Source organism: Hibiscus syriacus, unplaced genomic scaffold (genome assembly GCF_006381635.1).
Source record: "Hibiscus syriacus cultivar Baekdansim isolate YM2019G1 unplaced genomic scaffold, ASM638163v2 tig00110505_pilon, whole genome shotgun sequence".
Classification (NCBI taxonomy): Eukaryota; Viridiplantae; Streptophyta; class Magnoliopsida; order Malvales; family Malvaceae; genus Hibiscus; species Hibiscus syriacus.
This window is the reverse complement of record NW_024062765.1, coordinates 86092-158180: the sequence shown is the minus strand read 5'-3', so window position 1 is coordinate 158180 and position 72089 is coordinate 86092. Positions and strand designations below refer to the sequence as shown.

Here is a 72089-nt window from a genome sequence, read left to right as displayed (position 1 = left end):
AAGAAAGGAAAACGTTTTAAAATTAGACAAGTATGGGTTCCTAAGGGAACAAGGAGCATTGAAACTAACGTCCAAGGATCCAAAGCAATTTGGATACCAAAATCGAAGCAAATGTCTCTTGTAGGTGTGTGGGAGAAATGGTGATGAAAGTGAAGATATTCAAATGCTCTAGCCACACATGAAAATGGAAAGAGTAACCTCTAAGCTTAATGCTTTTGGTTTTTGATTAATTGGTTGCTCATTTAGGTTTATACATGCATGAGTTTTGAACTTAAATGATTCTGTGTTAAATTTCTAGCTCATGTATGTTAAAAGGAAGTTATGATGAATATTTTAATTTTTTTAATGATTTTTCATAATTTTTAGTTCATCATAATGAATTTTGGTCAAAATTGATTTTCAATGCAAATGATATCTCTCTAACAATTGATATCAAATTTTCAAATGTTTTGATTTTAAAATTTTTTAAGTTTTGACCTAAATTTAAATGTTTATGCATATAATCTAAAATGTAGATGATATCTCTCTAATAATTTATATCAAATTTTTCAAATGCATAACATTTTTTGAAATCTTTATGCATATACACTTAATTTCAACAATTGATATTGCATAAAGTAGTTTAGACTTGGATATATTGATTTTTATGTACTACTAACATGTTTGTTAATCTTTGTTGAAATTCAATTTTGTTTAAGTGTCAAGCTTTTAAAGCTAAATTTTGTTTGGAATGCACTTATTGAGGGGGAGCTTTGATTTTTCAAATGATTTTAAGATAAAATTTAACACTTACTCTCCATATGTTATTTTAGAACTTTAATGATTGAATTATTTTTTATATAACAAAAAGGGGGAGAAGTATGGTTTGAAAAATTCAATTTCTTAATGAAAAAATGGGGAGCTGAACATTTTTATATATTTTCCAACAATTGGTAACAATTGATATCTTTTTCATTAAACATTTTATTAAGGGAGAGTTTTGCCAAAAACAATTTTTCAAATGTTTTGTTATATCAAAAAGTGGGAGATTGTTGAACTATATTTTGATATAACAATTTATGACAAAATGTTTTTGGACTTTAATTGAATTTATTCAAAGTTTACAAAAATAATTCAAAGTCCATTTAATTTGGAATTGAGCACAAAAATGTTTTTATGAATAGTATTATACTGTATGAATAGTATTGATATTGTATGAATAGTACCGATACTGTGTTAACAGTACCGATGCTCAAAAATTCCAGAATACAAAATGGGTATCGATACCTCTACAGTAGTATCGATACTGCTACAGTAAAATCAAGCCCAACGGTCAAAAATTTCAAATATTACAAAGGTAGTACCGATACCCATTGAAGGGGTATCGATACTACTTGTTCTGGGTAGTTTTATTTTGCAGAAAATGAATCCCCAAAGGCTATATACGACTTCAAACTCATTCCAACTTATAAATACATGTTCAAGACACTTGAAGAACATATATAACACCTATCCAAGCATTCAAACACAAGAGAAGAGTTTTTCATTCTTATTTTTATATTCTCTTCTAAATATTGTGTTCTTGTGAGCTTAAATTTTGTAAACACCCTACCTTTGATAGGTTTTCTTGTTTACTTCTTTTATCCTTTTGTAAAAGGAAAGGTTCTAGCTGAGCCCTTGAAAAGCTAGGGATAAGGTTCTAGTTTAGCCCGTGAAAAACTAGGGAGTTGTAAATGTTATCTCTTTGTCCTGTAAAAAGAAAGAACAAATTAGTGAATTTTTGGAAAATCCTTGGTGAGGAGCTCAAGTAGTGGATGTAGACTTGGTTGAGAAGTCGAACCACTATAAATCACTGTGCAAATTTTCTATCTTTCAATCTCCTTACTCCCTAAACACAAGAACCGTCCCAACCCCTCTTGGCAAACATTTTCGGTTGTCGATTCGAGCTTCCGCAAATCCCAACAGCAACTTGTAAAACTTTGCCGCTTCTCCATTTGCCTCTTCAGCACATCCACTTCTTCCCATCTCAGTGAAATCATTAACATCATTGTTACAATCATTTTCTCTAATAGATTGATGATGAATTTGTATATTAAATGCATCTCGCAACATACCTTCCATGTCATCTTCTCTAACAGGTCGATGGTGAGAATTAAAAGGATAAGTCGAATAACTCATGGAAGAAGATCTATGAGATGTAAACTCTCCATGAAATATTCATTTTCTATAGCCCTGAACAAAGTCAAAAACAATTAGATGCTCGTAGACAACTTCACAAATGTGCCAATTAATGTTAGCACACTTCTTACAAGGGCAAAGAATCATATTCTCTTCGCCTGCATTCACAAAAGCTAAATTTAGATAAGTTTCGACTCCATTTCGATAATCGTCGCTTACCCTTGACAAATTCATCCAACTCTTATCCATTTTGTATTTCTGGAATATCAATTTCAAATGTTAATTGCTAATATTATAGAGAAAGTAAGCAACTAAACATAAGCATTACATTTTCTCCCTTATTGCTAACATAGTACACCTAACTTATTGGTGATACTTAAGTACAAAAGAGAGAATTTGCTAAGTCACTATCATAATAATTAATTAATAATGAAGAACAACAAGGCTCCTACCAAGCCAATGTGAAAGAAATGGCAAAGGACTAAGGAGCATTGTGATAAACAATTGAAAAATCTACAGTACTATTTAGCAGTTGAGGTTGTTGTCAATCAGCTTAACAAAAGTGGTGGCATGGAGAGTGGAGACCTTAACGTATGGACCCACACGTGGTTTTCTTCTTAACAAGGTGCTGGTGTCGGCAGTCAACGGGTGGGATAACAAGGATTGTTTAGCAGGGGCACTGCTCTCTGAATAAAAGGGGCCAGCAAGGAAAGATAAGGCAATGAGAGAGGGAGAGAGGGAGAGAGGGAGAGAGGGAGAGAGGGAGAGTCATATGAATTACATGAGTAGATAGAAACGAAAATGGCCCCATAATCAACTAACATAAATCTTTCTCACAACAGCCACAAATGTCCCAGACTTTAAACATTGGTTTTAATAATAAAAAATAATATTATTAATCCTAAAAAAATTTAGATTCAAACAACTACATTTATAAATCAACAGATTAAGAAAATTTTAAACATAAAAACAGTATTCATTTAGACAACCGGCCCAGAGATATGCATGAGTGCTCAAGTCCAACCTTCTTTTTACTCTACATTCTCATCTATATTATTGCTTAAGTTATCATGTTTCCTTACTCCGGTCAAGTTATTTATTAGTTAAATATCGAAGAGTATCTAAGAGCTCAAGTTCTAATACTTCTGACTCATATATTACGTACTATTATTAATAATTTAGGATGGGATTAGTGTTGTACCAATCAAATCTTCCCGTAAATTTAACCATGAGTTTGAAGTTGAACGTTAAACGTTTTCATCCGTCCTTTTAATCTATGGTTAGAGATGAACTGTAAATCGCAAGTCTTGTCTCGTTGGGTGGACTGGAACAAACCAGCACCAGGTTTGGTGTTGCTAAACTCGGTTGGGGCCTCAAATTCAGTAGAAATTATTAGTATAGCTGGTGGGTTGCTGAGGGACGAGCATGGAGCTTGGATTCACTAACTCCATCGATTAAATGGAGATATTCCAATTTTAGTCCGTCCCAACTTTGGATTATTCAATTTAAGTTTTTTAGCCCTTTAACTAAATGAAATTTTTTTCATTCCTAGTCCCTTCAAAAATAATTTATTTAATCTAACCCTCTAGATATACAACCCTGTCTATGTATTTCTGCATGAAATTTTCTAAAATGAATGACGGGCAAACGAAAAGGATATTACTATGGAAAAACTTCAAGTTTTTGTATTACCTGGCCGATTTCAAAAGCACTTTGTTTTTCTTTGGTGTCTACACCGACCAACCCAAACAAACACTTCAGCATGCGTGTCGAGTACCAGAGTATCTTCAATTAAGAGATCGTCTTGCGATAAATTGTAAACTTCTTCAATCTACACAATGGAATGTAAACTTACACATAGAGGACTTTGGATATGTATATTGCATATAATAAGAACAAGTTTTAAATTACAAAAAGAAAAATCACCTCAAACTTTCCTGAGGCATCCGTGTCCGGAAATATAAAACCATGGAAAAACAGTTAGAATGGTAATAAGCTTCTTCACTAATAACTGAGGCAAAGCAAATCACGTTTTTAGTTGAAAAATACACCTTTATTAAGAGAGATACTGAACAAGTGGGGATCCCTGGCAGTCTCATCAGGTCTTTTTTGGTGGAGGAATAACTGTCTTTCCCACCAAGTGGAGACCAGAAGGCAGAAACCTCTACTCCTTCTTTACAATGTTTTCGAGTAACTCCCGGCTGAATACAAAAGATTATTAGATGATCGATCGACATGGGGAAGGCAATTATATCAAGTTATTACCAGGCTTCTCAATAAAACCTTTGTGCTTTAATCTTGTGTCACAAGAAGAGCCAAAAAGTAAATAACTTTCTGTAGAGTATACCTTCAAAAATTCAACAACTTTCGTAGCCAATTCCTGCTGTTCTTTGGAGCTTTGATTTCCAAACCAAGTGAAAGTTGTCGAAGGTCCAGTTTGCAGGACGAAACACTCAGTCGAGATCAATGATTTTCCCACCTAAACAATGATTAGAAATCCAAGAATAGGGATATCCAGCAGTATACATGTTAGGTTAGAAAAGGAATAGGCATTCATACAACACACATCATAAAAAAACCTATCAAGAATACAACCATCACAACACATTTGATGTCCAATAAAAGTAGCTTGTACCTTACTAAAAGCTATCACATAGAAGACATGAAACATCACGAAAATGACACCCAAATGGATGGTTTTCGATTACGAATATGGCAGAGTGCGAAGGAGAAGAGAGACAAACTTGTTGCTGACCGAAAACAGGATACGATGGCATGATGTTGCGCTTGTGATGATGGTTGCCCGGGGGTGGGTTCCCTGTGATGGTTGGGCATTGGTTAGGAAAATTAGGGCATTATGAATGAAACAATTAGGGATTTGGAATCTGATGGGTTAAAGGATTGGACAATCGTGGTGTTTATAATAAAAACGCCACTAAGGTACATGACTATTGCGGCGTTTATTAAAAAAAAATACCACTAAATTACATGATTATTGCGGCGTTTATTACAAAAACGCCACTAAAGTACAAGTTTATAGCGGCGTTTGTATAAAAATGCCACTAAAGTATGAGTATATAGTGGTGTTTGTATACAAACCCCACGAAAGTCTGAGTCTTTAGCGGTGTTTGTACACAAACGCCAATAAAGTAAGAGTCTTTTGCGGCGTTTGATCAAAAAAAGGCCACTAAAAAATGCCACTATATACCAAATGTAACTTTTAGTTTAAGTCTATCATATTTTGGTCATTCGCTTTGAAAAAAAATACATTTGACTCATTGCGGCATTTGTATAAAAACGCCGCTAAACTACTACTCTATTATAGCGTTTTTTGAAAAAATGACACTATATACGAACCCTATTGTAGCGTTTTTATAAAAACACCACTAAAGTACTACTTTGGTGTGAAGCCACTATAGATGAACCCTATTGCGACGTTTGTATAAAAATGCCGCGTAAATACTACTCTATTACGTCGTTTGTTGAAAAAAACGTCATTATATATGAACCCTATTGCGGTTTTTGTATAACAACGCTGCTAAAGTACTACTCTGTTGCGGCGTTTGTTCAAAAAATGTCACTATAGATGAATCATATTGCGGCGTTTGTATAAAAATGCTGCTAAATTTACCATTTTGTGACGTTTGGAAAGGAAACGCCGCTATAAGTTTAAAGTTAGTGGCGTTTACTCTCAAAAAGCTGCTAAAAACGTCGCTATAGAACATATTTGATGTAGTGGTTGGACTAAGAATCTTCTGTCATTTGATGGGCTAGAGGTTTTTATCAACGCTGTGGCGCAGGCTGTACCACAGTAAGTAATGTCGTGTTTCATTCTCTTGGATTGTCTTCTTAATAAAATGGTCGAGGTTATGCGTCGATTCTAGTGGACCGGAAAAGCTTCGAAACGTGGCTGGCCTCTTGTTGCATGGGAAACTATATGTGAGCCAAAAAGAGTTGGCGCCTTGGGTTTTCACAATTTTAACATTTCCCTTCTAGGGAAACAAGTGTGGCGAATTATCCAAGAGCCTCAGAGTTTATTTACACGTGTTTTAAAGGCTAAATGTTTCCTTATTGTCTCCATTCTTGAAGCTTGTATTGGTGAAAAAGGCTCTAACGCTTGGAAGTGTATCCACAAAACTATGAAGAAGTTGACAGGCAGTCTATTTTGGAGTGTTCGAGTTGATAGTCCCATTAAAATACTACAGGAGCCATGGGGAGGCACAAAGCTTGTATCTTTTACATATCCTTATGATGATAATATTAACACTTCTTATTATGTGTTGATTTATGCAATCAGGTACAGCTAACTGGAATGAAGGTGTTGTTCGTAGCTTCTTCCATGAAGAGGATGCCACCACCATCCTACAAGTTCCAATAGCCCCTTGCGGTGATGATAAGATTATTTGGGGTTTTCACGACTCTGGTGTCTATTCTGTTAGGTCTGGCTATCATTGCCTTCAACGCCCCCACACTTGAGCCAACCTCATTGTCCATTGTTTGGAGGACCCTCTCGAAGCTCAAGGTCCTTCCCAAAATTCGGCTGTTTGCTTGGAAAATAGCCCACGATGCGCTGCATGTGGGTCACCGTCTACGTGCTACTGGGTTAAATGAGGGATTGTGTCCTCACTGCAATATCAACATTGAAACTACGTTGCATGCCCTGCGTGACTGTAACCATGCAAACTCTACTTTACGTTTGGCTGAGCTTCCTGCTGCAATATGGAATACACAAGTTACGACTCCTATTTGTGTTGAAAAAATATGAATGAATTGATTTATTCAATCATGACTATTCATGAAAAATAATTAAGTTTTTTTCATGAAAAATAGTTATTTCATTTCACCCCAAAAGTCATGTCTTTTCATGTTAACCTTTTGATCAAAATGTTATAATTTTTAATCAAATGGTTAAGTCATTTCAATTAAAGGTCTTAACCTTTCAATACAAATTCCTCTCCCTATATAAAGGCTAAGTTGTGACACATCTCAACACACAACTTTTTACTATTTTCTTTTAAATACTTTCCTTTCAATTCTTTGATTCTTCCAAAGTCATTTTCCGGTGATAAATAAAGACAAAGATTGTGTTCGATTGTTCACTACGGTTGTGCTTACTATTATGAACGTTTGTTGTTGTATCTTGGGAGACCGACGTCCAACGTTACTCAAAGCACCGAGGAGAGGATGAATTTGTCTTAAGGAAATTGTTCATTCAGGCTTCAACAAAACTCTTCTTCTATTTATTCAGTTTCATTTGATTACAGGTTCTATTTTAATTTCACATTTTTTTAACTTTATTATTGAAATGAAATTTTTAGATTATAATACTACAACACTATTTTTCAATATTTTGTAACAATCTTAAGACAGATTCCTTGTGTTGTAGTTCAATCTAAACTCAAACAAATTACCGTGGTAATATATTTAGGTTAATATATATTTCGTTTCATATTATATTTATTATTTCAGTTTTAATTCCGATTACAGAAAAATGTATGACACTTCATCTAATTCATAGCCTAATGGGATTGTCGCTACACAGACTCGGGCTGCGAGCCAAACGTTACCTATGACCATGAGTCATAATGAAAAGCATGTGAAATTCAATGGAGAGAATTTCAAAACATGCTAAACTATGGGAATCATTAGACCATATATATAAAACTGAAGATGTTGGTGCTAAGAAATTCTTAGTTGCTAAATTCTTAAACTTTGTAATGGTTGATTCTAAAACTGTTGTGAATCAGGTGCAAGAATTCCAACTGATTATTCATAGTATTCTCGCAGAAGGGATGATTATAAGTGAATCCTTTCAGGTGGCGACCATTATTGAAAAACTTACGCCTGCTTGGAATGACTTTAAGAATTATCTTAAGCATAAAAGAAAAGAAATGACAGTGGAAGATCTGATTGTGAGACTTCGGATTGAAGAAGAGAATCGATGTACGGCTAAAAGGCTAAACAAAACAGTCAATCATAACATTGCCAAGGCAAATGTGTTGGAAGTAAAAAATAACTTCAAGAAAAGAAAGCAAGCTCAAATTGAGTCTAAACTAGGACCAAAAGGCGGTGTTTCCAAGAAGCAAAAATTCCAAGGGAAATGCTTTAATTGCAATAAGACGGGACAAATGTCATCCGAATGTAGGCTTCCAAAAAGGTCTAGAACAAAAAAAGCTAATATTGTGACAGAAATTTCCAAGGAGGTATCTGAACTTGACCTATGTGTTGTTGTCTCTAAAGTTAACTTGGTTAATTCAAATCCAAGAGAATGGTGGCTTGATACTGGTGTCGCACGCCATATTTGTTGTGACAAGGACTCCTTTGCTGAGTTGGTTTCTTGTGAGAAAGTAGAAAAGCTCTATATGGGCAATGTTGCAACTTCCAAGATCAAGGGAAAGGCACTGTAATTTTAAAGATGACTTATGGCAAAGAGTTGAAACTTTAAAACGTGTTGTATGTGCCTGACATACGAAAGAACCTGTCTCTGGGACCCTCCTAAGTATACATGGCTTAGGATGGTGTTTGAATCCTAGAAGTTAGTTTTATCAAAAGGAGGAATGTTTGTGGGAAGGGGATATGTATTGAATAATATGTGGAAACTCAATGTTATCTCTGTAAAAGCTAAAAATATAAATAAGAATAATTTCTTCTTCTTGTTTATATGATTGAGTCATTAAATTTATGGCATGGTAGACTCGGACATGTTAATTATGATACTTTACGTAGATTAATTAACTTAGAACATAATCCCCCATTTCACATTAATTATAATCATAAATGTGAAACATGTGTTGAAGCTAAACTAATGAGGTCTTCATTTAAACTCGTTGAAAGAAATACGAAACCTCTTGATCTAATACACAGTGATGTTTGTGACTTAAAATTTGTTCAAACTAGAGGAGGGAATAAATATTTTATTACCTTCATTGATGATAGCACAAAATATTGCTATGTATATTTTCTTAAAAGCAAAGATGAAGCTATAGAAAAATTTATTCTCTATAAGCAGGAAGTTGAAACCCAACTTAACAAAAGGATTAACAGGGTGAGAAGTGATCGTGGTGGTGAATATGTTGAACCATTTGGTCAATATTGTGCACAACATGGTATTATTCATGAAGTAACACCACCATACTCTCCTCAATCGAATGGAGTAGCAGAGCGAAAAAATCGAACATTAAAGGAAATGATAAATGTTATGCTAGGAAGTTCTGGGTTGTCACAAAACATGTGAGGGGAGGCTGTCTTATCATCAAATTACCTTTTAAATAAGGTTCCTCGCAAGAAAAAAATATAAGACACCATATGAGTTGTGGATAGGCAAGAAACCCTCCTACAATTACCTGAAAGTCTGGGGGTGTCTTGCAAAGGTAATGGCTCCTTTATCAAAGCAAATGAAAATACGTCCTAAAACAGTGGATTGTATTTTCATTGGCTATGCTCACCATAGCAATGCATATCGATTTCTTGTGCATGAATCAAAGAATCTAGAAATTCACAAGAATACGATATTAGAATCTAAAAATGCCTCATTCTTTGAAAATATATTTCCTTGTAAAATTAGAGAAGTTAGCTCAAGTTCAAGGAAACGAACTTTAGAAACAATTAATGAAAATAGTCAAGACTTCCAACAAAAGGTTGAAGTCGAGATAGAGCCAAGAATAAGTAAAAAGGCACGAGTAGAAAAATCCTTTGGATTGGATTTTCTAACCTATATGCTAGAGATTGAACCTGTAACTTATAGCGAAGCTATACGTTCATCTGAAAGTAATTTTTGGAAAGATGCCATCAAGAGTGAAATTGATTCCATCATGCAAAATCATATGTGGGAATTAGTGGATCTTCCTCATGGAATTAAACCATTAAATTCTAAATGGATTTTCAAACGAAAAATGAAAGCAGATGGAACAATTGATAAGTACAAGGCCAGATTGGTTATTAAAGGGTACCAACAAAAGGAATGTCTTGATTACTTTGATACATATTCACCCGTATCAAAAATAACTTCTATAAGAATGATACTTGTAATTGCCGCTTTAGGGAATTTAGAAGTACATCAAATGGATATTAAGACCGATTTTCTTAATGGAGACCTTGATGAGGAAATTTACATGGAACAACCTGAGGGTTATGTAGCTCCAGAACAATAAAATAAAGTATATAAGTTGGTAAAGTCATTATATGGACTTAAGCAAGCACCAAAGCAATGGAATGAAAAGTTTGATAGTGTTATGATATCAAATGGATTTAAAATAAATGAGTGTGACAAATATGTGTATGTCAAAATCACTGTTGATGGATTTGTAATCCTATGCCTATATGTTGACGACATACTCATTGTTGGAAGTAACAATGAAATGATAAAACATACCAAAATATGTTAAATTCAAAATTTGACATGAAAGACATGGGACTTGCTGACATGATTTTAGGCATCCAAATCAAAAGGTCATTTGAAGGTCTCATATTGACTCAGTCACACTATGTAGACAATATTCTTGAAAATTTTGGCAAGAATGATTCTGGTGTAGCCAAAACTCCAATAGATACAAGTCAGCATCTATCTAAAAATAAAGGTAAAAGTATTACTCAAGTGGAATATGCAAGGATCATGGGCAGTCTAATGTACCTTATGAGTTGCACTAGACCTGATATTGCTTTCACTGTAAGCAGTTTAAGCATATTTACAATCCAGGGGAGAAACACTGGAAAGCAAATCTAAGGGTATTGAGATATCTCATGTAACACCCCCAACCCGTATCCGACCCGGATACGAGTCCGAAGTGTCACATTGACTTTTCAAACATTTACTTGTATAAAATAGTGAGTAATTAAAAAAAAAACTTTGATAACATTTAACTTATTCAAAACGTTTACAAAATATATCAGAGTTCATACAATTTATATCCTTAGATTACATGCCAACTACACTCTATAACCAGTACATATATTTTCTGATCTGACATTTGGTAAGGAGAACTGACCTGTCTTGCTCCGCATTACTCTTTACTCTTCCCGAAACCTACGTGTGAAACAATCACACGCTAAGTCGAAGACTTAGTGAGGCATAACAACTTATAATGCACTTTATAACATATATCAATACATGCATGTTATGTTCTATCATGGTATACCAATTCCATGCATTCTTCGTATCATATAAAATCATATCAGATTAATACAGTAGATACATACATACACATAATCATCCTTAACAGTTTATCATACCACTAACATATACTTGTTCATATCTCTGGATTAGCCCATGTACATATGTGAGAACTATCGATATGAGTCTATAGAGGTTGTGCACTAATGCTGTCACCACAGCTCGTATAAGTCCCACTGAGTGGCATATGAAATTTGTCCCGAAGGACCTGTGAATTTGTCCCGAAGGACCTATGAGTTGTCCCGAAGGACCTATGAAACCCTCGACTCTTAGCATGCCAACTATACCCCTAGCTCTCATGACACATAACATGGGCATTATCATTTATTCATTTCAAATATTCACATAAACATGTAATTCACTTTCACATATCAGTATTACATAGCTTCTTTTCATATTATCACATAGTCACATAGTTCACTTACACGTAGATCATTTCCATATAATTCACATGTCACATATCATGTTCTTGTATAATTTCTATCATTTCTCACCCAATCACCTTTATTCATGTAAACATACTTATCATATCTTGTTCACATAAGATCATATACTTCATAAACATATAGAAACACCTAGAACACTTTACGTAGCTTATATCAATTTTCAGAGTCCTTTCATATTATCTGATGACATATATCATAGATATATAGCTGATATAATATTATCTACCTTATGCTCCATTTCTTTGTATCCTTTTTTTCATATCAGCATACATTTACATATTCTTATATGTCCTATCAATATCCTATAAACTTACTCATATTCTCATATATCATATTTAATATAATTTGAATAGTAATACTCTATAATTGTATCATAATGATTTTACCCAAGTACTCCTTTATAAAGTTTATATTACATGTTCAATTAGTCTCATGCTATCTTATAAATAATTTCCATTATTTATATCATTTACCTTTTCCACTCACATAAACCATCTATTTATTTAGTTCCATTTCTCATGACTTCCTCATACTCTTTAATAAACTTTGTAGCTCTTCACTATAATACATAAACCATAGTTTCCTTTAATTTATCAATCTTCCCTATATTACTTATGTATCCTTATTTATGCCTCGAATTCATACTATCTCTTAGAGTCTCCTAACATTTCTCGTATAATTACTTATACCATATCATATAACTTATACTTGATTATCTATTTCTCATATTCATTTCATTTTATGACTCATATAACTTATTCATGTTCTTCCATTATTCCATATTAAAGTCTTAATACATCATATAACATATACAAAGCAATCCTTATCTTTAGTCATGACATACAATCAATAATACAGATAATCACATATAATTATAACTACACATAATCATGTCCATGACTTCATGCTATTACTCTAGGAAATGGACTCATCACGAGTCTTATTTCCATTAAACTACATATCACTAGTATGCACTCACCTGGGCCTCGTTGTTGTTAGTTTGTTCCGGAACAAGCTTTCATTCTATATCTACATAATAATACATTAATACTTATCAGTGTACTGATTGATATATTCGAAACTATCACTCCTTAGTCTCAAAGAAAAGCCAATTTCATCTTTTAATGAAGGTATGCATCGATGCTACACCATGCATCGATGCATAAATCCTATTCGATGTTTGTATTTAATGGGGATGCATCGATGCACTACTTATGCGATGCAAATCATATTTGATGTTTTCTATTTAAATTCATGCATCGATGCATGCATGGATCGCACCTTAAACAATTTTAGTATATCATCGTGCATCGTGCACAATGAACGATGCACATTGCCCATTTTAGCACGTAAATCATCAACTCTTCCCTTAATTCTTCTATTTTAAGCCCCTTATGACATTAAACTTAACTACTATAACTTGAACCAACTATATCCATGTAAATCATCTTTAACCTCAAAATCCTATCTTCCTTATGAGATTCAAGAATCATACCAAATTTTCTATATGATCTACATACAATTCTATCACTCCAAATCTCTTAATTAACCATTGACAAGTCAAATTAACTTCCAATCTAAGAAATGAACTTATTCCAAGATTTCATTTGTAAACTCTAAATCTTAATCTCTCCTAACTCCACCATCCTTTGCTTTTAAGATTTTAAGCTTTCCTTAAGCTTAGTTATCATCTAATTAAAACCCAACCTTAAAATCAACAATTCAATTATAAACAAAGAAACTTACCTTTGGCTCTTGTCTTCCACGTGAAGAAGAAGAAGAGAAAGGAGAAGAGAACTCTGGAGATTCTCTCCCTTTCACGTGCCTTTATCCTACCAATCCCATTTTTTATTCATTTCTTGGTCAATTGACCCTTTTGCCCTTTATTTCCTTACTTACTAAATAACATTCATCATATATATCCAATAATCATTGAACTATTTCATTCTTATACTTAGTCACTAAATTCTGAAACTTTACAATTTGGTCAGCATCTATCTAAAAATAAAGGTAAAGTATTACTCAAGTGGAATATGCAAGGATCATGGGCAGTCTAATGTACCTTAGAGTTGCACTAGACCTGATATTGCTTTCACTGTAAGCAGTTTAAGCATATTTACAATCCAGGGGAGAAACACTGGAAAGCAAATCTAAGGTATTGAGATATCTCAGATATACCGAAATTATGGATTGCATTATTTTATAGATCCTGTGTGTTAGAATGAATCTCTGATGCCAGTTGGATATCTGATATTCAAGATACCAAAGGCACGAGTGGTTTTATTTTCACATTGGGAGAGAAGCTTGTCATGGAAATCCTTAAGACAACAATTATAACCAGATCCACGATGGAATCTAAGTTTGTAGCCTTGGACAAAACTGGAGAAGAGGTAGAATGGTTACAAAATTATTTGGAGGATATTCCTGAATAGCCAAAGCATGTACCCAAAATATGTATATATTATGATAACCAAGCAACAATTGGTAGAGCACAAAATGTAATGTATAATGGTAAGTCGAGACACATGTGACGTCGACATAATACAATTAGACAACTGATCTCAACTGAGTTATTTCTATTGATTTTGTAAATAAAAAATAACATTGTGGATCCGCTAACCAAAGGGTTGAATCGAGATCAATTGATAAAACATCAAGAGAATGGGACTAAAGCCCATAAATTGTTAAGGCTCTATGTGAAGGAAAACCCAACCTAATTGATTGGAGATTCCAAGATCTAGGTTAATGGGACAACCTACTTGCATAGACCTGGAAAGGTCACTATGAGGGTTTTTTATCCCCAAGCACATTCCTATGATGAAACAGTGAATAAAATGGATAAGGTTAAGCAATGCTTTTAATGACCAATATGTGTTTCATTGAACCAAACAACATAAGTCACCTATGTGAGAGTGAAGTGGAGTCGCTTTAAAGAGACTATTGGGGCATAGTTCTCTAAGCTCTTACAGAACCAGGAGATGTCCACGCTATATGGACATAACCAGAGAACCAAACTCTTATCAGTAAAATATTTGTGTAAGGTATGTCATCGCTTACACAAACGACAAGACATTTCAAGGACATCACGTCTACTGGACAACTAGTAAGGTAAACATATTTTCACAAGGAAGGTTCAAAGGGGAACGCCTACCTATCATATGCAATATCGAACGTATAATCTATCACCACATCGAGTTAATGTTTTAAACAATCAAATTCATTCATGTGGGGGATTGTTGGAAAAATATGAATGAATTGATTTATTCAATCAATTCAATCATGACTATTCATGAAAATAATTAAGTTTTTTCATGAAAAATAGTTATTTCATTTCACCCCAAAAGTCATGTCTTTTCATGTTAACCTTTTGGCCAAAAGGTTATAATTTTAATTAATGGTTAAGTCGTTTCATTTAAAGGTCTTAACCTTTCAATACAAATTCCTCTCCCTATATAAAGGCTAAGTTGTGACACAACTCAACACAACTTTTTACTATTTTTTCAATACTTTCCTTTCAATTCTCCAATTCTTCCAAAGTCATTTTCCGGTGATAGATAAAGACACAGATTGTGTTCGATTGTTCACTACAGTTGTGCTTACTGTTGTGAACGTTTGTTGTTGTATCTTCAACGTTACTCAAGCACCGAGATGACGAATCTGTCTTAAGGAAACTATTCATTCAGGCCTCAACAAAACTCTTCTTTTATTTATTCAGTTCCATCCGATTACAGGTTCTATTTTAATTTCACATTTTTTTAACTTTATTATTGAAACGAATTTTTTAGATTATACTATAACACTATTTTTCAATATTTTGCAACAATTTTGATTGGAAACTGCTTTGCATAATCTATCCATTGTTGACTTGCAGGGTTTGTCACGTTGCTTTGAAACCTATGGAATGGGAGAAATTCCCTCGTGCATACTGACAGATCCAGCCCCTTGGCTCCTTGTTGCTAATGCTAAAATTCTTCATAAAGATTTTTTGGATGCTATTGATCAAGCTAAGCAACGTACAGGCTCTTGGCTGCCGAGAATGGAGCATGACGAGCAGTGTCCAATTCTTGGGCAAGCGGCTAACATATGGATTCCACCGTTGACTAATATTATCAAAGTTAACGTGGGTTGGGTATTTTGATCCAATCTCTGGTGTTGCTGTTGTAGGTGTTATAACTAGAGACCATACTGGCCGAATTCTTGGAGGGCTTGCTCAATCGTCTGCAGGGTGCTTCGATCCAAGTCAGGCGGAGATACACGCGATGACAGCGGGGATCTATTTTGCTCGTGATAATTCTTGGAAACATGTGCATTTTGAGACTGATTCCTTGTTGATAGTCAACAAGTTGAATAGAGAAGATGAGGATTTATCCACGCTAGCTTTTCATATCCAGGAGGCTCAGGATATTATTAGTTTAAATCGGGAGTATACTATCTCCTTTGTAAATAGAGATTGTAATATGATGGCCCATAAATTAGTACGTGGGCGTTTAAGACTGATAACTTCTTTTCTTTGACTCGGTTTATCTTGAGATAATATCTTCTTATGTATTGAATGATATTTCTCATGGTTAATTTTATTTGATTGGGTACTCTTTTCCCCTTGTTAGGAGGTAGATGGAATTTTAACTAGGTATTTGAATTTTCAAAAAAATAAAATAAAATTAAAACTTAATCTATAACTCTTGAAAGTTCGGTACCTAAAAATGTTATTTTAAGATAGTTGAGTGGCCGTTTTTAAACTTTACCCTTTTTATTTCTCCAAGAGGGTAAACTATCAAACCATTCAGAAATCGAAGAGAAAGAATTCCCAGTAACAGAGTTGGAGCAACAAATCCAAAGGGCTGGCCGGCCGCCGAGGACCCTCTATCCAGCTTTAAATTCGTGTAGATTTTGAGACTAAAATCTGTTAACAGGAATACTTATGCAAATGGCTGCTTCATTCTCTAATCACTCCGTGTTGTCTCCTCACTTTTCAGCTTCTTCTTTAAAACCCTCAATCCACACCATATCATCTTCATCACGACTTCAATTTCCTTCCCAAAACCTCGTTTTTCAAAACCCTTCTCTGGGCTTTCTCCATCGAACCTTTCCTTCCCTATGTACAGCACACAGTGTTCCAATAGGTCGACTTTCAAGACTTCTCTTTCTTCCCAGGAATCTGCTCGCACCGTAAGTTACATTTTTGGACTAATGGGTTCTTTATTTTCCTTGCATTATATCTATTATTAAATTGTAGCATTGGATCGAGAAAATGATTTGTAGAATTTCCTAGTTTTCATAGTAGAAGAAAATTAGCTAGAATTGACAATTGAGTTGATAAGTGATGCTTGTTATTGTTTAATTGTTTGTAATAGTAGCAATTTCATTGAGGAATTTTATCAGGAAAATGTACAAACATCGGGAGGCAGTTTAGAGGCTATGATTAGAGTTTACAAGGAGGCTTTTTAAATGGAGATGATAGGATTGTATCCGATATTGAGAATAGAATAAGCATTTTAGAGAATGAGAAGAATGGTTGGAAAAACAAGTTTTGGATTTGTCAGCAGAGATAACCTCCGGGAAAGAAAAGTATATCCGTTTGCAAGCTGATTTTGATAATTTTCGGAAAATATTGGAGAAGGAGAGACTTACGACGAGGTCTGATGCTCAAGGAGAAGTCATTGAGAGTCTTTTGCCCATGGTTGACAGTTTTGAGAGAGCCAAGCAACAAGTAAACTGGAAACCGATAAAGAAAAGAAGATATACGGTTATCAGGGTATATACAAGCAATTTGTGGAGATCATGAGGAGTTTGCAAGTGGCCGTCGTCCAACAGTTGGAAAGCCCTTTGATCCCTCTGTAAGTGTTTAAATTCTCCCCATAATCTCTGTTTTTTCTTCTTTGTGGCAAACCATTATAGGTACACACACATATACATTAGAGAACATATTGCAAGTGTAGCATTAAGGGATAAATTATGTACACACACATATGGTTAAGTTAATTGTATAAAGGTTTCTGAGAATGTACTTATATTAACCAAATCTTCAGTCAAGCAACATTTTGGTTCACTTGATGGTTTTGTCCTTTCTTTCGGTTTGTTTTTTGTTTTGTTTAATTCAGTATGTATATAAGCTTCTTCAAACTTCATTACTAGCCTGATTATCATTGAGGCTTGCAGTGATGGGTGTTTTTTAATTTATCCCATTCGGAAACTATATTGCAAGTTTGTGTACTACTGCTAGGTACACATGACAGCTTGAAAATGTTCAACTTGCTTCTAGCATTGAAAGGACGAGTCCATGTTAGGATTTATTCTAAAATCTTGAATAGAAGATTACAATGTTCAGATGCATATACCTGTTAGCATAAGCTGGTCTTGGAATACGATCTTGATTTTTAGGCACATTCCTTGTAGCAAATACATACACACCATCCATAATTTGATTGAACAAAAAACTTGTAGGCTTGGAATGATAGTCTTCCTTGTCAGTTTTGTTATCGATTCACTTGATTCCCACTTGTCGGATACAGCTACATGAAGCCATAGCACGAGAAGAGTCTCTAGAATTCAAAGAAGGGATTATCATCCAAGAATTCCGCCGTGGTTTCCTCCTTAGGGACCGGCTAATTAGGCTAGCGACGGTTAAAGTTTCTTCAGGACCAGGTAGTAAGAAAGCAACTGCGGCCACTGATCAAATCTACGGGCCAACCTACAACAGCTGGAGATGGTCAGTAACTCTAAAAAGGCTCAAATGTGGAGGCATTTGCTGTCGGATATATTTTCCATTTATTCTGGTTTTATGGTTTGTCAAATTCAATTCTCATGGGCCGCATCTTGTTATTTCTGCTATTAAAAGGGTGCTATAAAGCACTTGTACAGCTAAAGAATATTCTTTCAGATAACATAATTTGACAAAGCAACGCCTTTACCATTCCCTTTTTTTTTTGTTTGGTAGTTGCATGCCATTGGATGGTTTTGATTTCTTATCTGCAATCATCTCTGTAATAATCATACTAATCAAAGTTTCTCAGCAGCTTCAAATCTATCAAGGGTTCACATTGCCAAAAGGTGCAATTATCACATAAACTTAACCTTAATTAACACCCTCTAATCAAATTTTTGCTTCCATTAATGACAGATATCAATCTCAAACTAAACATGTCAATCTCATTTTCATGCGAACACAACATATGCAACAAATTAGAATAAATAAATTACCTATTGAGAAGTAGAATTATGAGCGTTGATGCTGTTATAATATCTGGATAATCGACGAGTCCTATAAATTTAAAATTTATAAATAAATTGAAAAAGAGAGAGAGAGAGAATTCCAGTTAGACAGAAAATTCAAGGAAGTCGACGGTGAATACGACTCCATGGACGACGACAAAAGGTTGAGAATAAGCTTGATTCGTATACACGAAACCTCTTTAATTCTGATTATGGGCCGGGCTTCAATATTTTGGGCCGCTAACAAGCTTGAACCTAGCCGTGGTTCGTCGATGTACATGAGTTAAACCCTTCGCTTTCTGGATTATATTATATTGCAATTTTCTAAGGCTTACACTTGACTTGAAAAAGAAAAAGAAAAAAATAAAAAGATATTACCTTTTTCAGTTTGCTTGGTCTGCTTCTGCTTCAAATCGATTCAGCCAATGCTTCGTTTTTTTGCGTTGTAATTACCTCAGGAAGTGTTGCCGTTGTTTCTGTCGCTTATACACTTACCCTCAGGGCTGTAGCTGTTCTTTCTTCCCGAACTTTATAAAGTTCTCCCAAACATTTCATTTTTTTTCAGTTCAAGGTTCCAACTTTTTAAGGTTTCAATGGATTTATCAAAGGCCCGATCGGGTTTGTCTCTCGGTTATACTAAAATTCCATTGCGGACGATTCGATTTCGCTACAATCGACACAAGCTTTCGCAGCTCATCGAACCCGGTCCAGCCCGTTCCTTTACAGTTCTTCGAGGAAAAGGAAGATGGTGTCCCTCGCTTCGAGAGCGGAGAGCAAAAAGACTACAACAACGAAGATGAAGAAATTATAATTCTAGGACAATCTATGTGTGAAAAGACAAAGGGACTCTAAGCCTGTTTCGACCCTTGTAAACGGTTACCTGCCGAGCCCAGTTTGGAGCAACGGCGAGCAGCTGTCCTTTCATGGGGAAACCAACGGCTAGAAGAGGCGGATCCAGAAGTGGATGAAATCAAAAGGAAAAGCAAAGGCAAGTTTTAGGAATTGAGCTTATTGCTTCCGAAAATTTTGTGCCAGCTGTGGAAGCATTGGGAAGCCATTTAACGAACAAATACTCCGAAGGAATGCCTGGAGCCAGGTACTATACGGGCAATCAGTTTATAGATCAATCGAAACCCTATGCCACGAGCGTGCGTTGGCAGCTTTTAATCTTGATTCCGAGAAATGGGTGTCAATGTGCAGCCTTATTCATGTACTTCTGCGAATTTTGCTGTTTATACCGGACTTTTGTTGCCTGGTGATCGGATCATGGGGTTGGATTCACCGTCCGGAGGGCATATGACCATGGATGGCATATGCCGGGTGGGAAGAAAGTATCTGCTGCTTCTATATTTTTGAGAGTTTCCTTATAAGGTGAATCCTCAAACAGGGTATATGATTATGATAAGCTTGAGGAAAGGCGCTTGATTATCGGCCCAAGATTCTTATTTGTGGTGGGAGTTCGTATCCTAGGAGTGGGACTATGCCAGGTTTAGGCAGATTGCGGATAGGTGTGGAGCGGTATTGATGTGTGATATGGCTCATATTAGTGGTCTTGTGGCAGCTCAGGTTTGAAATTTCATTGTTTTGCATACTAATTGCTTTGATGTTCTGATTCTAATATAAGATTTTTGTGCTCTGAGTTGAGGTTTCTTGCTGTTTTGGCACTGTATATGGTTGATTGCAGTTCATTTGGATAGTTATATGCCTGGCTTAAGTCCCATGTCTAATCTATAAAACTATTAATTGTTCTGATACCACTTTGGTTAACTTACTAAGTAAATCGCTGTTTGTAATTGTAAAGGAGTATAACTGTTGGCCTGCCATATATTCAAACGATTAACACACCACAACCTTCAATTTTATGCAACAGAACTCAACTTAAACGTACATGCTAACCTTTACATTTAAGAAATAGAAAAAGAAGTTACATCAGACTTCTGCTTTAGAGAGAATGCCTAAGATTTATTTTGGTGGAAAGCAAATTCACCTGTTGAATTTGTATTTCCAAACAACATTTGTAACTTACAGCTTATTGATGTTGAAAGGAGGTTAAACCTGTATATTAAGTTGTGCGAGATGGACTGATTTATCATCTAAATTTCACAAACTGTCTGATTTTATAGCCATAATGCCATCTAAGATTTTCATATCTTACCCTTCTCCTTTCTAATAACTTTGAGTTTGTTAGACTAGGATACTCACACACATATCTTTGAGTTTATATAAATGTAAATGCACATAGACCTTATCAGCCCTCCTAGTCGGGGAAATATATGTTTCTTTCCCTTTTTCCTTTGCCTTTTCCTTTTGGTTGGCTAGTAAATCATATAACTTAGATTATATCTATTGTCTTTATGCTGAATACATTAGGGGGTGCTCTGGTCATTTGAATATATGAGTTGCTTGCTCATCCTTGATACGCATGAAATTTGAAGTTATGTGCTGTTAATTTTTTACGAGGTGATTTCCTATTCAACACTAATTTGTATGAGTGTCAGTCTAGAACTAGTAGTATATTCCTTGAGGTTTTGGGTTGACACTACCATACCCACAACAAACATGCAATCCCCCCCTCCCACACGTGCACACACACACAAAAAAACTCCCCGGGAAAAAAAGTTAAAAGAAAATAATCCCTTTTCTATGCTTTAACCCTTGAAAGAAGTATAATAGCTTTTGTAATGTAATGGTACTTCATATTAATAAAATCTTTTGGTATTTTCCTTTTCATGCAATGTAAATTTGTGTTTTTTCCCCTCTTACCAGCATGTTCACTCTTGTCCTTCGTCTATTACAGGAATGTGCCAGTCCATTCGACTACTGATATTGTTACTTCAACAACTCACAAAAGTCTGCGTGGCCCAAGGGGAGGTATATTTTTTATAGGAGGTGCAAAGCCAAAAAGCAAGGCGTGTGTCTCAGTAATGGTGATAGTAATGGCCAGTATGATTTTGAGGAAAAGATAAACTTTGCTGTTTTTCCATCATTACAAGGGGGACCTCATAATAATCATATTGCCGCTCTTGCCATAACCTTGAAGCAAGTGGCTACACCAGAGCACAAAGCATATATGCAACAGGTGAAGAAAAATGCTCAGGCATTAGCATCTTCTCTGCTGAGAAGAAAATGCAAGTTGGTTACTGAGGGCACGGACAATCATTTGTTGCTCTGGGATCTCACTACTCTAGGCTTGACAGGTACACTAATATTGCCTGCTCAATATGATAAATATTTAGAGCATTTAAAGCTTGGAAAATATGCTAACATATCGAATTTGTTTTTTGGTTGGAATTAATTTATTTCTTGTGATTTCGTTTGATTATGTAAACAATGGAGTTTTTTGCGACCGGTTTTCACCTAAGACTTCTTAATGGCTTTTTAAAGGGGAGAGCTTTTGCATATGTGTTTTATTACATGTAAAGAGTATGGATAAGTTATTCTTATAAATTTAGTCTAGAAAGCTAATAATTAACTGTAATAAGATTCTTAGTGGTGAAAATAGAAGTTGATACTTCAATCTTCCTGAGAATCATAAGAGAGCCAATTGCTTGCAGAACATATTTGCTTCAAGTTTCTTTTTGGTCTACATCTCACCAACCCATCTATTTGGCGAGCTAAAAATTGTTTCATATTTGTTCCATATTTTTAACAGGAATTTGTAGTTTAATCAGTATGATAATTCTAATAATTTTATCACCATGACAAACATATATGTGCAATTTGATACACAGTGCATTTCCTTCATATTGTGACCTTTGCTTCCTTAAATTTGTCCTATAAATAACTCTCACCTATTATGTTTCCTAGTAAATGCTATGAGAAAGTTTTGTGAGATGTGCCACATCACACTGAATAAAACTGCTATCTTTGGTGATAATGGTGCTATTTCTCCTGGAGGAGTCAGAATTGGTAAGGACTATTCTTGTTTTCTCTTTTTCAGAAATTTCTATTGCTTTTAGACAGCTTCATAAAGGGTCACAGTAGAATATGCCTTATTTTCATTAGGCAATCGCGTTTTGCATTTTTTTTAGTTGGTTGACTGAGCTAATTGGGCTAATATTAATCAGTTCTTCTTAATGCATTAATTTGTTCTATATACCCTAATAACATATTAGAAGTGGTTAACTCGTGGTAGCTTAGAGTAGCAAGCAAGTTCTTTTAAAGATGAAATGGTTAAAAAGAGCACATATTGTGTTTTCGGTTTGTGCTTGGTTGTCATACAAGTGCTGGGCATCTTGTTCCATTAATTTCCTAACTTTGATAATTTTCTCTCAGGTACGCCTGCTATGACATCAAGGGTTGTTTGGAGTCTGATTTTGAGACAATCGCCAACTTTCTTTACAGAGCAGCTCAGATTACAAGTGTTGTACAGAGAGATCATGGAAATTGCAGAAAGATTTTCTCCAGGGTCTACACAATAACAAAGATATTGATCTTCGGAACCGAGTTGAAACATTTGCTGCCCAGTTTGCAATGCCAGGATTTGATGATTGAATATTTTATAAAGATGTTTGCATACTACTTGACACCCTTTTGTTGTTTCTGTGGCATACCCTCACTTTGTCTTGGTAATTCAATCAATTTTGGCCATCCATGTTTTCCCATTCTACACTTGTAAATTACACAGCGTAGGTCAAAATCACTGAGGTGAATGAGTTGTCTTTCACTTGTGTAGCTTCTTAAAAGATGTAGTCATTTGTTTTCAGAAGAGTATAAAAATATTTATGATGTAATCACATTTTATAGAACTGTAGAATGTAGATATCTTCATACGGGAAGAACCTCAGCAAGCCATCCTCAAACTTGGTACTGCTAAGCTGCTTCTGTAAGTTGATGTCGGTGTTTCCCTGCTAAGCTATCCGTTTCTGTTGTAAGTACCTATTCGTTTCAAAAATATGGAATAATTTTTTAAAGAAATGAATATTTCTGTCTCGTACAATATTCTCACTTGATTAAAAGTAAACATAAGTTGATATGTCGTTTCTTTTGATATATCTCCTGCTCTTGTTGGAAGATACTCGTTGTTGATAATGTCTGATTTCAGTAACCAGGGTGTAAAGAGGAAACAAAAGCTGAAATCTCTTCTTTTTCTAAAATAACAAATAAAAGTGAAATGAAGAAAATGATTTGGGTTGATAGGGGGCTTGCTTTGCTCTGCTGTTTGTGAAACAGCAGGTAACGGAGCAGGGTCGGAAATCCATAATTTTCCACAAGACTTTCTGCTACTACTGATGGAGACATGTCAGGATGGGATATGATTAGAACTTGGACGCTTTCATCATTAAACTACGTTGCTTTCAAACTTGAAACCCCCCCGAATCAAGACAACACAGAAGAAACAAACCCAAGATCAACGAAACTACCTCTGCTTGATTTCAAATTTTAAAGCCTCTCACAATCCTCCCCCTGTTTCATCTTCTATTTTCACCTCTAAAATTGACAACTGTATTTTCAAGAGGGAAGTCACTTTCAATATATTTATTACCTAGTAAGTATTTATATATGTAGGTTCTCATACTCACCCTCTCCAGTTATACATATAATTAATTATATAGAAGATTCTATGCCCTTTTGTTATAGGAAATGGAAGCTGCATTAAAAATAATTATCCTCTGGGTTTTAGGGGGGGAATAACTTCCATGTCCAGTAGAAACAATGAATGCATGCATGATATTGAAAAAAATAAAGAAAATCATTTTAGAAAGAAAGAGAAGGGTCAAAAGGTACATCAACAACCTACTTCCATCTAGTGTTTTTTTTAAACTTTCTTTTCCAACCATCCTACATTCTTTTTTTTTATGATTTCGTCCTCTCTTTTTTCTTCTACCTATGACTGCAAAAGTCCAACAGCTTCTTCCTCCCTTCAACAATCTCATCAAAGAAATCATCAAGTTGCACAACTATATTGTCAGCACCAGATCTCAACACCCCAAACCACCCTTTCAAGTTCTCCACTCTTTCCCTTATCCCTCCGACTTCCATTTCCCACTCCTCCACCCCTCCTCCGCCACCGCTACCGCCTCTCCTCTCCAGCTCCCCTCTCAACTCCTCCATAGCCAACTTTGATCTCCTGAACTCGTACAGCAATATCCCTGGCCTACCATTCATTTGGTTGATCTCTGCCGCCACCCTTTGCTGCAATCTCGCCGTTGAGATCATAAAAGCCGATCCGAAAATTAAACACCCTTCGTATCCTCCTCGTAGGAAACTCGATTCCGGCCGGCAATAAACTAGTCCGTACAGCAAGATCATCAGAAGCAATGAACTTACATTCCTCATTGCGTAAAGAACACCTCGGAAGCCATTGAATCCATTCAGCTTTGATTCGATCGAAACTTTCTCATCAAACCTCAACGAAAGTGGTTGGATTCTCGTTTCCATTAAAGCCCTGTTTTCCTCTTCCAATCCTACAGCTTCTCTTCGGCACCCTGAAATTGCCAGGATGATCTGTTTACAAATAGTTTTGAAAGTCATATCATATCAGAACATGAATTCAACGCTAAAAACTAAAAAAAATGTTAAAAATATTGTAAGGACTAAGGGGTGTGAATTTAAGGACCTGTCTGGAAAGCTGGAGATTAAGATGGCGATGATTATCAAAGGAGGAAATGATATTAAACCCAGCAGAGTAATAATTTTCGATGCCGGAAATACCCGATTTAATAACATGACAAGCTTCCCAAAGCTTAGAACTTTCATCCATATATTCATCCAGCCACTTATCACCAACGGGGAGATGGAGCTTCTGGACGAGGAGGAGTAGCTGGGAATGGAAAGATCGGAGAAGAGAAAGGACCCCTTGAAGGAACTGGATGGACATGAAGTTATTAGAGGTGTAAACACGTTCGAGATCATCTATGCCGCGAGTCAAGAAGGTGTAGAATCCATTGACTGAGCTTGTTGAAGAAGCATCCATTGTTAAACAACAAGGAAAAGTGGAGGAGGAGGAAAAAGAAATACTAGAAAGGAAGAGGAGAAGGGGAAGGAATATCTTGGAAGCTCAGGTTTCAAAGGTTGAAATGGAAAGGATTATTGGCAGCAATGATGGGTGCTTCCTATAGAGGGGGAAGGATGATTGGTAATATGCCATTTTCATTGTTTAATCGGCAGAAAGGAGAAATTATACATGGAAGAAAATAAAATTATCAAATTGGAAAAAAATTTAAAGAGAAAGATGAAAGTGGGCTAATGCCTTTCTTAAAGAAACGAGTTTTTCATGAACTTCCCTTGCTTTCAGTTTCACAATATGTATAGGCTATACCTAAAGATTATACATTTATTTATAAATAATATCCATCCCGAGAGAGAAGGGATAAGTTGATTTTTTTTCTCAATTTTATAAATTGAATAATGAAGTTTTAAAAATAATTTAACTGGAAAAAATATTTTTTTAAAGAGAACAAATTTAAGTCTTATAAGAAAAAAAACATTAAAAGAATTTTGTTTTAAATTTAACATTTAATTTAATTCATATAATTATATGTTAGGCAAAACAAAATGGTGTAGAATTAAATAAGCTTGGCATCTAATGACTGAGATTCTGCTGCCTCTCTCTCTCTAAACTTGTAATTCTTTCAAGTTGTTTGGAATGATTGTAGGAATGTTGAAAGGTTAATCCGGTTAACTGATTAACTGATTAAATCGAAGTTCTAAAAATTTATTAAATGGATTTTTTTCTTTTAACTATTAATAGAATCAAAAAAAATTTAAAATTTTTTAACCAAATCAAATAATGTTCAGTTAATTAGTCATTTAACCGAAATTTATAAATAATATATATTATATATTAAATATTTAAAATTTTCAATTAATTCGGTCGGTTAATTCGGTTAAAACATAAGTTTAAACACTCCTAAGATTAAGTAATAAATGGATAATATATATAATTTATTAAAAAAATCGTTAATTTGGTTAATTGTCTATTTCGAACCGAATTAATCGATAACCGAAGTTTGGAAAAATCATTAACCGTTAACTGACCGAACTAAAAATTAATCGACGATTAACTGAAAAAAACTTTAATTCAATCGATTAATTCGGTTAAAATCTAACTTTGAATATGTATAGATGCTTGAATTGACCTTTGGCTGCTTCCTCATCATTTTTCTCTTCCTCCAGCAACTTTCATCCGTCTTCACTTCAACCTACACATCCAAGAATTGTGAGGGTTTGGTTTTATAGATTCAAGTTCATTATGTTCAAATTATTTGTAATAAAAGATTGTATATTATATTATATTATATTATTTTTATTTTAGGTGTTTCATTTTTTATCAAAAGAAATATTTAACTTTTTATTTTATAATCATTTAAAATTTTGTTATCCATCGCTAATGAATTTTTCGGTTTTAATATTTTATTTTTTAGATCTTAGAGTTTTTCATATTAAAATACATAAAATTAAAATTAAAATTTAACAATTGAGAGATTGATTTCACTTTCAAACATAATTTATATAAGAATTGAAAATATCCATTCTACTTGGGGTTATTTTCTCCCTAGATTTTCTTCGTTGTTTTTTTTTAAAGAATGGGGAATTGAAAATGATTAGGTTCAGTTGTATGTTTGGTCTAATTTCTATGCAAATCAGCCTTTTTAAAGCAATATTATTTTTATTCTCATGATTTTTTTTCTTTTATAGACAACATATTTTTATTTGTACTTGTGATCATTATTTTATTTTTTTTGCAATCCAACGAGTCATGATTTAATCGAACATCGTTGTTGTCACCAGCTTTTGGACCCATCAAACGGTGGATCCAAACAACCCAAAAAAAATTATCTATTTGTTTACTTTATTATGGATTATGTCTTATTATACGATGTTGTGTTGGGACCCAAATTTTTCGTTACATTTGACCAAACAAATTCCTAATGATTTTTTGTTCCTATTTGTTAATGAAAAGCAATAGCTTGTTGAAGTATAACACATTCTCCTTCTATTCCTTTACCATATTCTTTTCCAATAAACTTATTTAAATAACATTAATAAATTTTATTTTTTAAGTATCTTGATGAGTAAACAACACGATTAGTCCCTCAATTAGTCGACAAATCTTACAATTTCTTCAAATTCCAATCAAAACTAGATTATAAAATTTTATGATTTGTCACTGTTAACCGTTGGGTCAACTTAAAATTAAATTGTGTTAATATTATAACCATACAAGGTCTTCCCATCGTTGGAATTGATTGATGAGCACTCCTTTTGGTTAGAAACTCGCCAATATCAAGATGGGTAGGTTTCATTTTCTCTTATTTTTCTTTATTTGTTTTTATTTTGTTTACTATTTGCTACTATTAGTGGTTGTGATTGTATGATATGATGGAATGATATTGATGATAATGGCTAGGGTTTGGTCTAGCCGTAGATGGTGGTTGTGACTAGTAGTTATAATGTTTTTGGACTTTGATGAAATGATTGGTTTTTTTTGGATAATTCAGATTTTATTACCAATGTCAAAATAGATACAACCAATCAAACGATCAAGAGAAACAATCAAAAAGAAACAACCTACACAAAAGAGATTGGTTAGACAATACCCCAAACATTACAAAGCTTTAGATTAGTACTTTCTAGTCTATTTATGTTAGTTCCCCTAAGCATAATTCCAACAACGTCTTTGACATCTTTGAGCAAACATTCAACCGTTCTATGACGTCCTAGGAAGACTCTCTGATTTCTTTCCTGCCATAGAAAGTAGATGCAAGCATTCCAAGAAATTTTCAAGATGGTGGTAAGGAGATACTTCCCTTTTCATGAAGAAGAAGCCCTTGAAACCATATCATCCCATGACATAATCGATGGCTTCATCCCATTAAGGTTCAAAATAGATTTCCAGAGATCTGCTGCCATAGGACAATGCAAGAAAAGATGGTCCCTTGTTTCTTGATTAAAATTGCAGTTTACACAGTGAACTTCTGAGCAAATTCTCATTTTAATAAGCCGATCTCTAGTAGGCATCCTGTTGAGAAGAGTCATCCAAGCTATTAAACTATACTTAGGAATATGCAATGGAAACCAAATTAATTTATGCCAATTGACCTTCTGCCCTTTGATTCGAATCTTGTCCCAAATTTCCTTCAATTGATTTAGAACAAACGTTGTCCCATCTGATTCTTGCGACTGCTGCAGAATTATCTGCTCCCTTCCAGAAAAGTCTGGAGCAAATCACCAATAGTTGCTGACATTAAATAAAACCGTTCTTATGAGCTCTAATCGTCCTGCGTAACTAATGTTTCTTCCAGACCAGAGATGGAGCTTGCGCTTAATATTGTCAATAAGTACTTGACAGTCTTTCTCGGTAAGCTTGCGAGTAACAAGGGGAATTCCAAGATAGCGGATAGGTAAAGTTCCAAATTGAAACCCTGTTATGAGCTTTAAAATCTCAATGGTTATGAATGACTTGGAGATCGTAAAAATATGATGAAGTATTTAAGTATGGTAGTTGTTGTGTAGAAATCGAAAGAATGTGAGACGTTGACGGCGTATGCCAAAGGATATATGTAACTGCCAATTAGTGTGAGAAACTTATGGTTTTCTTGAGAAAGAATATTACTTTAATATTTCACATCAGTACTTCTTAACGTTAATTAACGACAATGATTATAATATAAACGAATTAAAAGCTTGATGATCAAAATACAAACACTCTAAAATTTGAGTATCATTTATATAATTTACCTTATATTACATATGATATGACTTTGAGAATTATTAAATATTGATAACTCTTATTTCAAATAGATAATAAAAATAATACATTTTAAAATTGTATAAACTTTCAAATTATTTATAAATTTAAGTTATTGTTTTTTTAGGTTTTAAAAACTTTATTTATATTTTTCTCAACTTTTGTTTATTGGTTACAATAATACCATTGTCCATCTGGCTAGCATAAATTTATAAAGTAAAATAATGTGTTAAAGTAATTTTTTAATTATACGAAAAGTAGTTACTTAACACATTGACACAACTATCAATCCACATGATGTGTTATTAATAAAATTTATAATTAAATAACTAGAATTAAAATAAAATAATATTTTAATAGCTATTTTATATGTTTTTTAAATTTAAATAATCAAAATAAATTTCTTTATAGTTAAGTAGCTCAGATTTAAAACCTTTTTTTTTAGGTAGAATACATATATATTAACAATATATATATTTTTATATTGGGTGGACACAAATAAATTTTCAGAGTTGATATTATTAGTAAAATAACTAACTAACCAAAATAAATTCAAATTCTAATATGGACATTTGTTCGTCCACTTGCATCTGTTGTATAGTTAAGTGATAAATTATATATTTTATTTTTAATCAATTATATATTTTATTTTTTTTAAAAATAAGAGTAGCAAGTGTGACTTTTTCTTTAGTTATTGTAACTTTGAAATATTAGCTTAGAAGAAATACATCTATGTTTTTAATTTTATTGCACTATATTTAATAGAACAATTTTTTTAGGATGAAAGTTGTGTTGTAAGTTGCTTAAACATACATTGATCGTAACTGTAGTATCAATATGATTTGTTTGTTAGTTTTTGGTAGAATAAATAAACAAAAGCATGCATATAAAGCTACAAGTTTTTTTAATTAATCATTAGTATCTAATTTATTAACTGATTAAACTATAAACTTTTTAACATATTGATACGTCTTTCGCTATCCTTAATAAATAATAATTAAAAAAAATCTTTAATTGATTTCATTAATAAATTCAGTTAAACTTTTTTTATCTTAAAAGTTTAATTCAATGCATTTTTTTTATAATTATCCTCCAATTACTTTTTTTAAAAATTTTGATAACAACCTTTTGAACTCTTAGCCTTTATAAGTTATAATTATAAGAAATATTAATAAGTTATAATACATTCACATAAAATTTAATTTATTATAAGATATTACATTTTGGTACAGAGTATCCAACGGATGACGATCGTGGAGAGGTAGACACAGTAGCTGCATCTACTCACCTATGTTTATGTTCTTAAAAAACATTTTATTAATTAAAGGAATTATTGTTCCCAAAGAAAAGTCCAAATAAGTTGTATTGGAAAATTGAAAAGTCTAATATAATACAGCATCGGCCCCATAATAAATAGCGAGGGAATGTTTCATTTTCTTCTTAACGATGTTAGATGGATACAACCCAATGCCATCTAAACAAATGAAAATGATATAATAAGGAATAATTGTTTCAAATATTCAATTTCAAGAAAAGGACAATTAATAAATAAAATAAGAGGGTGTTACTGAGATAAATAAAATTTAAGAATTAAAAATCACATAAGGATTAAAATAATTAAAGTAATAAAATCAGAGAGTTAATAAATATGGACATTTATATATTATACAATAAAAATCAAGATAGTTAGATATTTGAGATTTTATCCTAAATTCAGTTAATATCAACTTAATAAATAACTTAAGGACCACTGAGTGATCACTCGATGATTATCTTCTCTTCTTATTAACTTAATAAATAAAAACCAATTAATTTCTTCAAAATACCTATGAACATTTTAGAACACAAACTTCAATATTTTTTTTAATAAAGTAGAGACTTGTATGTTATTACTAAGATCAAAAAACATACCAAGAGCAACGACAAAGGTCATACCTTATCAAAAAACCTTCATACACTTAATGAGGAAAAGAGTATCAATGACCAATGCCGAACGAGACAAAAAAATATCTAACACGGAATAAATCAAGCCATATACACCTCACACACTACCTACAAGAATCAGCATGAACAACCAACTAACCCACCCCACAACAATGAACATAAACCATAAAGAGCGGAATATAAGCAATCCCAAAATAGGACACCACTCTCCCGAATACTGACGCGTCGACATTAAATTTCAGATTCCCACGAGGTGCAATCCACGAACCAGGAGCTGGTCTACTATGTTTCTTTATGTGGAGAGATCGCCGAAGGGCATCTAATAAAATCATTCATGGAGATAATCGCCTCCGGCCATTTGGACTTTACCCAAAAACCTATTCTCAATAACGTTGCCTCAAGTAAAGCCTTAGCATCACAATTTTTGTTATTGAAAACAACATTATTTCATTCCATCCATAAGGACCAGACAATGCCAAAAGAGACGAGTTTCCAAAGGGGTTTAATTGAAGCTTTTGCTGGCAATTCCTCCTAAATCAGAAGTAATTCTCTCAAAGATCTCGACATGACAAAACTTATATTCCAGAAGAAGCACCAACCCTGCCAAATTTTCCAAGTTACTTCAAAATGAATGAGAAGGTCTTCTGTTGTTTCATCAAACATTTTGCATAAAGGACAACGATTTTGCTTTAGAGAGCTTATTCCCGGTTTTGACAATTCGTAACGAACATGTATACGACCCAAGATCGCTCTCCACATGAATGCTTCTACTTTGGGAGGTGCCAAACTAGCCCAGACGAATTTCCAAACAGTATCTGCTGATACTACATTATTCAATGACTGCTCACAATAGGCCTTTGGTGCATAACATCCCGACGAGCCCACATTAGACAGTCCTCACCCCTAGAATTATTGGCAGCCTGGTTAATAGTAAGTAGAAAATTTTGCCATTGATCAATCTCCTAATCGAACGGGTTCCTCCGGAATTTGATTGACCGTTCCCACTTTCTGTTTTCTTTGTGGCCAAACTCACTTACTTTGCCCCTCTTTTTCAATGCAAACGCAAAATATAGTGTTTTGAGAGGTATCTCCCCAACCCATGGCTCTTCCCAGAAATCAATCCTAAGACTATTCCCAAGAATAAATCTTAAGTTACCAGTAAAGGCATCATGTGAACTTGAAAGAGGTTCGGTGATATTTCTCCAAACCCAAGATGAGTTTCGGCATTGCTCGGGATTCGGGAGAAAGCCACTCGATGTCTCGATACGTTATTCATTTTTGCATCCGTCACTTTTCTCCGCATCTTTCTGGTTCCTTGTTATACCGTCACATCCATTCATTGAGCATCGATCTGTTGGTATAAAGGTGCGTATAGTATTTCTTACATTAATATCAAAAACCCCGAGCCCACCACCAGTCTTTTGGCTTTGCAACATCTTCCCATTTAACCCAATGAATCGGGTGATTTGATGGAACCCCAAATGAATTTAGCTACCAGTTTATTGAGATCAAAAGCAACCCCCACCGAAATTTGGAAAAGGGAAAGATAATACACAGATAGATTTGTGAAAACCACCCTTACCAAAGTCAAACGCCCATCGAAAGATAACAACTTCCCCTATTTCTCGATGATGGGCTGCCACATCACTTTAGAATTGCGATGATGACCCAAAGAAAGACCAAGATACCTGATCGACAGAGATTTCGTGTCATATTTGATTGCTTCAGCCCACGCCTCAACTTCAACTTAATTTGCATTGATCATTACCAATTTGGTTTTGCTCATGTCGAGTTTTAATCCAATGCCACCTCAAAAACTCTCAATAATCTTTTGATGTTTGCCACTCGATAATGAGAACTATAAAGGTTTGACTTATCGAATCTATCTGGATGACCATTTATGGAAATTTTCCATGAAACACAAAATATCACCTTTGAGATCATGCCAGAATTTCTTGAAGAAATTGAAGTTAAAACCGTCCGGCCCTGGTGCTCTTGACCCATCTGCTGAGCGAATGGCTGACCATACCTCCTTTGGGAAAAAGAGCCTCTAAAGCCTGTAAAGAACTAGTAGTAAAAATAAATTTCATTAATAAAATCATGAAATCATTTTTTTATTAGATATAAATATATTTAATATTCATTTTGCATAAAATGAATGTTTAAATATAAAATAATATAAAATTATAGAAGTAATCAATTCAGGCATTTTTTCTGAAAAATCACCGTGACCGGTATATTTATCGATTTAACATCGGTCAGACTATATTTCCTGATCTAACACCCTTAGCAGTAAAGAGCACCCCCTGCACCGCGCTATATGCTGATTTGGCGCCACGTGGGGTAAGGCGCGCCCCTGAAGCGCGCCTTATGCTGACATGTAAACATGTATGTAAAGCGCGGCCCCTGGGGCGCGTCTTACGCCACGTAGGGGTATAGCGCGGGACAGGGGTTGCGCCTTACCTTTAATTCTGATTTATATATAACGCGGGGCAGAGCCGCGCCATACCGTTAACTGATATAATTATATAAGGCGCGGTGCAGGTACCGCGCCTTGTAACTTTTCCCGGCTATAAATACCCTTCTCCCCGATTAAGTTTCTCACATCTCCTCATATCTCTCCTCTCAACTTAAAATTAATACAACAATTCCGTCAACGTCAATAATTCTGACAATTTTTCATATTTATTCAGAAGTTCGTTTGATTTTTCGTTATAAGGTAATTTTGTGATAAGTTTTTTTATTATATTTACTGTTTATTATGATTATTTGAAAAAAATATTATAATAATTGTTGTCAATTAATTTCTGTGTTTGTAAAATTAGAAAGCAGGAATATACGTCGAAATAGTTTTGCGTTACAGGTAATAATATAAAATTATATTATTTAAATTATTTACGTTTATCTGTAAAAATTTTATTCTGTTATATTTTCGTTCATATATTATTTATTTAATCAGCATTGTTTCAGTTATTTTTTTGCAGATATAATATTGTTGCACTTTTAAACTTAAGTAATGACACGACTTTCAACTATTATTTATTAGAGAAAATAACCTCAGTGACCGAAAATTTCTTATAATATAGATTTGACCAACTTTTTCGTTTGCCAAAATGACCACAAAATCGCAATGCGATCTCTAAATCGCAACGCGATCTCCAGTATCGCAAATCAGTTTCCAGATTCGCAACACGATTCTGACTATCGCGTTGCGATAATACAAAATCGCAATACGATTTTCAAAGCGCCATTAGTATCGCAACGTGCATTTTATTTTCAAATTCCAAACACGAATATTAATATATCCCGTAATCGCAACTCTTAACCTAAAACCCTAAATCACAACTCTGTCCCATCTCCATCTCTCACTCTCTACGGCGACATCCGTCCCCATCTCTGACAAAATCCGTCCTCATCTCCGGCGAAATCCGTCTATCTCCATCTCTCAGAGCCACCCTCACAATCATTCACGATCAGAAATGGAAAATCAACCAAATCAACCACGAGGGTTAGTTTTTTAATTATTTTATTTGAAATTTTTGCATTATTATTAGGTTTTTCATATTAAAATTGATGATAAGTTTACTGGTAATTTCAATAATAGATTAATCATTTCACTTAGATTGCTTATGAAATTCATTCGATTGCTGTCAATACTGCTAAATTGTTTAGTCTTTAACCCTGTAAAGTTAGTATTTGTCTTTGTTTTGTCTTTTGGTTTAAGTAATGCAATTCATTCAAGTTTCAATTTTAGATAATGACTATTTGAAATCGATGATCGCAACGAAAAAATCGCAACGAAAAAATCGCAACGCGATTTTAGTTTTGCGTTGCGATTTTCATTTCGCGTTGCGATCGTCAAATTCGCGTTGCGATAATCATTTTCGTGTTGCGATTTTCATTTTCGTGTTGCGATTTTAAGTTTCAGAAACTATTCTTCTGCAAATTGAAACTTGAATGAATTGCATTACTTCAACTAAAAAACAAAGACAAATACGAAATTCACAGTGTTGCAAATTTAAGTTTGAAGAATAAACTACAACTACTCTTTATGTTTATATTGTTTTGGTATATCTTCACAGTGTAGTTTTTGGTATATCTAACTTGGTATGTTTATTGTTTTTGTAGAACTTTTTTCGTTAATTGACCTTAAGGAATAAAATAAGCCTAGTCACTACAATTGCGTCGAAGCTTTCACCTGTACAAAGAAAATTATTTGAGGATACTTGCTTCGGGTTATGGCTAAAAGTAAAACATCCCGGTGGAGATGCTATGTTAACCCATTTGTGGCTTCAGACCATGACTGGCGATCTACCCGAGAGTATAAAATGTGGTAATGACGAGATATGGTTTCATTTTCCACCGGCGTATACGTGTTTTGGGCGGGATGAGTTTTGCTTAATCACTGGTCTACACTTTGGACACGATGATGTAGGTCGATATACTAGTCATATTACCCGCCCATCATGGTATCCCGGGTTTTTCCTGAGCTGTCAATGGAGAAGCCGAATTTACACGTCGACGACTTGATGAGATTATTGAATAAGAAAGATGGTTTTACTCGGATGGATAACGTCGATGTTGTCCGAGTATGCCTTTTAGTACTTTTGCATGTCGGCTTTTTAGGCAGAGAGGCCAAACAACCTATTCTTAAGGACCTAATATTATTGGTAGAGGACCTAAATGCATGGAACCTGTTTCCGTGGGGTTCGTATATATGGAAAGCTACATGGAATAAGTTGTCGTCTGCCTTTGATGACCGCAAAAGTTTGGGTGGCGATGGTTCCAAATACACTTTGTCAGGCTTTATTTGGGCCTTTAAGGTAAGAATTTGTATATAATGTTTCCAAAATTATAATTAATTATTTAACAATTACTAATGTTTGTGTATTATATTATTTGTAGATTTAGATATTTGAGGCTTTTCCCGACATGCATACATATGCATTAAAACTTCAAATGATATTCCTACAGCTATTTCCTGGAAGAGGAAACGACGGCTGTTGATTTGGGAAGAGTTACTACGATATACGACAATAAATGATGTAAGTTAACACAAATACTACCATATATAAACAAGTTATTACTAGTACAGTTTAACTTTGTTGAGCTTTTATATTGTTAGGAGGCCAACACTCCATTACAGAGGCTGACACCCACGGAGGCTGAGCTTGCCACTGATTGATGGCAAGCTAGTAAGCGTTTTTTTAATGGCACAGATGATGAGCAGCCTCCACTTCGAGAGCCATCACCTCACCCAGAGCCATCACCTGATCGACCACACTATATACCTCTACAATGAGAGCCATCACCTATTCCGTCACATCATCGAGCCTCTTCTCCACCATCACCTCATGATAGGCGACCGGCAAAGATGCCACGATATTTATCTCCCTGTTCTCCACCTCAACGGGATGAGTTAGGGGAGTTACGTGATGAGGTCAATGCCTTGTGTGAGGAGGTCGGTACTTTACGCGATGACAATGGTGCATGGCGTAATGAGCTATCTACTTTACGTGGTGAGGTAGTAGCTCTAAGTGAGATGGTAGCATCTTTGCAGAATGAGGTTCATACTCTACGCAACGAGGTAAGTTTAAGATTTTTCATATTTAACTTGATTTACTCGTAATTTCACTTAGATTAACCATTTCACTTAGATTAACCATTTCACTTAGATTGCTTAGTAAATTCATTTGGTTGCTGCCAATACTGCTAAACAGTTCTAAAATAACCTTGTGAAGTTAGTATTTGTCTTTGTTTTGTCTTTTGATTGAAGTAATGCAATCCAATCAAGTTTCAATTTGCAGAAGAAAATAGTCGCAACACAAAACTTAAAATCGCAACGCGAAAATGACTATCGCAACCGGAAATGACTATCGCAAGGCGAATTTGACTATCGCAACGGGATAATCGCAATGCGAAATAAAAATCGCAACGTGAAAATCGCAATGCGAAAATGAAAATCGCAACGCGAATTTAGTTTCGCGTTGCGATTTTTATTTCGCATTACGATAGTTAAATTCGCGTTGCGATAGTCATTTCCGCGTTGCGATTGTCATTTTTGCATTGCGATTTTAAGTTTCAGAAACTATTCTTCTTCTGCAAATTGAAACTTGAATGGATTGCATTACTTCAGCCAAAAGACAAAGACAAATACTAACTTCATAGTGTTGCAAATTGAAGTTTCAAGAATAAACTACTACTCTTTATGTTGTCCTTGAACGTGCACTAAACCTATATGATGTCCTTTTAAATGTTTATATAAGTGCTTACTTCTGGAATATTATCTGATGCATTTTGTGAACTATGATAGAATAATGATGGGTGAATACCGTGCAAGTTTGAAACATATTTGTCTTTGTTTTCACTGTTTAATATCATGTTTGTTTGTTTACTGATTTATGTATTAATTTATTTTTAGCGGCCCGATAAGGTGGATGCTTTACGTCGGGTTTTTCTTGCACGACGGGGTTCACGCATCAGACGGCGTGCACGTGCCATTACGTCTCCGTTCACCCTAATAGTGCGAAGACTCCATAAGAAGAAACCAACTCACCTGTCATCGTTCAAGAGGCCTCTCCTATCGTTCAAGAGGCCCCTATCATCCCTCAAGAGTCCCCTCCCATCGTTCAAGAGGCCCCTGTCATCGTTGAAGAGGTCTCTCCCACCATTCAAGAGCCTGATTCACACGGCGTAATATGTCGAATTATTGAGAAACCCTCTCACATGCCGGACATGATGGATGACTGTTGGCTTTCGTATGAGTTAGCGGCCAGTACCATTCCGGCAGATGAAGTGGAGAGGAGAAAACTACCAGAAACAATTCTGGATAATACCCTTTGGGCTAAGATCGCAGTTGATTTTTATCTACATAAGCGGAGCCAGGGGTGTTACGCTGACATATACAAACTCAACGATGATATACATTTGTTGATTGATCGGTCTTAGTGGGGTATGTTATTAGGGGTTGGAGACAAAGGCTATTTCGATGGGGGGTAAGTCTTATATTTTTCTTATATTTCATTTTGATTAATTTTTTTTTAAATTTATGTAATTTACTAATATATTTTTTTTTGTAAAACAACATATTGATGCATGGGTGTCACGTCTTCAAATTATAATAAAAATGAGGAAAATAAAATACGCGATATACAATTATGCCGACGTCTTTTCACGTAGTTCACTTGAAGAATCAACGACAAGAATCATATGTGTTGGCTAATGGACAAGCTAAACTTTATTCTGCATAGTGGGAGGTCGATAAGGTTAGTATTTATTTTTTAAATATTTTAAAGGTGTTCATAACTAAGTGCACAATTGAATTATTACTTATGATTGCAGGTGTTTATCCCTGTTTTGGAACGTACTCATTGACTTCTCGTCGAGCTTCATCTCCCATCCCTGAAGACAATAGTATATGAAAGCATGATAAATTACATATCATTGTCTGATTTGAGAGATATTATTAAGGGATGGAGCTCTCATTTGGCTAAATTCTTGGATGCGATTAATTATTGGACTTATTCTGGAAACAAGAAACCAAAGAAGTTCAATGTAACAATTATCAGAGACGAGATAGCGCCACAACAAACGTATAACGCCAAAGGGGATTGTGGTCCTCTCGTATGCATGTGCTTGGAGCGTTTGACGACATGAAGTACATAGCTTCTAACTCCCACCGATAGAGATAGATGTGCAGTAGGCTTGTGTTTCGGACATTTTATGGCTAGAGCGATATATGCGAGACGCTGCCTACCTGCATCCGCGTTATGAAAGTGTCCATAAATAATTTGTAATTCAAATGCAAGTGTTGTTAAGTACCTAGAATTCAATAATAATTTGTTGTTTGTTGGTTTTAGATGTGTAGAAAGTGTTGTTTGAGCAAATATTTGGTTTCTGCAGGTTTATCCTGAAGTGAGCTGCGTGAAATTGATGTATGGGTGCATAAACAACTATCTAGGGTACACTTTTTTTGATTATTTAATTGATTCTTAAAAGTCTGATTTGTTTAATTGATGAGGAAAATAAGAATTATTAGCATTTTTTGCTTGTTTAATTGATTTATAAAAGTTGATTTGTTTAATTGATGTGTAAATAATTCTTATTTGTGCTTGTTTAATTGATTGAAATGTAAAAGTTGATTTTTTATTTCAATCTGCATCATATTGAAGGCAAAAGACCTGTTGAATGTACACTTTCGTAACGCTAAACTCAAAATCGCAATACGAAAGTCAAAATCGCAATGTGAAAGCCAAAATCGCAACGCGAAAGTTAATTCGCGTTGCGATAGTCTAATACGCTTTGCGATTTTCTCGTTGCGATAGTCAAATTCCGTTGCGATAATCAAATTCATGTTGCGATAGTCAAATTCGCGTTGCGATATTCAAATGAATGTGTAATAAGTGAAAACAACTGAACATATCATAGCAATGTTCAAACTCAAGTTACTAATACATGCCTAACTGAAAATGTTAAAGTTACAGATAAAATACACATAATAGTCAAATTCACGTTGCGATATTCAAATGAATGTGTAATAAGTGATAACAACTGAACACATAAAATCGCAACGCGAATTTGGAAAATCGCAATGCGATAGTCAAAATCGCGTTGCAATCTGGAAACTGATTTGCGATACTAGATTGCATTGCGATTTTGTTGGTCATTTTGGCAAATCGAAAAAAAGTTGGTCAAAATCGTATATTATAAGGAATTTTTGGTCACTGAGGTTATTTTCTCTATTTATTATGATGGTGAAATTCGAGAAGATGAAACCAACGTTGTTTTCGTATCAAATAGCGTGTTAAAATATCATTGAAGAGAAACATAACTCTTGAGGAGCTGATAACGAAGATTTCGAGGAAGATTCATGTTGGAAGTAGTAGAAGAATGTCGTCATTACAGTACAGATTTCCAATATCATTGTTGTCATTAACTTATACAGCGTTCAACTTTTGAACAATGATGATGTTGAAATGATGGTGAAGCTCAAAGTAATTATTCAGACGTCGATATTGAGATGTATGCAAATTTTATTCAAGTGCGTGTCGTTCGGGGTCAATCATTAAGCTCCCACTATGGGTTGGATGAACAAGTTGACAGCCCGACGACAGTAATGTGTAATGATTTTAATGCCATAATGGGGAGACATTAATCCGCAACTCCTTGCGATATGTACCGATGTGGGTCGACGAACAATCCGTATGGCAACATCGCGTCTAGTTCAAGGGGAAGACATTCATCTGCAAATTCGTTTGACCTTAATATGGAGATAACATCGACAACCATCTGTGCAGTTTCCATTTGACACGATGGCTTCAAGCTCCAGGGGGAGGCATTCAACTGCGAGCTTTTTTGATATGAATATCGATATGCCTTCCAATTCAAGGGGAAGGCATGCAACTAGTAGGTTCTTCGACCTAAATGTGGAGAGCATGGAAGAACCATCATCTCCACCAGAAGAACCGCTTCGTGAGCCTGGTGCGGATGGTGCTGAGACTGGACTATTCATTCACCTAAAATCACCGCAATGCAACTCCGATGATGATTATGATGTGGATGAAGTTCCAGCAAATGTGACACAAACTGACTCTCCAGCACACATGTATGAAGCTGATTATGGTGCAATGTATGAGCCAGAATTTGCGGATATGCCTCATCTCGATGACTATGGATATTATTCATCAATAAATAATGGTGAGTTATATTTAGGCATGGAGTTTTCAAGCAAAGAATAAGCGATGATGACTATAAAAAATTACAATATCCGTAATTCAATTCAATCGAGAGTCGACCGCTCCACGATAGAAAAATATGTATGCTACTGTGCCCGACACGAAAAAGGATGTAATTAGATGGTTTGCGTATCGAAAAGGAAGAGGAAAAACAACATATGTGAACTAACAGTATACAACGGTCCTCACACATATTGTACTGGAGGGGTCAACCAAGATCATCTCAACTTGGACTCTGAAGTGATATGTCAAGCCATCATGCCCATGGTAAAAGCTCATATAGCTGTCGATGTGTTGATTTCAGCTATACAATCGCAGTATGGGTACACTGTCTCCTATAAAAAAGCTTGGTTGGCAAAACAAAATACCATTGTCAAACTTCATGGCGAATGAGATGCATATTACAACAACTTCCAGGCTGGTTTAGACTGGTGCGGAGGTTTAATCTTGGGACAATTGTGGACTTCGAAACCTCCTATGCATACCATAATGATCGAGTTCTCCGCGATCGATGCCAATTCTATCAGGTTTTTTGGACTTACCCACAATGCGTTAATGTTGTCAAATACTGCAAGCTTGTGGTTCAGATCGACGAGACTTTCTTGTATGGAAAATACAAGCAAGTTTTATTATTTGCAGTTGTCCAAGATGACAATCGCAACATTCTTCCAGTTACTTTTGCTCTTGTCGAAGGAGAAGATACATATTCTTGGGCTTTTTTTCTTCGAAATTTACATGCACGTGTTATCACGAGGGAAAACATCTGTGTCATTTCAGATCGCGGAGCTGGGATCAAAGCAGCAATGGAGTCTTTGGGTCCAATGTGGCAACCACCCTTTGTCCAATGTAGGTATTGTCTCTGACACATTACTGCGAACTACCATGGAAGGTACAATAAGAATGATGAGCATCAATTAATTGTGCGTATGGGTAAGTGAAACTGATGTAGTTTATTTTCTTTCGATCGTTTTAATTTTGCAAAGAAAGCAAGTTAGTAAGTTATACATTTTTATAAGGTTACGAATTACTTCCTCGAGCGTTTGAATCAATGCTTCAAGATTTACGGGCGAAGAACGAGGAAGGATACGATTACATCAGCCTCATCGATAAAGAAATGTGGACGAACGCATATGATGGTGGATATCGATATGGAAAATGACGACCAACTTGGCTGAGGCAATCAATTCGACCTTAAAGGGTGCACGTCACTTACCAGTAGCGGCTTTGGTAAAGACTATATATTTTTGTTTGGGGGCGCTTTTTGCGAAGCTCGGGAGACAAGCTCAAACTTGGATGCAAGGCGGTCATGTCTATCACCCTAGATTAGTTGCAGATCTACAGAAAAAAATTTCTACATCAAATGAAATGTTTGTAACAAGCTTCTCTAGAAGGCATGAAATGTTTCGTGTCACAGAGTTGCCGCGACCTCTTCAAGGGATTGAAGCTGTGTTGTTAAGAGTAAATCTAAGGGACAGAACGTGCGACTACGGGTTTTTTCAAGCTCTGAAGTATCCATGCTCTCATATAATAGCAGCTTGCTCGCATACACGTCAAGACTATAACCATTTTGTGGATCCCGTATACATACTATCTAAAGTTTTTAAGGTATACGAATTTGAGTTTCCCCCCATATGTAATGACAAAGACCCTGATGAGGTTCAAGATTAGCTTCGATTGTACCAAATCTGAGTTTATTGAGGGAGCGTGGTCGTCCAAAATCCAATCAAATTTATTGCGATATGGATATTCGAGAAAGATCTAGACATGACAGAAGATGTGGGCATTCTAGAAACCTAGGACACATTAGAAAAACATGTCCACTTCTGTTGCCATCAAGTAAAAATTGATGAGGAAATGATGTATTTATTTATCAAATAATAATTCATGTACTTCAATTTGCATTTACTTCAAGTTAATTCATTCGATAATCGCTGATGAAGATTAAAAAAATGATACAATAATACGAGATTGAACGTTTGTGTTATATGTGATTATAATAAAAAGATAATAAGTGACAAACTTAAGAAAATTATCAAACACAATCATTATATTTTATCAAACTGATAACAATTTGGTATTTCAAAATAATTTTAAATACAACAAACTTACAATAAGTATTAAATGGTAAATGATAACCAAATTACAATAACTGATATTAAATGATAATAAACAAAATTAACACATTAAAAAAAGTCTAACAAATTTAACAAAATAAAGTAAGTATTAAATGATAAATAATAAAAAATTACAATTAAAAAGTCCAATAAACCAAATACAAATATAAAAAAAACAAATCTATCGATGCATGCGACGCGAATGTGTTCCGCAGGGTGGTTGTCGGTCTCGAGGAGGATTTCTTTGTATCACTGGTTGTGACTCCTCGCTGTCATCATCATCACCATCATCATCGTCGTTTTCGTCATCGTCGTCATCCTGAGTATGTACATGAGGAGCTATGACAATGAAGCACCTCTATAGAATAAGGACCCTGGAGGTGTATGACTGACTATCCCACCGGCCTGCGAAAACTGGGGAAACTCATAAAACCCAGACATCGCTGAGTGTGAAAACTGTACATGAGGTGTCTGTGCTGCGGCCATGGGTGATGATGTGAACCCGCCAAATATCCAGTATATGAACCCCAAGTTGAATATACAAACATGGACCCATAATAGCCTCCATGAGGGGTCATCTGTGACGGTGGCGGCACAGCATCGGGTAAGAGAATGGCGGCAGTTGCATCTGGTAATGGAAAGGCGGTGGTGGCATCATATATGGCTGCGGTGGCTGTTGTGAAGGTCCTACTGGGGCTGAGGATGAACCGAAGAACCTGCTCTCCGTTCACGAGTCGGAGGACGATGGTGTTGTGTCGGTGAACGTCTCTGTCGATGTCGCGAAAAAATCTACCCTCGTGCATCCTCGAGAAGCAGAAACGGTTTCCCGTTATGTTGAACCACTCGTAATAACCGTCAGCAACCATCAAGAGGTCAAGTAAAATGGGCTTTCTATGGGGAAGGCGCGATGTCGATCCTCCCACAACACGACCCACGCATGATGCCTCACCATCCAATCTGTATCTATCTTGCCGCATCCATCTGTGCTATGCAACTCGTCATATTGCGAGGTGCTTCCGGAATTGGTTGAAAACAACCAAATTGTCGGAGCACGCGATCAGTGAAGTGCCACTCGACGGTCGCATAACAGATCAAGAGGACCGTCGCCATCCAAACATCTGATGGGCCCCTCAACTCAGGTGGGATCACCGCCCTCACATCATCAGTAGAATATGCACCCATTCAAACTAAAACAAATATATATAATTTTATTAAAATAATAATCTAATTATATAACTATAATCTAAAATCGATTTTTAAACATTAAAATTCATATCTGTGTGTCAGCCTGCTGGTCAATGAGCACCATAATTTTTTCTAAATCATCAGGTAGCTCCTGATGATTTTTCCTATCAGTATACCACCTATTTGAGGAAAAAATTATTATATGTTGTATAAAATGATTAATATACAAATCAGTTTTACAATTACCTCAATAGTAGTGGAAATACGAATGGGTTCTTGACAAAGGACATAAAAAGGGCAATCGATACCATGCCCAAGACTGCAGCAGCAGGAGACATCCGCCAATAGCATTATGCCTGTAGTCAGTAGCTCGACACATATCTCTGTACAGAAAGTCAAAACTACGAGCCCCAACTGAGTGATCCGACCATATGAAAGTCGCCAAGGTGTCGCAACAACATGAGTGAACTTGGTTGCGTGATTTATCTGGCATCAACAACCCTCCTATCAGTGCAGTATGCATGCCCGTGCATATATTTTAACTTCATCCTCAGACGCGTTCTCGTTCAAATGAAAATTGGCATCTAACCAATTTAACAGTATCCGATCACCGTTAAAATTTTATGGGACATGTCCTACATTATCCCAACACAAAGCAGTCCAGGAACCATGCGCGATCCCCGATATCACATCTCCATCCACCGAAGCCCCAGGTGTATAAAACATTCTCAAGTGTAATCGTGCACTCTCCGCATGGAAGATGGAATGTGTGGGTCTCCGGCCTCCACCGCTCTACTAAGGCAGAAATCAGGTCTGACTCTATCTTACAGTGACCCTGATATCTACCTATGTAACCGAATCCAGCCTCTACTAAATACGGCAAGACACATCTATGTATCACTAACTTAAGATTCCTAATAAAATGATCTAATACACGGTCCTTCTCCTAAAATTAAATAATTACAAAAATTAATTCTTAATATAATAATCATGCATTAAATAAATCAACAAATTATTACTAATAATTTAAATTAAATTAAAACGTTAAAATGTTACCGTATCAGTAAAGTGTCGAGATATATGATTTGCATCCAAGCGAAGTAGATCGTCTGCCATTTTATATCTGTAAAAAAATTAAATAAGTAAAATATTAAATAAATTAAATACTTAAATAAATTAAATATAAAATAATAAAAATATAGAATAGATTATAAGAGTATTTGAGAGAAGTTGAGAGAATTTGGTGTGATGAAAGTGATTGAGGATAGAGGTATTTATAGGAGGTTTTGGGGTATTGAAGTCGGGGTAGTTGTGTAATTACACCTAAGGCGCGCCGCAGGGGGCGCGCCTTCCTGACGCTTTTCAGATTCACAGGGAAGGCGCGGCCCCTGCCCGCGCCTTAGGTGTAATTACACACATACCCCGCGCTTTATCCACGTGTATCCATGTCAGGGGGCGCGTCTTACCCCACGTGACGCCAAATCAGCATATAGCGCGGTGCACAGGGGCGCTTTACTGCTAAGGGTGTTAGATCGAAAAATATAATCTGACCGGGTTAGATCGGTAAATATACCGATCACCAGTGATTTTTCGAGAAAAAGCCATCAATTCAACCAATCAAATCGAAAAATGATAACTACATAGACTGTCTTTCAATTATAAGCTATTTTTGAGTTGGGTCATTTGAGTATAAACATTATAAACTAGTCGTTTGAGTTATCAAAACCTATAAAAAGACCACATGTTAATTTTTAGACAAAAATGACACAATAGTTAATATCATTTACATAATAATAAATGAGTCCTTATTACATATTGTTAAACTTTATCGTACTTCTAAAACTTTAGCTTTCAATATTTAAATATTATACTAATTTAATATCTTCTATAATTCATTTTCTTTCTCCCCTCCACGTTATTCTTCCATCGTTTGCTATATAATGGATTATAGCGGAAATTAAATTAGTATAATATTTAAAGGTAAAGAAGTAAATTTTTATTATATTAATACTATAACAGTCACGTCACTTTTCATTTAAAAATTAATAATTGGTGATCATTTTATAATTATGATAACTCAAGTGACCAAACTAAAAATACCCTGTTATCGAAGAAATATCTATGTAGTTTATCCATCAAAAATAAAAAAACCATTGATTTAAATTTGGGAAAACTACATGTTTAGTATCTAGACTATCACTTTTTGTCACCTAACTATTTTCTTTTTCAAAATCATACTTATCGTTGCATTTTATTATATTTTGATCACTTGTCGTTAAAAAAATATAGGTGATGTTACGTGTTATCATAAAGTAATACTACATCATCATTGCATTTTTTAAAACGACATGTCAACAGTTTTATTAATTTTTTAATAGCATGTGACAAAAAAACCAAAATGTAATATTATGTATGATTTAAAAAAAATAGTTGAATCAAAACGAAATAAAAGTGATAGTTGAAGTCCATTTAAATTTTGTATCTCTCCCATGGACCCCCAAAACTTTTTTTAAGGCAATTTGAGGCTCAAATTCCTCTAGGAAATTAGATCCTATAACCTAGCTAACGTTGATATGAGAAATATGAGGGAAGAGTTTGCACTGCTTACCTTAGCCAAACATTTTTTTTATTAACAATATCCTCCTCTATCGGATTCTTTCGCACTATAGAATACTCCTTCTCATCCCTTAAAAGAGGGAACGTTTTTAAATTATACGCAAATAATTATTTATAATAACAATGAAATTTGTAGCGTAAATAATAAAGTGTGTCATTGCAAACGCATCTTTGAAAAATATTTTTAATCATATGTGCTTTTTATTAAACAATATTGCATTATCTGATAACTTAAACTGTTGAAGTAATACATTTCTTTTGTTTTGAATTTAATTTTAATTAATAATTACTTTATTTATAAACAAACTAAAACATAAATACGTAATCAAAATATATTTATGTATGAACATATATATACTAAAATATGTCTATTACTTACAATTATTTTTTCAATTTTTTATAAATAAAAATATGAACGTATTATTTGTAATATTATAAAAAATATTTATTAATAAAAAAAAAATAAATATTTTAATTTCTATGTAAATAAAGTATTTATTAATTTAAAATAAAATAAAATATATTATTTGTAATAAGAATTTTATTAGAAATCACTAATTTTATTAAAAATAGAAAATATTCAAATTACAATTAAAGTTTACAACACATAATAATTCAGAATGTTTTCTATAATCATTAACACAATAAAATTAGTCACTTACGAATTAAGATCACACAATGATCATACAAGGAAAATGATATTTTTAATAGGACTTGAGTATTAAGTCTTTTATTTATTAAAATAAAGTTTTAATCACAATATGTGATCTTGTTTTTGTATATGTTATTTTTATAACAAATTTAAATATTAATTTTATAACAGATTTAAAAATAAAATTATTTTTAAAACAACCATAAATAAATACCATTTTTAAAAAATAGTGGTACATGAATAAAAAAACAATATCAACTTAGCATTTATAGTATTGTAATGTAGTACCTAGTGCCTTTTAGGGCTTAGGCTGTAGAAAGAAAAAGTGTATCCATTGAAATCTGTGTAGGGGGCATAATCTCTCTTTTCATGATTATGGTTTTGATTAACTACAATTTCCTCCCTTTATGCAATGCCATATTGATCAAGGACCTTACCTCATCATGTTCCTAGTGGCAGCATGCCATAGATTTGTAAAATCCAATGCTTTCAAGTTGAGTTAAATCCCAAAATACCTACAACCAAACTGAAATACTTCAGTTTAATTAAGCAATATCTAATCTGATTCAGTTCGAATCGAACTTATGAATCTATAGGTTTAGCACCAACTCAACTCAATCCTTTGTCAGTTGAAGCCATTCTTCTACAGCATATCTTACCTCATTGACTTTAATGAACACCCCACTTTCATTTATATATTATCTTATATGGATCTGGTTTTTTCTTGAGCTGTTAAGCGATGAATGTTCTTTCACGCCTGACCATTTCTCTTCAAAGTTGGCCAGCTGTTATTTAATGTTGGTTATGGTTTAAGGGACCATTGTCCAAGATGTTATGGTTTCGGCTTATGGTCCAATAAAGGCTGTAAAGGCAAGAGTAACTTTTTGATGGGTTAGGGGCTCTTTATAGTTAGAAACTTGTGCAGGCAAAGCTATAGATTGGAGCCAATAAGGGGAAGAAAATAAAGCATTGCGGCTGCCTTGGTGGCCTAATGCCAGCCTTTTTTTGTTGGGGGGGGGGCCCATTCCAGTTGAATTCATGTTCAGTAAAATCCCAGAAATAAAGTTGAGAGGTTGGAATTTTCAATAACTCTATGCTGCATTGATGATGACCTTGATAGGTCAAAACTTTACGGATTTAGGTCACGTTCTTGGCTGATAATTATTAGTGTGATTTATTATTAAATTTTCACATTGTTTTCGTTTGACCTTTTACTCTTGGTTTTAAGTGCGTTCAGACACTAATTGGCTGCTTGTCAGCTGATTTGGTGGAACAGAATTGAACTTTTGTGGTAAAAACTAAAACAGGCGCGAAAGCAGGCCTGCTGACATCCCAACCCATAAAGATTGTTTAGGTTAGGTCCATTAATGATCAATTGTTTATAATTTCTGCCATTCAGCCTTTATGGTTTTTCCCTTTGTGTTAAGGACTACCCATTGCATTAAGGTTTCTGGATGAAGATAATAAATTTTTTATTAATATTATATAAAAATATATTGGTTTCTTTGACCACGTTTCAATTTTAGATATATACAGAAGAATATTACATTTGCCATGTGTATCACATTTTCAGTTTGATACACTGAGTTTTTCATGATCTTAGTTTGGTTAGTTTGACAATAACGAGGTTGAATTTGAATTTGTATCAACCTTGAACATTGACTCAAAACACTTTCAGTTTCACTTTTATAATGTTTGCATCAAATCAAAATCAAGCCTTTGGATCTAAACATCGTTCCATTTTCTGAAAGAGGGAAAAAACAATTTAAAGTAGCCTTTTTTCTTGTGTTTGTCTTGCTCTTTTTAGGAACTTTTTCCTTTCTTACATTTGGCTCACCTTTCCCGGAAAAAAGTTCCAGATACACAGAAATTTTCAGGTATATTTGATTTTCTCGTTTTATGTTAACTAACTTTAACTGTTCCCGGCACGATACATTATTTCTTATCTATCTCTATCTCCTTGTCTTATTGTTTTTATAAATTTGCTAAAAGGCTCCATTTTCTTAAATTTGGAGAAAAACTGTGTACATCTTGCGGTTGAGATGACAGTTATCAGATCTAACGGTAGTATGATCGATTGATGTTAAGATTTCTCTGTCCCTAGGGTTTTTTTTTTGCCTGTGCTGTACAAATGGAGACCAAAAAAAGGTTACGTCGAGACTGTCCAGTTGATGTTTAACCATGACTTGCTAACGTGCATGGGTGGAACTCTACTCACCCTTCTCGTTTCCTCAGCTACGCTTCAAACTCTCTTTTTTTTTCCCACTTCAAGTAAGGTTTTATTTATTTATTTATTTATACTAATTACGGATTAAGTCCATAAAGTTAAACTGTGATTATGTCTGTTTATTTATTTATCTGTGATTGCTAACTTGCACTGCTGTGGTTGGTGAAGTGTACAATGTTCGGAACTGAAATCGAAACCTTATGGGCCCACCAATATGTTTTACCTTGGAAGTCTTTTAACATTATAAGACAATTTATTTTGATGCCAATCTTGTATTAGTTATTTAGGTTTTCATAATATACTACAGATTTGGCATATTCATGTTTGTTTGCAGTACACTTTATAATTTGTCATAAATATGTGAGTATGAGATAACTATTGGGCTTGGGTTTGCATCACCATGGAATATATGTAAAGCTATTGAAAGAACAACTTAGGTCCATGTCACATAAAGTTTTTCTCCACGAAGTTTATCAACTCCTCCAGCTTTTGGATTATCTTTGGATTCATCAAATCTCTAGCTTCCCTTAAGAGAGTGCCTTCTTGGCTGAAATTATAAGCATCCACCACAGCTCTCATCATGGGTCCTGAAATTTCATTACGATGAAGGCACAGAATTAGCCAACAAAGAGGATAATACAAAAATTAAACGATATTCTGTTTATGTAAATGGCAAGAAACCCAGTTATTAACGCCGTCAGTTTCAGGGGTTGGTACCAACCCAATCCATGATTTGCACTTTGAATATTTGTGACTCAATTCCACATTAAGCCGATGCATTGCAAAATGCAAAGCCCAATTCCTAGATGGTACTAAATTCTGACAAAAATAAAGTCAGAGCTGCAGACATACGTGAAAAGGTTGTCCACATCCATCCCTTCAAGTTCTTCTCCAGGTGTAAACGCATCATTTAAGGCACACAGTCGCTCCTCGGGATCCTCAATCGTAAGAAGATACTTCACAATCCTAATCTCTTTTGGTAGGAGCCTCTGTAGATTACCTCTAGCAGTCGTATACAAGTGGTACAATATGTCTTTTACCTGGAATTGAGAAAATAAGTTTCATCAGATATTTTAAAGCATTGCCCTGAGAGAGACACATGCTAATTTATCATAACATTCGCTTTTTCTAAAACTATTGGCTGCAAGTGCTCAAATGAGCTATCCTATCTAAAATTTGAATGCACAACACAGAAAATAAAAAGAAAAATAAAAGGGAAAAGGTTCATAACTCAGGCAGCCAATATTGCTTTTCAAAAGTTTTACATCAGTTGGCTTCCCACAAATTACTACATGATTCCAACTCCTGAAGCCAATTAAGCTTTTTATCAAATCTCCCATTCATTTTCTTTAAAATAGACTGAAAAAAACTCAAATTATTGGTCCACTGTAGAATTTTCTTCCCTAAATCTGATTGTCATTCCATTAATTTAATAGATCATCATAGGGTTCTTCTTCGTGCAGTCACCAAATTATAAAACAAAAATTACATATAATTCACCCATTTTAAGATTATATAGAGCAGAAGGAGGGTTTTTCCTCCCTGAAATCAGCAACAGTACCTCATCTTTTGTCATGTTAGATTCCTTGGCAGCTGACCAAGCTTTAGTGATCATTAGCACCAATGCTGAATCAAGTTGATTTTTCTCGGCCAAACTATCAATCTCTCGGCAAGCAACATCTAGAGAAGGAGAATTGATAATATCTTGGAATTTCAACTCTGCTGCATTAATTGCCTCAATTTTTCAGCAACAGTATCATAAGCTTGTACAGAAGCCAAGCAAGTGTTCCCAAGCTTTGCCACTGCTGTCATATATAAATAAATGAATAAAAGAGCAAGCTTTGGAAGGCATAAGGTAACAAGTACATTAACTAAATGCTCTGATCTCAGGCCATAAAAATCCACCACACAGCTTATTTTATGGCGTATAAATCACACTAAAAATCTGTACTACTAATCATCAATTAGTCGTGATAATTAAATGATTTGATCATACATTCATACTGCCTTACCATTTTGTTCAGTTGGATTGTCATAATATGATTCTGCTACAGTATGGATATGTACAAAGAATTCTTTCGTAAAATCTTTACGACGTTTGGCAACAATTTCATTAATCTCCAAAGGTGCACCCTTGATCACTTCAAGAAGTTCATTGTGCCTTTGAACATCTTCATCAATCTGTATAAAAGGAATCGCCAAGACATCAGCACCGTTTTGAAAATAAGAGCAGTATGCTTCAGACATGTCTCGATTATTAAGTATTGCACATATATCTGTATAGAATTAACATTCCACCCAAAGGGTATAAGAAGTTTATTTCCAGGAATATTCACTGCACATGTATATGCTCAGCATGTGAGCACTGTAGAAGCAGGCAGATTTCTCTCCCTCATTCATTCTCTCTCTATCAGGCCAAATTTAGGAAGGGTGTTAAGCAGAAGTTTAAATGCAATTAATCAATCTAGAATCAGCAATGTGCAGCTGCACAATTCTCCGGATACAATATCTCATAAAAAATCTAGAATAAAAGGGAAAAAAAACTGATATTGCCTGAAAAATATCAATATAAATCAAATCACCGACCTCTTTTAATTTCCTTCCAAGTCGAACTTCCGGGATCACCTTCAAGCTCAGCTCGATCCTGACAACGTTGAAAGAAATGAGGTCGGATGTTGTTCCATTCCTTACTAAAAGCAAGTAATCTTCTCCAATCCGTTGGTGTGGGCTTGTCAACCAAGAAAACCTCAATTAACTTGTCACAAACTCTAGTCATTTTATTGATATCCAACCACTCAACACTACCTTCATCACTCTCACTTTCCCCCTCTCTGGTGACCTCATCATTAATAGACAAGGAATCGGCAGAATCCGGGCCAGAAACCTTCTTTTCATCACAATTGTCTGACGCTGCAGTTTTATCGCCGACAACAGCAGAAAGAGAGAACTGCTGCCTCCGCCTCACCCGATTAACACCCAATGCAGGGCAACCTTCTATTCATCAGCTAAGACAATTGGCTTAAAAATAGTATATGTATCTTTACAAGAAGCAATGCTTTCCCAAATCATCATCTAACAAAAGTACCCTATTTTCTTACTTGAAATGTTTAAGCTAAAAGGACTTAAAAGATAAAAAGAAACTTGATACAAGTTAAAAAACAAAAATACCCAATAAGACCAGGGGCTATACAAATGAACAAACAAAAACATCGAGCTAATCATCATAGAATAGTTCAGCTTTAGCACTTAATTACTACTACTATTATTATTGTGATCAATTCCAGGTTTAACCATCATTTACGCAGGACAACACAAGAAAGAGAGATAAAAACAGAGAAGGAATCATTATATTTAATAATCTACAGTTTCAAATCATCAGGTAAAAAAGAATAACTCACTTGAGAACTTTGAAGAGAGACAACGAATCCGAGATGAATTTGAACTTTTACCGGAAGGAAGTGAAGCTAAGGAAAACACATGACTTGTAGCTTTAGAAGATTTTAATCTCACAGGAAACAAAGAAGAAGTTTGGAAACTTAAACAAGCCAATTCCATGGAAAAAGGGTTACCGGGGAGAAATTTGTGAGGTTTTGGGAGGGTTCTGGAATAAGGTTTTAGACCGGCAAACGACGGGTGATATTTTAAAGAGTTTGCTGTAAGTTGCAAGCTCTAAATTTTGTGCAGAAAATTGGTTAAATAGACCCTCTACAATTTGAATAGAAGTGTATGATCCTCTATTTTTATTGTTAAATTTTATTTTTACTTTCCTATTTGGCAAAGATGAAGGGATTATTTAACAAATAAGTAATACTAAAAACACTTAAAAACAATTAAACCTTTTTACACCACCCATTTGCGCCTGACTTCTAAAAATTATTGGCTCTCTACTCCTTGAATCCTTTCTTCTCATTTTTCTTTAATCTCCATTTATTCGGCCAGGTCGTGACAACAAGGCAAAAGATTTAGCCAATGTTTTCTTTGACGGTGATTCCACCGCAATTGACACTCTTTCAAAGGCCTTTCTTTTCCACCACTCAAAGTCCATTTCATTTTCCGACGTTCAAAAACGAGTCCAAACTAATAAACACCAAAAATCCACTCCAATTTTCTTGTTTTGCATCCAAAGATTCATGTTTTTCACCCGAATTCGATAATTTCACCAGTATTTTAACTTCCCATGAAAGCTCAAATGCAGATTTCACGGACATAAGTCCACCTTCGGTTAGTCGAAGTGTCCGTTCCGATGAGCTGGCAGCTTTGCTTCAATCTTGTAGTAATGTCAGACATGTTAGGAGAGCCCATGCGATTGTTTTGAAGAGTTTAAAGTACCCGGAGACCTATGTTGAGAATAATTTGATAAGTTCGTATATAAGATTTGGGAAGATAGTGGAAGCTCGAAAGGTGTTTGATAAAGTGACTGAAAGAAATGTTGTCAGTTGGACGGCAATGATTAATGGGTACTCGAAGTTGGGTTCTGATGATGAAGCTTTGAGGTTGTTTGGGGATTCAATTTCAAGTGGGGTTCAAGGGAACGGGAAGATGTTTGTTTGTGTGATGAATTTGTGCAGTAGGAGGGGAGATTTTGAGTTAGGGAGACAAATTCATGGATGTATCTTGAAAGCAAGTTTGAGGAACTTGATTGTGGATAGTGCTGTTATTTATTTTTATACACAATGTGGGGAGTTGTTCAAGGCTTTTCGGGTGTTTCATGGGATGGCAAAAAAGGATGTGGTTTGTTGGACAGCTATGATAACAGCTTGCTCCCAACAAGGATATGGGGAGGAGGCTTTCTCATTGTTTTCGAGAATGCTTAGTGATGGGTTTTCGCCTAATGAGTTCACAGTTTGCAGTGTTTTGAAGGCTTGTGGAGAGCAAAAGGCATTGAGATCAGGTAGACAATTACATGGTGCTATAATAAAAAAGATGTTCAAAAATGATGTTTTCGTAGGGTCATCTCTTGTGGATATGTATGCAAAATGTGGGGAGATTTTGGATGCTAGGATTGTGTTTGATGGGATGAGGAGTAGAAATACAGTTACATGGACTTCCATTATAGCAGGGTATGCTAGGAAGGGTCTCGGTGAGGATGCCATTAGTCTTTTTCGAGTAATGAAGAGACGGAATATAATTGCTAATAACTTGACCGTCGTAAGCATACTCAGGGCTTGTGGTTCGGTTATGGATTTACTTATGGGCAAGGAAGTCCATGCACAAATAGTAAAAAAATCTATCCAAATGAATATGTACATAGGAAGCACTCTAGTATGGTTCTATTGTAAATGTGGGGAGTACGATATTGCCTCCAAAGTCCTCCAACAGATGCCACTTAGGGATGTTGTCTCATGGACTGCCATGATTTCTGGCTGTGCAAGCTTAGGGCATGAGGTCGAGGCTCTTGAATTTTTGAAGGAAATGATGGAGGAAGGTGTAGAACCCAACTCTTTTACCTATTCTTCGGCTTTGAAAGCATGTGCTAAGCTTGGAGCTGTTACGAAAGGGAAGTTGATTCATTCCTTTGCAAATAAAACTCCTGCCTTTTCTAATGTGTTTGTGGGTAGTGCATTGATCCATATGTATGCTAAATGCGGTTTCATATCAGAGGCTTTTCGTGTTTTTGACAGCATGCCGGAAAGGAATTTGGTTTCTTGGAAGGCCATGATCATGGGTTATGCAAGGAATGGGCTATGTCAAGAAGCTTTGCAGCTCATGTATCAGATGGAAGCGGAGGGCTTTGTGGTGGATGATTACATCCTCGCTACGGTACTTAGTGCATGTGGAGATATTGAGTTGGATGAAGATCCTTCCTCGGAAATATTACTGGTGACCTAATTGTCTATGAAGGCACAGAATTGCATATTCAATGAACATTGAACAAGGAAAACTAAAGTTAAATAGATTACTATACTGTTCAGGCCATGGGCTGCCCCTCCTGTATTGAGAAAGTCATGCCGGTAGAAGAGCAGAAGAAAGACGGGATATATCAACAACGCCAGTGCTGTTTCTTGCGGTGATTTTAAATGTCACGGACTTTTTGATCATGCTAAGCACTGAATATCACTCCAGTAACAGGTACATATAGGTAGACATGTTCTTTGTAAAATACCATGTAAATCTCGTCCATACTCACAACTAAAAGAATGATGTTTCTGAGAAGTTATCTGAACATCGGTTCGTCCTCCCTTATGGTTAGTGTTTGCTGTTGCTATTTGTCATGCTTTATAACTAATTTCCCCCGCCAACCCATTCAACCTCCTTTTCTTCTTTGGTTTTCATAAACTCAAGCATCCTTTCTACGGAAGAGAGGAGCTTTAGTAACATTACTGCATTCAGATACCGATGTTTAGGGGGGCTGCTTTTCGTGTAATCCTCACATGCAATGCCTGAGAAAGGGATAGGTACATTTCGTGTAGCCATTGCACTCAACGTGTTTGACAAGATACTTGCAATCTACAAGACTACGACTTTATTTGCTTGATAATCCAACCCGTTGTATAACACAAATAATACGTGTTAATAACTTAAACCATTTTCATGGATGTATCATTGTCTTTGACAACTTCCTCAACATGAAAGCTGTAAAACACGCAAAAACCCAAAATAAAAAGTTGAATGATAGTTTCAACAAGTTGGTTGAATTTATAATAAGTATATATGCACATCAAGTTTAGATATGATACATTTAAATTTGATTAATATATTATTATATGTACCAAATTTGTATTTAGAATCTTGATATTTTAAATAAAACTTGTTATTTATGCTTACACAAATTAATAGACAAATAGAAAATTCAAGCATTGCAAATTTGTGCAACCTATTGCTGGTCATTGAACGCCTACAATAATATGAAGTAAAGCAAAAACTTAGCTGCAAAATGCTCTATCCCTCGTCACAATTCCCTTAAAAAATGCAAGCATTCCTGCAGTTCCGTAGGTTCCAGCACATGAAAATAAAGAAGATCTTTCAATCTGTTCGATTTTTGGAAAATAAATAAGGCTTTGTGATGTTAATTACCAATTACTCCTTCAACTCTATTGTCAAATATTATCTTTCTTATCAAGAATATTCCAAATCAAGGTAGCAAAATGATTGATGATGATTTCATTCACGTGATGAGCTCTTCAATGACTCGACGCATTCGAATCACTGCAAGATGACTTTGATATCAAACACACATCATTATAACTCTCCTAAATTGTTACAGGATCAACATTCACAGAGTATTTTTAATTCTAATCTAGACTGTCATATTCATTTCAAGGTCTATTTTAATAGCAAGTCAACTTTTTTTTTTCTCGTGAAACGAATGAATTCCTGAGCAATTATGATAATATTAGTTATGCAACGCCCAAACACAAGAAGCCATAATTGATTTGATTAGGTAACATCGGTCATGGGAAAAACGATTTCAGACTTAACAATTATCTTAGGCACTACTGTGTAGAGAATAATACAAAGGCTAATGGAGCGAAGTTCTTTAATAACCTCACGGACTAGCAGCGTTTTATTAAACTAGAAGTCCACCTACAATTGGGTAGATTCGTACAAATGAAAACAATAAGGGGTCGTTTGCAAATAAATCAGTGTTGTTGGGTCTCTAATGTAGAGAATGCAGATAAGGAGGTCCTCAACAATAAATAGAAAGAAAAGACAAGTCCACGGATTTCCCGCCCACCCCTTCCTCTGTAAATCATCCTCCACTCGATTAATTTCCCGACTTTCCTTTAAAACATTAAAACTTAAAAATCGTAACTCCAAATTTTATGTTTTCACTGAATACTTTTGTTTTGTAACTCTCTTCACTCTTCTTTCCGTTAACTGTTTCTCCTCTCTCTAGATCTGTAAGCTCTCTCTATCTCCTTTATTTTCAGTTTTCATCCTTTATCTTACGGTTAACTTGCGATATCCATTGATGATTTTCCAGGGTTTATTATTCCTTTCTCTTTTTTGAAGTGCTAACTAGTGTTAATTAAATGAAAACTTAATCCAAGTGTTCAGGACTTCAATTTTTATCTTATTTGTTTTTGAAATATCTGAAGTGGAAAAACTAAATTCTCTGGTATTTGCTCTATACCATTTTTGTTTTGCTCACAGATGCATTTGTCTGCGCTGCTATGATTTTTGTTCTTTGAAGTTCATGACTTTGATATTATACTATAGGCAAAGATATAACTGCTTCTTCCATCATGGGGGGTTTAAGTTGACCGGTTTGTTTGACTATGGATTGTTGAAGACTAAAGCTTCAGGGCTTGAGTTGACTTACGGGATTGCATCTAGTGTTTGAAAACCAATTTCTTATGAGTTGCATCCAGTGTTTCAGTTATATATGTCGGATTATGTTTATGTTTTTGAAAACCAATGAATAAGAACCTATAACCCTGGTTTAAATGTTGATTTTGCCCCAGTTTTTAAAAGATGTTTTCCCTTTTGTTTGAATTGAATTATTGAAGATGCTATTGTTTGTCAAGCAGTTTGATATGGTTGTCTATTTACAAATATGACTTGGCATATGACACTATATTAAGTCTAGTATTCAGTTTTTATCCATAATGGAATTAATCGTCTGTTGAATTTGGCTACATGTAAAATTATTGCAGGAATCTGTGAAGCGATCATTGATGAAAAGGTTTCAGGGGAATGTTTTCACAAGTTGAAAACTTGAATGACAATATTTATTTATTTTCTGACATTACGAAAAAGGGTAACTCTAGTTACAAAAATATAATGGATTCTCCAATGGATGAGATACTAAAGGGAAATACTGGCGGTATTCACAAAGATCAGGGAAAACCCGTTGAGGAGAATCAAAGTATGAACATCAGCAAGGACACTTTTATTAAGTTAGAGGAGAGTAAATAGACAAGACAACTCGGGTGACCACGTGAATCATAATATGGTCTCAGAATCTAGAGCTGTTGGGTACAACTTAGACATCGATGACAAATATGTTGAGCAGGGTGACAAGATGAATAAGCATGTGGATTTGGATTCCAAAGCTCAAGAAGAAATGAACTAGACTACAGAAGATCGTGCTGAGGAGGAGCCAGAACCTGTCTTTTATGGCACAGAGGTTCCTGGGATGCAGGATAATCGGAGTTCACCAATTCGTTCCTTGGATCCTGATCCAGAGGAAGAGGGATCTGTGTGGCCTGAAAAAGCAGTGGCACTTAAGCATTTTGTTAAGGAAAAGGGTGCTGCAGTGATCAGTGTCCTGCGTCGTCTTCCTTTCAAAAGAGATGGAGTTGAACAAGCTATTGTTGATGTATAACGAAACTTCAGATTCTTCTAAACTTGGGGAGCAAACCGCAATGTCTCCAAGGACTGCCGAAAGATCTGTTTGGAATCCCATAAACTACATTAAGGTTTCACGTGATACTGATTTAGAAAGCAAAGCTGAGCAGGGTAAGAATATCTTTGAAGAATCACTTCTACCTATTGCCACAAAAGGAAGAATTATATTGTATACAAGGTTAGGATGGCAAGATTGCAGAGAAATTAGGCTATTTCTGCAAAGGAAAAGGCTTAGGTATGTTGAGATCGACATAGATGTATATCCCAGTAGAAAGTTGGAGCTAGAGAAGTTCACCGGGTCTTGTGCTGTTCCTAAGGTCTTCTTTAATGAAGTATTGATTGGAGGCTTGAGTGAACTAAAAGACTTAGATGAGTCTGGAAAGATTGATGAGAAGATTGATTTTTTGATTGCTGAAGCACCATCAACTGAAGCTCCTTTACCCACCACTTTCTGGTGAAGATGATGTGTCCAATGATGGGTCTGTTGATGAACTAGCTCTAATTGTTCAAAAAATGAAAGTAACTATTGTTGTTAAGGATCGGTTATACAAGATGCGTAGAGTCACTAATTGTTTTCTAGGTTCTGAAGCAGTAGATTTTCTATCTGAAGATCAGTACCTTGAAAGGGAAGAGGTTAGTTTGGATTTTATTATGGTTTCTGAGACTGCTACTGGCTTCCCATTATAGTAGATGGCTTTCAATTAAATCCTAGCATATTAAATGTACTCTACAGTGTACCTTTTACAGATGTTATTCAAGTCCGATTAGAAGATCCATATTTTGGATGCCAATTTTATCCTTAGCATGATTTCTTATGGTATCCCATCCGATGGAGCTTGTTATGGGGATATTTAATTTTAATTTATTTATACTTCGCCTCCCCTGAGCTTGATTTGTCTCCGTCCCTGACCACACCAAAACGTTTTTCAGAAAGTAGTAATTCATATGCTATGTTAAACTTCTCTTTCTCGTGTTTCTGTTTCAAATGTGTGGTTTTGGGAGATTTTATCTATTGCATGATTTTTGGCTTTTCACTGGTCAAACCAGAGGACCACTGGTTTTGAGTTTATAATTTGTGTGCTTGCTTTGTTTTTACATGTCTTGATGTGGTTATATCACCGTTAACTCTCCGTTGCCTTTTTCTTTGTTCTTGCATTGTGGTTCAGGCTGTTGAATTTGGGCAAAAGCTTGCCAATGAGCTCTTCTTTCGACATGTTCTTGAGTGAGTCCATGCCCTCCCAGTTTATTTTGTATTCTTTTGTAACCCTTTTAATCTGTAGTGGAAAATCCTTCTCATTTTTTTCTCTGTGATGCTTTATAATAGTGAGAATCTGTTTGAGGATGGTGACCACTTGTATCGGTTCTTGGACCATGATCCTATTGTGTCATCTCAATGTCACAACATTCCAAGTGGTATAATTGAACTGAAGCCAAAGCCCATTGATGAAATTGCGTCAAGGCTGAGAGTTTTGTCCTATGCTATTTTTGAAGCCTATGCATCAAAAGATGGAAGACACGTTGATTATAAAAGTATTAATGGAAGTGAGGAATTTGAAAGGTTTGATCCAATGACGTTGCTCGCTTTAATATCTTCTAAAGTTTATTCACTTCTTTTAAATGATCAAGTATTCATTTTTAATGGCAAAAAAATTTAGGTACTTAAGAATAGTTCAAGAGCTCCAACGAGTAAAAGTCAAGGACATGCCAAGGGAGGAGAAACTTGCCTTCTTCATAAATTTGTACAATATGATGGCCATCCATGCAATATTAGCATGGGGTCATCCTGGTGGTCCCCTGGAACGAAGGAAGCTGTTTGGAGACTTCAATTATGTTGTCGGTGGGTGTACATACTCGCTTTCATCTATTCAGAATGGCATTTTAAGGGGAAATCAAAGGCCACCATACAATCTTCTGAAACCATTTGGTGTAAAAGATAAACGATCTCAGGTAAGACAGCGGGTAAAATTGATGCTTATTGTTGCATAATGGTTCTATGCACTGTTTTGGATGCTTGCATTTCTGGGTTAGCCTATTACAAGGTTTAGTGTTAATTATGCAAACTGGTCAAAATACAAAATTTATTTGTTGAGTTCAGAATCTGTGTGGACTGTTTTTCTCATTCCTTAAAACTCGGTGCTCTTCTAAATTCTTCCTTTGTTTCAGAAGGATGAACCGAAGTTGTGCATAAGAAGTGACCTCACAATGCGCTGTGGGGTTATTAATTATTGACGTCACCTTGCAACTTTTTTGCCTTGTCGTGAATTAGGTTGACAACCGGCTTGTAAGGGTGTAACCTGAATAAGTTTTGTCAAAACATCCCATTTATCATGTATCCAAAAAAAAATATATCCCCAAGAGTTGAATGCCTCGTATGGAAATTCAGAGTAGCGCATTCTTTGTTATATTATCATTTCAGGTCGCTCTACCCTATCCTGAGCCTCTAGTTCACTTTGCCGTAGTTTCTGGTGCCCGATCAGGGCCTGCTCTCAGATGCTATTCTCCCGGAAACATTGATAAAGAGCTGATGGATGCAGCACGGGACTTTTTAAGAGCTGGTGGCCTTATTGTTGATTTGAATGGCAAGGTTGCATATGCTAGTAAGATCCTCAAGTGGTAAGTTAATTTCAAGCAACGTCTTGTTTCAAAAATTTCATTTTTCTTCCCTAGACCTTTATTTACCGTTATGGAATTCAAAATCAGTTTCTAAAATTTTCTCTAAACACTTGCATCGCAAACACATGCACAGCCACACTAACGTCGCATGCATGCACTCTAAAACTCATTAGCATAGGCAAAATGGAACTTCTAGAGACTGCTGCATTTTTTTCAGTTTATTTAACCCTATAGAAATTCTTACCAATGTGGTCTTATCGATTAGTATTACACAGAAGAAATCATTATAGACACTAATACAATTAGATCTGCTCTTATAGGCAAACTTGGGATTTGCGATCCCAGGTAAGATCAGTTCAAGATCATGGGATCCTTTTCTATCAGATAGGAAGGGTTTATGAATCATCCAAGATCATGTTTCCAAAGTTGGATTCACACTAATAATGCTTAATTTTCCAGTTGCCTATTGCATCCTTCTATACATAGGAAATAGTAATAATAAGATGGATGCTTTGTTTAATTGACATATTACCTAAATGACACCAATGCTATTGTCTTATTTAACATTTTGGTAAGATTCAAAATTGAGTTGGTAATAGCGGGTACCAGTTAGAACCTCTCTTTATATAAAAATATAGATGAAGTTCACTTCAACGATACACAAAAGATATGCAAGATAGCCATGGACTTTGCACCAAACACCAAGCTGGAGTAAATTGATATTTCTTTGAATTAGAAGATAGATGATGCAGTAAGCTTGGTTCATATACTTGTTCTGTGAAAATAACTTATGTTGCTTGCTATTAACCAACGAGCAGGTTTAGTGTTGATTTTGGCAAGACTGAGTTAGAGGTATTGAAACATGCCTCAAATTACTTGGAGCCAACTGAATCTGAAGTGTTGCTGGAGATGATTGCTGATGGTGAGTTGAAGGTGATATACCAGCCATATGATTGGAGATTGAACTGCTAGGGTTTGACTACTTTTTCCTACTCTCCTTATATTCGATCGATGATCATACAGGCCCCCTGATTTAGATGATTTTAATGAGGCAAATATCGATGATTATATCGTACAAACTTGAAGAAGATACATACGACTTTACACGTCAGTCAGGTTACAGTTTTTATCAAATAAAATACCGAAGTGGATTGAAGTTCATAGTCTTATTGTTTCTTTATCGATTACTCGTCATTATCTATAATATAATAAATATGTTGTCCGGTGTTAACTCCACCCAAATCCCTTGAGGCAACGAAATGATATATCATTTCCTACTACCCTACACAATTATGTACAAATAAAGGAGTAGAAAGTATCATTTACATTACATTTCAATCTTCAAACCTCATCATCGTAATCTAGAAAAACTTTGGAAATAATTGATTTAATTACAATAAAGGTATAGGACCGACCCTCTATTTCTTCTATTTACTGTTTTGAATTTAAATTCAAAGAATCTATTTCTACTGTGGAAGCGTGGGGAAGGAAGACTAGAAATTAAGAATATCTTAAAATTGATTCATGAATCTTAGTTTGATTAGTATTTTAAATTAGATGAACATGTTCAAAATCGGTACCAAAATGTTCGTATTTCACTCATCTTCTTTCTATTATGATTGATTTTCTATTAAAAAACAATTAAAATTGATAAAATTAAATAAAAAAATATAGTATTTTTTGGGTTTGGAGGCTTTCTTAGATTTATGGTATTTGTTAGAAAATTCGAACAGTGAGAAGCACTATTTTGAAAATAAAAAATAAATGACTCAAAAGTAAAAACTAGCCTCAAAATTAAAAACTTTTAAATGATTTTTATCAATTTTAAGTGACTTTCGTGAAAAACCAATCTTAGGAGAAAAAAGGAGTGAAATGCACACGTTTTGATATCAATCTTGTCACAAAAGACGACCGGTGAATGGAAATCGGGGGCGAACGAAAAGTGCAATGTCAAAAAGTAAATTGTTTAAAAAATTTAGTAAAAAAAACAAAAACTCCTAAAGTTTAGTGCTTAAAACAATGTTGTTTTGAGCATTAATAGTTGTTATCAAAACAACGTCGTTTTATCCATGTCATCATACTGACGAAAAGATGCATCATCATGCTGTTAAAATTTGCGATACAATGCCATAATCAAAACAAAATTAAAATTTAATACTACAATTGATAAAATTAAAAGTTTAATAATATAAATAATATAATCCCTAAAATTTAATAATGTTTTATATAATTTATCCTAAATTTTTCAATGGACGCGGCTTAACGTAACGTGCCCTCTGTACATCCATAATGATCCTATAAAGACTCGAGTGGAAAATCATACATATTTGCCGGTGGAGAGTCAACTACTCTGCTTTAGATATCTATATTAATTATTCAAATTCAACACGTACTTAACGTATTTCAAAACTACAAATGTAATTATTTTTAATCTTTTGAATCCATATCCGCATATTTATTGAATACTTGAATTAATGTCAGTTAGTTAATAATATAGGGATCAACCTTTCTCATTACACTGGGGTGGGTTAATTGTTTCAAGTCTAAAAAGTTGGAGAAATGGGGCAAGGAAACAACCCAGTTTTTGCAGTCCCATCAGTGCCAGATACATATACAATGCAAACCTTTGCATAAAGCGATGAATCCAATTTCACAATGTTGAACGCAATGTCGGCATCACAATGGGAAATCAAATGTTCCATAAAGTAGGTCCACTCCACCACCTCCTCTTTAGCAGCCGGTAACAGCTGACGGAGTCATGGTTTTCTTTTTGTTAGATTACTAGAAACTCAAAGTTTGAAACCATGCATATGGTCTCATCAATGGTAGACTTTCTCTTTTGTTAGTTAAACTGACATTTATTAACTGGACATGAAAATAGAGGCAAGTTCCCGGAATCGTTCAGGGTTTAAGTTTTTGTACTGGAAGATCATATTTGATGTCGATGTTCGGTATATATCCCCATATCAGTGTAGGGTAATCCTTTTTATATATATTTATCTGTGACACTTACGCGGAGGTAAAATTTAGGATGTGTAGCAATGATTTTTTAAAATTTATAAAATTATAAGTTAATAATGATAAAATGATTTTTGATTCTTCTTAAAATTAAATATATTTTAAATATTATAAAATTAGATATCGATACAAGGATAAAATTATATTTTTCTCACATAAAAATCTATAATTCAAAACAATCTTCTAGAGAAAAATTCTAGCAAAGCTCTTGCACAAGCTCAAGTTCAAATAAAATATATAAGTAAAGAATTAAGGATGTAAATGAATAGAACATTTACTTGTGAACTATTCATATATTGTTCATTTATTAAGCGAGTTGAATAGAGGTGTATTCAATTCTTTTATGTTTACAAATAAACTCATTTATAGACTCATTTGTTAGTTCATTTTTATTAAAGTTGATATTTTTACTATAAAAGATATTTTATGTTTATTTTATAGATTTATAATAATATTATTATTATTTTTTACATTTGATTAATTTATATTTAAAATTAAGAAATATATTCATTTATGGGTTATTCTTCATTAGTTAAGAACATATTTGTGAACTATAAAGGAACATGTTTACTAATATTAAATGAACGGATATAAACACACAATTTTAAATAAATAAATATGAACACAACTTTAAAATTCTCAATGGACATGTTTAAATAAAACAAACAAATATAAATATAAATCTTTTTTTTTCAAACTCAAATCAGAAAATATACTTCCATGCAAAAAATTGTGAAGCTAAATGCCTAAGTGCATCCATATAACTGTCATGCTCTAATATTAATGTTACCGAAAATAAAATAGAAAAATTTGTATTGCGACGATGGTTGGTGGGTTGATCAGATGTTTTGTTTGTTTCCAGGAGCCTCCACGGAAAAATTCAGTTGCAAATCCACAAACTGAGATGCACCCTGTTGTTGATTTGGTCATCCAATCAAGTATATATGGCTTTGTAACTGCCATCAATGATCAATCCCATATTCAAAGCCTTCCCATTAGCTACCGAACCCAAATCTGAAAAACAATGATGTATTATTCTCAGTTTTCATCACACGTTTGCATGGCTCATGCAGGGTTATTATAATCTAAAAGTTGGAGCATGTTATTAACTACATTAATCAAATGCTACTTACACCATCTTTTAAATTCTTCGGTTTCCTCTCGTTAATGTTACATCTTTTGCATGAACTTATTTATTTATTTTGTAATTTACAGTTCAAAATCGAATGTCACAATCGAAGTTGGTGAGTATCGTCACGTCAAATTTATTATTTTTTGGTTTAAAATTCTTATGAATTATGGTATCGGATACAAATATATGTTTACGAGTATAACATATTTTGATGTTTTGTACTTACATTAGTCCGTTTTAGAGTAAGAAAAATACATAGAAATGACTAATTAACAAGTGTGAATTTGATGTGATCGTAGTTCATTGCTCGAAGGTTCCACGAAATGTGAACTTGGAAAAACTACGTAGCGGATACCTCTTTCCTGAGGTAAATCGGATGGTGCTCATGGATGCATCAATATTTAAGTTACTATGTCCATTTATTTTATCTTATTTGTCTCTTATGCTAACTTCTGCATTTCATGCAGAAGTTGCAGGAGTTTCAAATAAGACATAATGAGATTCTCTGATATTCCTGTTCGGACTCTTCAATGGCCTTTGATATTTTCTGATTCAGATATCCAGGCACGAGTCTGAACACTTGCAGCAGAACCCGGATGTCACAGTTAAAGGTTCGGAATTGGTGATACAACACAGCCTATACCAGACACCATAACACAAGCAATGGCCGAGGTATAAAGTAACCAACTAGCCTTGTTGCACTTAAAAAATTCTTCCCTGTTTCTTCGTGTTTTTAAACTGTTTTCCTTTTCCTGGTTTAAAAAACTGCAGCATGTGTGTGGCCTATCGACCATTCAAGGTTATAGAGGATATGGAGCCGAACAAGGAAACATGGTATTATTAATCTTAGGGTAAACTACACTGATGATAACTTAACTATTGTCAGATTTAATTGTGACCACCGACGTTTCAATTTGATCAATCAGACCAACTAAGTATTTAAATGATTCAATCAAGTCATCTGCTTAAAACTTAACAAATTAAATAATCTAATTAGATTATGAACGTGTCATTCTATAATTGGACGGTTAAACTTATTTATAATTTATTTAGTTAATTAAATTTATTTCCCTCCAATTACAAGAAAACAAATATATAATAGTTTTGGCGTTAGAGAGATTCTAACCAAGGGCATAAGGATGAACACACACATAAGCAACCATTGAGGCTAGGGTATTGGATGGTTTAAGTTTCACAACATATTGTATATACCTTGTATACTAATGTTAAAAAATTAATTAAAATTCATAACATTTTATACATCTTAACTTAAATTCATATCCTAACTTTAAAGTATATATTTTATTTTTATTTTTAACTTAAAAATATATTTTGTTATTAACTTAAGATAATAATAAAATACATGCTTAAATTAATAATATATATATATATATATATATATATTTAAAGTTAAGATAATAACAAAATATATTTTTTAAGTTAATAAAAGAATAAAATATATTTTTAAATAAAAAATAAAAAATATTTAATAAATTGAATAAAAAATATATTTTTAAACTTAGGATATGAATTAAATTAAGATATATAAAATGTTATACATTTAAATTAAATTTTAAACATTAGTATACAAGATATATATATATATATATATTGTAAAGTTCAAATTGTCTAGTGTCCTTGTCTTAGCGGTTGCTCCTTAACTGTGACAACCCAATGCCCTGAGTTCGAATCTTTGCTTTTTGAGCTTTCATCAATGTGTAGTGTTTTAATTTAACTAGAGGATTAGATTTATTGAATTTAATTAAAATTAAGATTAAATTGACATCTTTGTAAGTAATAGGGATTAAATGTATAACTATACCAAAATTTTGAACTGAGACGTCATCCTCTCTATTGAATTATAACGGTAGGTATTTTGAATGAACCATTTAAATAGTTGGGTGGTCTTATTGATTAAATTAAAACATAGGTGGTGAAAATGAAAGAGGAAAATAGTTAAGTGCCACCCATGTAGTTTACCCTTAATCTTATATAGCTAACTTATCACGTGTTGTTTCAAAAGGCTAATGAAGAGAGACCGTCCTCACTTTTTTGCAGGCATTAAGGAAGGCGATTGCAGGAAAATTTTACCAGGATATGGGTATAGAAGCTGATGAGATTTTTGTATCGGATGGTGCACAATGCGACATTTCTCGCCTTCAGGTAACGAGCGTTTCGTGCTCATTTTATCAGGCTATGAGCAGATCAATACAAGTGATTCATTCACCACCTTGTTTTCCATTTAGTTGTCATTATTTTAACTGATGTGACTTTCTCCATTTGCAGCTGCTTCTAGGACCCAATGTTACAGTGGCTGTACAAGACCCATCTTTCCCTGTAAGCTTATCAAGGCTTTTCATTTACCTTATTTCAACCCTGTATTAATCATTCTTCATAATATATAACCATTTTTGCCACCACATTGATGGATCAAATTTTGGAGCAGGTTGATTCAAGTGTCATTGTTGGTCAAGCTGGTGAGTTAGAAGAGGAAACAGGAAGTATAAGAACATTATCTATATGAACTGTGGGCCTGAGAATAATTTCTTCCCCGATCTATCAACAATTCCAAGGACAGATATCATTTTCTTTTGTTCACCAAACAACCCCACGGGCCACGCTGCATCCCGGCAACAACTAAAGCAACTAGTAGAGCTTGCAAAAGCCAATGGGTTGATCATAGTTTATGACTGCATATGCTGCTTATATCAGAGACGGAAGCCCCAGGTCGATCTTTGAAATTCCAGGTGCCAAAGAGGTTGGTAATTTGGTTGGTCAGTTTTATTTGATTGTCTCGGTTTATCAGCTAAGATTTGCTGCAAATTTTAACCTGAATAAGGGTTCCTTTTGTTTTGTTCCATTGCAGGTTGCCATTGAAGTTTTATCCTTCTCCAAATTTGCTGGTTTCACAGGCGTGAGACTTGGGTGGACAGTTGTCCCTGAAGAGCTCAAATACTCTTAACGGCTTCCCTGTTATAAAGGATTTCAACCGCATTGTATGCACTTGCTTTAATGGCGCATCAAATATTGCCCAGGCTGGAGGCCTTGCATGTCTTACAACCGATAGCTACCAGGTAAATATCGGATTATGATATTATGTAATTGAAAATTGTACTATTCGCAGAGATTTTAATTTTTCTCCCATGGTTGCAGGCACTACGTAATGTGATTGACTACTATATGGAGAAGGCCAAAATTCTGATTGATGGATTTGAATCACTTGGTTTGAAGGTTTATGGTGGGAAGAAAGCTCCATATATAAGGGTACACTTTCCAGGATTGAATTCCTGGGATGTATTCAGTGAAATGCTCAAGAAAACAAACATTGACTGTTCCAGGCAGGGGATTTGGTTCTGCAGGCGAAGAGTATATTAGGATCAGTGCCTTTGGTCAAAGAGAACAAATTCTAGAGGCTTCGAGGAGGCTCAAGTTTTATCTATAGATGGAGTTCCATTTCCTTCGCTGAGAAAAAAATATAAAGGAAGAAGGAAACTCCAATGAGACATATTGCAACGATTTGTCCACTCAATGTTCCTGTAAAACGATTTAAAGTGGATCAGCTCCCGTTGCCGTAACTTTTTCAACTAAGAAATTATCAGTTCATTAATGATTTTCTCTTTTTGTGGATCACATGTAATCTTACAATCTTTATTTTTCTTAAATCGAGAAGATAAAATTATTCTCGTTTTTTTTTTATTTCTTAACACTAACTTGAACATCATTTGAAGATTCACCTAATAAAATTCAAAAACTTGAACACTAAAAATACTATAATCTTAAGATTAGTGTGCAATGTACTCGGGAATTTATAGTAGACCAGATTCTCCCATATTACTCTCTTTTTTGCACGAATCAAACGACTTCAGTGATAAATGAATTGTTGTTATTCTTTGAGATACTGAGTTCGAGCACCATGAAAGTTAGGGATGTGAGTGTACAATTTAAATGATTGAGAGTTATATTTGAATAAATATTGTTTCGTACTTATCTCAAATTAATAATAACAATAATAAAAACCTCTCTTTTGCTTCTTATCACATTCCAGATTTCAGAGAATGTGAATTTAAGATCTAAAGGTAACACTGGTTCAACTAAGCTTCTGAGCTTGAAATCCTTCTCCAAATCAATTTACAACTAACGTATTGTTGCAGAAGACGACTATCGGATAGAGCAAAATCACAACTAATAATTTGAGAAAATAAAAATGAAGATAAAAGAGACACAAAATTTATGTGGAAAACCCCTAAATAATATAGGTAAAAACCACGGGCAACGGTAGAAGAATTTCACTATGAGAAAATAGGAATTACAACTTCTCTCGATCTACCAAGGAGAAAACAATGATAATTCTCTCTTGATAAAAAAGAGAAAACAACTCTCAAGAAACTCTCTAAATTCTCTCTAGTATTGGAAGAAAGCTAGAATGCTTTGGGATGATTTTGAAGCTAAATGAGCTAGGGTATTTATAGTTGAAGCTTAAGGACTAATTTGTAAATACCCTAAATTACAATGACTAGAATTGACATTTACCCATTATATATTTTCAATAAAATCTGCACCGAATTTGACTTAACAAATGCGGTGCCCCTTTTTCTGACTTTTCAACAATCTCCCACTTGAAGATTTGATTGGAACAATCATATCTTCACACCACTCTTTCTACCTTGTACCATCATGTTGCTTACGTCTCTAACAGGCCACAAGAGAATCGACACCAGGTAAATTTATCAGCATTGATTGCCTTCGTCATGAAATCTGCTATGTGTCTTTGGTATGGATCTTCTGCATATATACCGTCCCTTCTTTCACCTTTTCACGAATGAAATGGTACTGAACTCTTATGTGCTTTGTCCTTGAATGAAATATTGGATTCCTTGCTAGATGCAAGGCGCTTTAACTGTCACAAAACAGAGAGACATACTCTTGATTGTGCCCAAGCTCCTCCAATAGCATCTTCAACCAAATTGCTTCTTTACTGGCTTGTGTAGCTGTTACATATTCTGCCTCTGTTGTGGATGTAGCCACAACTGACTGTAATTTTGAAACCCATCTTACAGCTCCACCAACAACTTTGAACACATATCCTGTAGTAGATTTGCTTTTATCCAAATCCCCTGTATAGTCAGAATCTACATACCCATTTATTAGTAAGTGTGATCCTCCGTAACATAATGCAAATTTGAAGTCCCTTTGATGTATCTCAAGATCCTCTTTACTGTATCCCAATGGTCTTTGCCTGGATTCGCCATGTACCGACTAATCACTCCCACTGCTTGTGCAATGTCTGGTCTTGTGCATATCATAGCGAACATTAAACTTCCCACTACCGATGCATACGACACTCGAGACATCTTCATCCTCTCTTCTTCACTGCTAGGACTAATACTGGAGGATAATTTGAAGTTAATAGGAAGAGGGGTAGAAATTGGCTTACAATCTTGCATGCTGAATCGTGACAAAATATTCTTCAAGTAATTCTTTTGTGAAAGAAATCTTCCTATCACTTCTGTCTCGGTGAATTTGCATCCCTAGAATCTTGTTTGCTGATCCCAAGTCCTTCATTTCAAATTCCCTAGCCAGTTGTGCCTTCAATTCGTCAATATGATCTTTGTTGGGTCCTGCAACCAACATGTCATCCACACACAACAACAATATAACAAAATCGTTATCACCAGACCTCTTGAAATAAACACAAGGGTCTGTATTAAGTCTGTTATATCCAAGACACATAATGAAGGAATCAAATCTCTTATACCAACACCTCGACGCATGCTTTAGACCGTACAGAGATTTTTTCAACATGCAAACCAAGTTCTTCTTTTCTTTTTCTTCAAAACCTTCAGGCTGGAGCATATAAATTTCTTCTTCAAGATTTCCATGAAGAAA

General features: G+C 34.8%; 2 protein-coding genes and 5 pseudogenes across 2 annotated transcripts; 5 read left to right on the top strand and 2 right to left on the bottom strand.

Annotated features, from left to right (window-relative positions):
* The first annotated feature begins 16693 nt into the window (after positions 1-16693).
* On the top strand, positions 16694-18576 carry LOC120129941 (annotated as a pseudogene).
* A 921-nt stretch (positions 18577-19497) lies between these two features.
* LOC120129850 lies at positions 19498-23864 on the top strand (annotated as a pseudogene).
* An 872-nt stretch (positions 23865-24736) lies between these two features.
* On the bottom strand, positions 24737-26101 carry LOC120129923. Its single transcript, XM_039147310.1, has 2 exons — positions 25544-26101; positions 24737-25431 (listed from the first exon to the last, which is right to left on the bottom strand). The coding sequence occupies exons 1-2, from the start codon at positions 25898-25900 to the stop codon at positions 24808-24810; spliced, it is 981 nt and encodes a 326-aa protein (XP_039003241.1). The 5' UTR covers positions 25901-26101; the 3' UTR covers positions 24737-24807.
* Positions 26102-50585: 24484 nt separating this feature from the next.
* On the bottom strand, positions 50586-53738 carry LOC120129848 (annotated as a pseudogene).
* A 336-nt stretch (positions 53739-54074) lies between these two features.
* Positions 54075-56245, top strand: LOC120129892 (pentatricopeptide repeat-containing protein At4g18520, chloroplastic-like). The gene has a single exon (XM_039147287.1). It carries the CDS (start codon positions 54119-54121, stop codon positions 55976-55978), a length of 1860 nt encoding a protein of 619 aa, XP_039003218.1. The 5' UTR covers positions 54075-54118; the 3' UTR covers positions 55979-56245.
* LOC120129961 lies at positions 56065-63176 on the top strand (annotated as a pseudogene).
* A 2718-nt stretch (positions 63177-65894) lies between these two features.
* Positions 65895-69684, top strand: LOC120129960 (annotated as a pseudogene).
* The last annotated feature ends 2405 nt before the right edge of the window (positions 69685-72089 follow it).

Excerpts from the sequence above, each read along its gene's own strand:
- LOC120129923 (XM_039147310.1), bottom strand. The coding sequence starts at position 25,900 with ATGGATGCTTCTTCAACAAGCTCAGTCAATGGATTCTACACCTTCTTG. Across the intron at positions 25,432-25,543 it reads ATCTCCAGCTTTCCAGACAG|ATCATCCTGGCAATTTCAGG; the intron begins GTCCTTAAATTC and ends ATTTGTAAACAG.
- LOC120129892 (XM_039147287.1), top strand. The coding sequence starts at position 54,119 with ATGTTTTCTTTGACGGTGATTCCACCGCAATTGACACTCTTTCAAAGG.